This window comes from Silurus meridionalis, chromosome 28 (genome assembly GCF_014805685.1).
Source record: "Silurus meridionalis isolate SWU-2019-XX chromosome 28, ASM1480568v1, whole genome shotgun sequence".
Classification (NCBI taxonomy): Eukaryota; Metazoa; Chordata; class Actinopteri; order Siluriformes; family Siluridae; genus Silurus; species Silurus meridionalis.
The window spans coordinates 13,195,791-13,263,711 of record NC_060911.1 but is presented as its reverse complement, the minus strand read 5'-3'; the positions used below and the strand labels follow the sequence as shown (position 1 = coordinate 13,263,711).

The 67,921-nt window shown below is 41.0% G+C and overlaps 2 protein-coding genes and 2 long non-coding RNA genes across 11 annotated transcripts in view; 2 read left to right on the top strand and 2 right to left on the bottom strand.

The window, feature by feature from the left end:
* The first annotated feature begins 10,184 nt into the window (after positions 1–10,184).
* On the top strand, positions 10,185–24,044 carry smox (spermine oxidase). 4 transcript variants are annotated; one of them, XM_046843357.1, is made up of 7 exons: positions 10,185–10,432; positions 15,886–16,120; positions 16,400–16,626; positions 17,470–17,643; positions 19,105–19,804; positions 21,130–21,290; positions 23,500–24,044. In XM_046843357.1, the coding sequence occupies exons 2-7, from the start codon at positions 15,913–15,915 to the stop codon at positions 23,644–23,646; spliced, it is 1,617 nt and encodes a 538-aa protein (XP_046699313.1). In that variant the 5' UTR covers positions 10,185–10,432; positions 15,886–15,912; the 3' UTR covers positions 23,647–24,044. The 4 variants fall into 4 exon arrangements, with proteins under 4 accessions (XP_046699313.1, XP_046699315.1, XP_046699312.1 ...); XM_046843359.1 differs by lacking the exon at positions 10,185–10,432 and adding an exon at positions 10,463–10,750; XM_046843356.1 differs by lacking the exon at positions 10,185–10,432 and adding an exon at positions 11,405–11,552.
* Positions 24,045–25,796: 1,752 nt separating this feature from the next.
* Positions 25,797–33,974, top strand: LOC124381258. 3 transcript variants are annotated; one of them, XR_006924820.1, is made up of 4 exons: positions 25,797–26,202; positions 27,459–27,507; positions 29,448–29,500; positions 31,602–33,974. It is a non-coding gene; the product is annotated as an uncharacterized LOC124381258 (long non-coding RNA). The 3 variants fall into 3 exon arrangements; XR_006924819.1 differs by lacking the exon at positions 25,797–26,202 and adding an exon at positions 27,229–27,282; XR_006924818.1 differs by lacking the exon at positions 25,797–26,202 and having other exon boundaries at positions 27,199–27,507.
* A 13,219-nt stretch (positions 33,975–47,193) lies between these two features.
* LOC124381306 lies at positions 47,194–49,531 on the bottom strand. The gene is made up of 2 exons (XR_006924831.1): positions 48,058–49,531; positions 47,194–47,939 (listed from the first exon to the last, which is right to left on the bottom strand). It is a non-coding gene; the product is annotated as an uncharacterized LOC124381306 (long non-coding RNA).
* Positions 49,532–50,467: 936 nt separating this feature from the next.
* Positions 50,468–67,921, bottom strand: part of LOC124381305 (striatin-like) — a 31,886-nt gene continuing 14,432 nt past the window's right edge. Inside the window, exons 2-18 of one of the 3 annotated variants that reach the window (XM_046842814.1) lie at positions 67,037–67,140; positions 62,179–62,252; positions 61,681–61,759; positions 60,699–60,854; positions 59,059–59,194; positions 58,807–58,972; positions 58,366–58,476; positions 57,269–57,412; positions 57,019–57,155; positions 55,243–55,418; positions 55,092–55,139; positions 54,856–54,977; positions 54,606–54,773; positions 53,335–53,475; positions 53,144–53,245; positions 52,830–52,916; positions 50,468–52,361 (exon numbers count right to left, since the gene is read on the bottom strand). In XM_046842814.1, the coding sequence (XP_046698770.1) occupies positions 52,192–52,361; positions 52,830–52,916; positions 53,144–53,245; positions 53,335–53,475; positions 54,606–54,773; positions 54,856–54,977; positions 55,092–55,139; positions 55,243–55,418; positions 57,019–57,155; positions 57,269–57,412; positions 58,366–58,476; positions 58,807–58,972; positions 59,059–59,194; positions 60,699–60,854; positions 61,681–61,759; positions 62,179–62,252; positions 67,037–67,140 (2,121 nt within the window). In that variant the 3' untranslated portion in view covers positions 50,468–52,191. Of the gene's footprint in view, positions 52,362–52,829; positions 52,917–53,143; positions 53,246–53,334; positions 53,476–54,605; positions 54,774–54,855; positions 54,978–55,091; positions 55,140–55,242; positions 55,419–57,018; positions 57,159–57,268; positions 57,413–58,365; positions 58,477–58,806; positions 58,973–59,058; positions 59,195–60,698; positions 60,855–61,680; positions 61,760–62,178; positions 62,253–67,036; positions 67,141–67,921 lie in introns of all 3 variants that reach the window. The other 2 variants (XM_046842812.1, XM_046842815.1) reach the window with 2 other exon arrangements.

Sequence of the window (67,921 nt, the reverse complement as noted above, 5' to 3'; positions counted from 1 at the left end):
CTACTTCAAAACAGCTCAAACCACCATATAGCCTCCTCAATGACAGATCAACGTAGCATATAACCTCTGTGACAGCTCATAACATCATATAAACTCTTGTACAGCTAGAAGCAGCATGCACTGTGTTTGAGCTAATTTTAGCAGATTGTGTGTGTGTGTGTGTGTGTGTGTGTGTGTGTGTGTGTGTGTGAAAATCTAAAAATACTGAGTACTCAGGCTACATTTGGAGACACTTAACAGTTGAAACATTTGAGTTTGAAAACAAAATACAATCCCGTAACAAAATGGCGACCAGGAAGGGAAGAAACCGTTTCCATATGGATGTTATTTGGAATCATATTCTTATGTATAATGTTTCATTTGCCAGAAGAACCAGCAGGTTTGGTGACTGCTGTAATTTTCCTCTTTATTCCCCCAAATTATACTTTATCCCATTTCGCCCAGTGGACTTGTGTGTATGGGTTTCCTGGCAACACGATGACCTTGTGCTGTCCTTTATCATTATGTATTGTTCATACTACTACTACATTTACCACACACACACACACACACACACACACACACACACACACACACACACACACACACACTATTATGCAATACAATACACTACATAATCGACTGTGACTCAGTATTTTGGCATTTTGTGCCTCCTCATGCCCAGTTAGTTCCTCAGAACGCTTCCAAGATCTTTAAAAAAAAATAAAGGATCAGGATAAAGTGCTGCTGAATTCTTGATCTCGGTCACATCAGAAGGCATCAATTCGATTGCAATTCTATATGGTGATACGCTGTTTCTATAACATGTTCCATTTAGTGTTTGTAAAAGAAGGTGAAGCCATCAACTTTCTAAACAGGGTTGTCAAGATTTATATTGACGTGAACCGAGGAACAGTCATACGCATTAAGACTTTTCCAAACCTTTTGGACTTTTGGAAAAGTCTTAATGCGCATGACTGTTCCTCGGTTATCTAACGATATGATAAGATTGACCAATCAAATGTCCAGAAATGTATTTTCATTCAAAATCAATCCTCCCTCAATGTGAAGAACAGCTTTACACACTCTCGGTATCCGGACGGTTTGTTCAGCTGAAAAGGCGTTCTTCACTAGATTTCTTTACGATCTAGTTCATCCCAGAGCAGTTCAATAGGATTTAGGTGCGGTGAATGGACAGGACATTCCATAATAGATAACACTCCAGACGACTGACATACGCTTCGGCTCATCGTCTTTTTGTACACTGTTTTTTTAATGAGCCGCAGTCCAGACGGAACTGAATGATGTTAATAGTGAAATATGGAATGGCAACCCTGTTGGTTCCTTTCAGCCTAGTGGAATAGGTCTTCAAACCATTAAGTTCCACCTCCATGTTTGACTGCATGTCAGGATCTTCCGTGGCACTTTCTTCCGGTTTCGCGGCCCGTGTTTCCGGGTCGGCAGCCATCTTGTTTTTTCCGGTTTTTCCAGGGCCCCAGCTATTTAAGAAAAACAAAGACATTTACTTGCAGCCAGATTATTTTACCGGCTCCCCACCCCCCTGAGATTATTCTTCCCAGACTGACTGTTCTGGTTCTGGTTCCTGTTTTTGATTCTGATTCTGAACCTGATTTTAATTCTAATCCTGATTCTGATCCTGTTTCTGATTCTAAATCTGATCCTTATTCTGATCCCAATCCTGATTCTGATTCTGATTCTAAATCTGATTCTGATTCGGATCCTAATTCTAAATCTGATCCTAAATCTGATCCTTATCCTGATTCTGATTCTAAATCTGATCCTGTTTCGGGATTCTAAATCAGATTCTGATCCTGGTTCTGTTTCTGATTCTAAATCTGATCCTTATCCTGATTCTGATCCTGATTCTGGTCCTGATTCTGATCCTGATTCTGGTCCTGATCCTGATTCTGATCCTGTTTCTGATTCAAAATCTGATCCTTATCGTGATTCTGGTCCTGATTTTGATTCTGATTCTGTTTCTGATTTTAAATCTGATCCTTATCCTGATTCTGGTCCTGATCCTGATTCTGATCCTGATTCTGGTCCTGATTCTGATCCTGATTCTTGTCCTGATCCTGATTCTGATCCTGATTCTGATCCTGATCCTGTTTCTGATTCAAAATCTGATCCTTATCCTGATTCTGGTCCTGATTTTGATTCTGATTCTGTTTCTGATTTTAAATCTGATCCTTATCCTGAATCTGATTCTGATCCTGATTCTGATTCCTGATCCCTGTTCTGCTCTTTGACTCTGGTTTGATTCTGGATTTAGTTTTTGCTCTGCTCTTCATTGAACAATTTGCTGGCTTATGGATTTTTGGACAGTTTTTGGATTTGGTTTAGTCTCTGCTCTGCCCTGTTTATTTGTGTTAAGACCCTGGACTGTTTTTCAGACTGTGTTTTTGCTGCTCTCTGATTTGACCTGTGTTTTCAGCATACACCTGCTTGCATCCTGCTTTTGGGTCCTTCCCTTCCAGTCCCAACTACCTGCCCACTGACACTGTGATGGTGAGGCAGTCTGCTAACATCTACTCTCCTGGACTCTGTCTTACACATGATCTGGTAGGAATAAAAATGTCAAATTGGATTTTTAGTCATTCAGTGTCCAATTGTTGAGTTTTTCTTGCCTAGAACCAAGAAAATGCATGTGTCTCCTCATGTTGGTGGTGTACAATTTGAACACCAGTAATCTTTTTGACCAGCCGGATGCTCCTCTGTAGCCTTCAAAGGTCTCATTTGGTTGCTGATGAGAAAAACTGCATTGACTGCTTCTGTGTCCTGTTGAACTTCCTCAGCTGGCAAAGAAAGAACAATCTCTGCTCAGCATTCTTAATGGTAGATCTCAGAAACTTAAACATCTCCATTGCAGCCACTCTGGTGCTCAGGATAGAAAAAAGTGCTAGAAGGAGTCCACTATCATCTCAACCGTTATGAAATGTGACTGCACCAACTTCATCCTGATGCCACGAGGTGGATTTATCACCAGCGTGGATGAGGTCAATGGCCTCAAGACGTCCTGCTTCTTTGCAGTTTCTCATTAACACAGTTACTTATTACCTTTAATAAAGGGAGGCTGGTAAAGGGAACAAGCGTTTATAGCTGTTAAAAGGAGAACATGAGTTTATATCTGCTTTGACGTAAGTTCTTGTGAAATTCTTCATAACATACCCCTTCGTGAGCTGGGTGGGTATTTATCTCGCTTACCACTGACCCAAAAAATATGTCCAGTACCTGGTAAAGTATAATCTGTCATAATATTTTATTAAGAGGTCACCCTTACGGTGTACATGCCGATATCATTTAATCTTCAAAGCAGTCCGAGTTGAATAAATCCATGTTGGAATTCCTGAAAGCCCAGCAGGAGAAACGGCTCAGACAGAAGTTCGATATTTCATAATATTATAGGCTTTATATGGACTAGAACGAGCCAAGCACAAGCAGGGATACAAAAACATATCATACGGCTCCTGTGAATTCATGTTTCAGCTTTGAAAAATATAATATAATATAATGTGATGTTATAATATAATTTAATATAATAATATAATGTAATATAATATATAATATAATGTAATATAATATATAATATAATGTAATATAATACATAATAATATATAATTTAATTTAATGTAATAATTTAATATAATATAATGTAATTTAATATAATATAATATATAATGTGACGTTATAATTTAATTTAATTTATTTTAATTTATTTTATTTTGAAATAATATAATATAATATAATATAATATAATATAATATAATATAATATAATATAATATAATATAATATAATGTAGCAGTTTATAAGTTCACACATACTTTATAAGCAAAAGTTTGTGGACACCCTAACACAAGATGAGTATGTGCTTCTTTTTAAAAATCTTGTCCACCTTTAGTCCCTGTTTACTCACAATAACCTCCACTCTTCAGGGAAGATGTTCCACTAGATTTTGGGGGTGCAAAAGTATTGGGACACCGGACTTTTTTCACCCATATGTGGTACTTCCGCAAAATTGGAGGCACACAATTGTACAGGACGTCTTTGTGTGCCGTAGTGTAAAATCTTCCCTACACTTGAGCTTGAAGTGCACAAAGAGAACTCTATGCAGATATGCTTTAAATGGGTTGGGTGATGTAGAAGATTTTCTGCTATGGAGCTCCAACGTTTTTGGATACATTTTTTTACACTGAATGCACCCCGGGCCTCTTTACCTTCTCACCTACATTTACTTGGATGAATCTTACACAAATCTCCATACAATCTAGAGAAACAACTTCCCAGAAGAGTGGAACTTATTGTGGGGACAGAATGTGGATTGAGACGTTCAAAAAGGAGCTCAGTGTCATCTCAATTTTGTTATTAACATAATTAGCATGATTGGAAGCTAAATTCATTGATTTCTGGTTGCTCTGCAGGTGTTTTATGCTTTTTTTTCTGGACTTTTTCTGAGAAACAGAACAATTAAAAGAGTCACGGCAAGACGATTACGCAACCGGTGGGGTGACTGCCTGAATGTAAAACGGAGAAAGAAAAGGAAAAAGGAAACAGAAAACGTGACTCGACTTTTTGTGCTCGAGCTGCTTCGGATTTCTTTCTTTGCACCTCATGATCGCTCAGTGAACCGTAAGTCTCCACTTTTGAGTGAACACGACCGACAAACACTTCTTCTTTTCTACCCACTCGCTCTCTCGCTCTCTCTTTCTCTCTGTGTGTTTCTTTTGTTTCTTCCTGCCTCGTGCCTCCGAGCCTCCAGTACAGACTGTATTACAGCCGAACTTGTCCTGGCACTTTTCCGTCCCCTCCTCCCCGTCTCGACTTGTTGCTAACACCTCCCGAGATCTACGATCACAGCCTTTGCATTTGAACAGCCTCAACAGTTGTCCATTTAAATTCTCACCATGTTCAAGTTGTTCGACGAAAACAAACCGTTTTTGGTTTTCATCCATTTTTGAACAAAACAAACTTTTTCTTTTTCTGTTAAATGTGAATTATAAGTGGATAAAAAGTGTTTGTTTTTTTTTACAAAATTGGATTCTTTTAGCCACAAGTGTGTTAGTAAAGTCAGTATCTAATGTAGGTGAGGTGAGGAGACTTAGAAATGTCCTTTCATAAAACATTTCTTCGAAATAAAGGAGTAAACTGTGAGATCGACCGCACTCAGTCGGACATCCCGCTTAAATATACATTATCAACATATAAATACATGAACGCCTCGAATCTGGGGATTTGAGACATGATAATGGAGGCACACAATCGTACAGGACGTCTGTGGATGCAGTAGCACTGTTCCAGCATGGCACAAACTGCATCTTAAAGAAGATATGCTTTCCATGGGTTGGAGTGGAAGATCTTGGGTGCAACCCTGCACCTTGGAATTTATTCAGGAAGTATTATCATTTGCACTGCCTCATTTGTATATTATCATTTGAACTGCCTTACTTTACATACCCTCAGGGCCCTTTCTAGCCTTTTTGGGACCCTAGGCAATATTCCTGTTGGCCTGGCACCACCCAAATCTTCACAAAATGTAGTGGAACATCTTTCCAGAAAAGTGGAGATTATTGTAGCATTGATGTTTAAGAAAAAGCACAAATCAATATTATGCTCAGGTGTCCACACAACTTTTGTCCCCACAAGGTCTATGTATTAGAAATACTGTGTACAGGATGAGGACAAAGCAACATGTCTCTGAAAAACAGGGTTTTCATGTTTGCTTTAACAGCTGGATGTGAAATTCCTGAAGCCCCTCTGCAGTAAGGGGTCTGGATTAGGAATTCTGATGTTTTTTTCCGACACACAGCTGTCGACTGCGAGCTGTTGTTAGCCCTGATTACGCAGCGTGACAACACCGGCAGGGTTTGCTGTTATTTCATGTTCATCCTATGAAAATGTAATAAATAATCTTCGTGGAATTCTATGTGAGTTTTTTCAGGGTTTACCAATAAAGCATTTGAGCCTCCGCCGAGAGCAGAATGCTTCTTCTGTCCGAAGCTTTTAGTCTTATAGACCACACATTGTGGATCCGGCCGCCGCAGGCTCCACTCTGCTCCCCAGCACCAGGGTCAGGGCTGGCCAAGAGCCTGGACTACACAAAGAAAAGTATGAAACAAAGGCGCTTTTCATTCCAAAAGGGGTAGAAGTGAGAACTGGAATGGGCCAGGAATGGTTCCAAGCTTCGATGGCCTCAGAATGCACCATGAAGCACCAAGAGCTCAGAACCGAGAGCTTTTGCGGAGCTTCGGCTATGAAAGTTTTACACATGAAGTCTAAAAAGCATCCAAAATTAGCATGAAATAAAACAGGAGGGATTTTTTTGTTTGTTTGTTTGTTTTTTTAACACAGCATGTGCAAGAATGACAGCTTTGGGTCAGTTCTGCGATTCAAATCTATTTTTGTAAAGATTTTTTTCAAAGCATAAATGTTCGGAAGCAAGCGCGATGGAAACCTAAACGTTTTCAAAAAAGATTACATTTAGAAACTGTTCTTTAATATGGCTTGAAGAAAGCAGCCTTATTTATTGGAGGTAATTTCCACTGAAGCTGGATTTCAGGGCGGGGCATAACATGTGGCACCGCCCACTTTTTAAATAGCTAATAGCTAAACGACAGAACCTACAGTGTAGCCCCGCCCTCTCATGAAATTACCCATAAGAATTAGGCTAAACATGTTGCATGGGCTAACAACATTGACAATATAACAAAATTTTATTGTAGTAAAAACGAAATAGAACAAATACAAAAATATTATTTTATAAAAATAAAACAATTTTAAAATTTGAAATAATTGTAAAAATAGACGAGGTAAACATCTATGGAGCATCAACTCAGTAAAATGACTGAAAATATTATGGGCGGGACACTTCAGACTCTAGAGAGCGTTTGATTGGATGGAAAATCTGATGCAAACCTGATGTAGATGATGAGGTGAATTCAAATACACATACACTATATGGACAAGCGTTTGTAGTCACTTGACCATAAGATCCATAAGTGCTTTTCGAACATCTCATTCCACATTTAGTCTCTATTTAGTGTTAAAAGAACCTCCGTTTTGAGAAGATGTTCCACAAGATTTTCAAGTGTGCTTGTTGAGATTTCAGACATAGTAAGTAAAATCAGGTTCTGATGAAGGTGAGGTGAGGAGACGTTCAATAGTGTTGGAGTTCTATAGCAGGAGATCTTCCAGTCCAACCGATGAAGAGCATGGCTTTGTGTGGCATGCTGGAACAGGTTTAGGGCTCCTAGTTAAAAAAATAAAAATAAAAAATGTATGCTATCAAATCCAAATATGTCCTGTACAATTGTTTTGCCTCCATCTTTGTGAGAACAGTTTGTGGAAGAACCACATATGGGTGTCCCGATTAGTCATTCTGTTTGATATAAAAATATCCATATGTTTAGTGCAAACTTTTCATGAGTAAGAATGACGTTGTTCCTGGAAAGGAGGCAGATTTAGACCATGCCCCCCTCTTTTATTTTTTATTTTTATTTTTTTACCTCCATGCTCTGTGTCATCCAGTGTTGTGTTTCCTCTCTTCATTGAGAAATTCCATACATTTTAATCACTCGTCCTTCCTCACTCAAGGCCACTTCTCTTCATTCAGGAAGCAGCAAGGCTCTTTACAGGCGGCTAATTTTAGCTTCAATTACAGGCTACTGATTCTTTTTTTTTTCAGTTTCTCTTTTTTTTTTGTTGTTTTCTTTTTTGAAATACAAGCCTTGAAAAAAAATAATAGAGGTTCTACCAAAGGATGTCAAGTGAGTCTATAAAATGTAGCATTCAACTTAAAATCTTATTTTCTATTTTTTGTAATAAAGTGTGCTTTTTGTGAAAAGAAAAGTTAGTGATGATGAACACTTGATGCAGTTTTATTCTCAAAGGTGGACTTTTTTACTGCTATGCAGATGATGTTCACCTAATTCTCTCATTTCCTGCTACACACACTCTTGTTTCTTGTCTTTTCTCTGTTCTGGCACCGAGGTGGTGGAATGAACTTCCCCTAGATGTCCGTACAGCAGAGTCCCTGATTATCTTCAAGCGACGACTGAAGACCTACCTCTTCCTGAAATACCTAAATTAGCACTTTCCAAGTTTGTAGAATTCGACTTATATTTATATTAAGTTTGTAATCTTGCATACCAGTGTAGATTTATTCATTACTAGAGATTTAAGCACTTTTGTACGTCGCTCTGGATGTCTGCTAAATGCCGCAAATGTAAATGCAAATGTTGTCTCAAAACCTGGCCTGTGTACAGAAATCTCCTTGCGAATGTCAGCTCATCAGCTGCAGCTTAATTCCAGTTATCCCAGAACATAAACTGTGTCAAGATCAGTCTCTCCATGTCAAGATCTCTTTGGACAACTATCTGCTGTTACCTTTGATGACGCCATTCAGCTTTAGGGGTAATCCCGAACAATCAAATGTCCTTCTTATAATTGCTAATCTAGCACGCTAATGCTGATTTCACCTTAACACCGTCAGGAGATTTTATCCATTTCTTTACTTCTGATTGAGGTCCCAATGAACCAGCATCGGAATGCATTTATTGATCGGCACATCAAAACACTTTTGTGAGCTTCTATGGATAAGGAGGACCCTCCCAAATTCTATGAATGTAAACAGAAAATCCTCCATCATCTCTTCATATGTGTGTTGTCTGGTTTTATTTCTGTCCTTGTGGCACAATTTGTGTTTCTATATTACCTCAGCCTGTCTGCCTTTGCTCACAGTTTAAAAACATTTAGAACAGCTTTATGTCTTGATAAAGCGTCCTCGGACTTCACCTGATAACGTCTCCAAGGCTAACATCATTTCTCCTTGAGGGTATTTTTTTCATGAATTTCAGGCAGAGAATCGACATTTTTCTGGCGTAATAACACGAGGGGAAAAGCAAGGAGGAAGTGTGAAGTCTGGCATGAAAATAAATGTAATCGTGTAGGAATCAGCAGGTACTTTCGAGTACACAGAGCAAGAAGAGTTGTAGAGAACTGAACATTTTGTCCGATTAACCTTCAACTGCAAACGGATTGTTTTTGAACACGATAACAAAAGTTTGTGGACACCTGACGATAAGACTGGTATGCGCTTCTTTTTGAGGATCCCATTCCACAATGAGTTCAACATTTGCTCTAGTAATAGCCTACACTCTTCTGGGAAGATGTTCCACCAGATATTTGTGGCGATTTATGGAGATATATTCAGCCACAAGGGTGTTTAGTAAAGTCAGGTACTGATATAGGTGAGGATGTCTGGGGTGAAGTCAGTGTTTACGTTCACACCAACAGGGTCAAGGTCATAGCTCTATACCAGGAGATTTTCCACTCCAACCCATGGAAAGCATATCTTGACACAGAAATAGGTCTTGTAGGTCAACTGAAGGAAAAAACTTTTTGCATCCAAAGACGTCCTGTAGTAACAGTTTGAGGAAGACATACCTGTGGCTTAAAAAGGTCAGGTGTCCAAATACTTTTGTAATAGTGTCCAGTGAAATAAAACTTTAAATGCAAAGTGAAATTAAATCAACCAGATGTTTGAAATGATTAAATGTTTAATTCAAAGCATGAAAATTCTTTTTGAAGGAAAAAACTTGAACAAACATTTATGAAATACTTGAACCAATTTTGACCATATTTGTTACAACTTTTTCCTCTTTGTATGATTTTTTCACCATTTATGTATTTATTTAATTTTTACTACAACCTTTCCCTCAGATGATTATAAAGTGTTTTCAGTCTGGTTTTTCTCAAGGTTTCTTCATCATCTGATTCTTCCTTAGGAATTTTCTTCCCTCACCACCATCACCTCTGGTTTGGTTATCATGGTTAGATTTATGAATATAAAATGTATATTTTCAATTAGTTTTTTTTTAAAAAGCTGCTTTGTGAGAACCTCCATTGTTAAAATTGAATGGAATTGAATCCTGCACCAGAAGCTTTTGCTTTCCAGGGCAGGTTGGCAAATCTATTCATATATTCTAGGATTTGTGCAATATAGAAATAAACAAAGAAATAAATTCTCAACATAATTTTATATGAATAAAATAAAAAAGTTGCATGAGGCAGGAGGTTTTTTTATTGTCATGGATGATCAGAGTGGCAGTAGGGGCGTGGCCAAGCATAGTTTGTGAATGGAGGGCGGAGCTGAAGGAAATGAGTGGTGAGGAGCACACACCTGATGGTGGTTTTGGACTAAAGCACTGTCTCTGTTATAGTGAAGCAGAAAGGAGAGAAGGCCTAGAAAAAAAAAATGTGTTACTGAAAACTGTCACTGAAATTTGTCATAGTTCTTTGAATTGGTGCCAAAACCCAGAATTATAGAAATGATTCCTGTCATGGAGACCTCACTGTAGTGTTAACTCATCCAGGCTTCACCCTCCATTTACAACCTGGTGCTTAAACACACCCCTGCTGTGAAAGTCAGATATGAGGTATGAGGAATCCTGTTCATTAGCATTAGCATTACCATGCTGTATTGTTCATCCCCTATGGTAGTTTGTTGGAACACAGAACTATGACTTTCTCACATCTTCATAGCCCAATGTTTCTTTTCTCCAACTTCATAAACTCCAATTTAGAATAAAAGGGAAATAAACGTACAGGAAGTTGTTAGCTGTGTTTTTATCCTGCACTGATAAGCAAATAAAAGGGAAAAAGGAAGTCAAATGATTATTGTCATTAGTCAATTTCTTTATTTGCATATCTGAAAGAACATTGTAACATTAAATTCACAGCTGTAAGTAAATATGGTGAGTATTCAATGTCTATATGTGATGTTTTTTTTAATTATTATTTAATATAATATTGTTCATAGTATTTGTATTAATTTTAGGCATTTTAGTTTTTTTTGGGGAGTAAAAATGTTTATTTTATATTTATTATATATATATATATATATATATATATATATATATATATATATATATATATATATATATATTATTTTTTATTTCTGGGGGTTGTTTTATTTTATTTTCCAAAGTCAAAATATTTATTATAATTTTTTAGTTTTAGAATTGTTTAATTTCTAGGTCTTTTAGTCCAAGGTTTTTTTTGTATTATATCTGGAATTTTTATTTAATTTTTTTGATCAAGAATGTGTGTGTGTGTGTGTGTGCGTGTGCGTGTGTGTGTGTATGTATGTATATATATATATATATATATATATATATATATATATATATATATATATATATATATATAAAATATTTAACATTTGATGCAATATTGTATGTTTCATGTTCTACCTCCTGCGCTGTGATTGGGCAATTAGTTCAACCGGCCCGTTGTTTAGTCAGCGTGCAACCAATCACAGCACAGGGGGGGCGGGCCTTTGTAGCCGCGTTCTACGCATAGGAAGGGGCGTGGTTTATTTATGGGCGGCCCGGTAGCAGGAGGGAGGAGGAGGAGGAGGAAGAACTGGCCGCGGCTGGTTCTCCCGCACATAAACACCCGGAGTCTGCGGGCAAGAAGGGCAAAAAAAATAAATAAATAAAGCACACAAAAGAACAACTGCATCTGATCCACACTGACATCCGACCAGGAGTGCAGGTAAATACGCCTTTATTATACCACATTCAGCTGGGGAGATATGATTCATGTGATTAATAATCATAATAATAATAATAATAATAATACTAATAATAAAAATAATAATAATAATAAATCCTGGAAATTGAAAGAAAAAGCGCACCGGACGCGCCGCTCAGCTCCTCCACTGCTTTGTGTCTTTACTCGTGTGCCCCCCTTTTGTCCTTTTCTTTTATTCTCTCCATCCATTTTTTTTTTACCGTGTCATTTTCCATCTTTTTTTTGCCGCTTATTCAGACCTTTTTCTCACCGCGTCTCCAAAAAACGCGCGTCTGGAAACCCGTGCGCTTTTTACGCCCAAAGAAAAAGTGTGACAGAATGTCATTTCCCCACACCACACAAAGTCACATGGAGACGCCGTGTGTGTGTTTTACCATTAAAATGAATAATAATAATAATAATAATAATATATAAAATAAATAATTACAAGAAGAACAATCATTCTGTCAAAGCTCAGGTGTCCTTCTCCCTTGGCCCTGGTGGTTACAGGAGCTCCTACGTGGCACTGCTGCTGTTTGTCCCACTCAAGTTCTATTTTATTGCTTTTTTTCATTGTCCTCTTTTAAAGATGAAAAAAAGGACAAAGAGCTCCTTTTGAGGGTTGAGGTTAAAAAAAGACAGAAAAGCAGAATGAAACACACCCGAGAGTGTAATCAGATAACATTTTCCTTTTGCAGCTGAATGAACTGAACCTTTGGTACTTTAATCTCCACTCACATCACAATTTCACCATCTGGAACTCGGACGGATCAAGGTTCAGAAAATAGATAAATGATAGGAATTATTGCTGATAATAACACTTTTATAATTATTTTTAAAAATCTATTGCTGCATATGGAAATAGTCTGATTTGGAAGTTTGAAATCAGAAAGCGCTGATTCGAGTAGGTTAGAGTCGAAAAGTTTTTGATCGGCATTAGTTATTTAATTGTAGCCAATAAGAAGCGTCTAAAAAGCATTTAAAAGTGCGACAAATGTGTGAAACGTTTGATTTCTTAACGACAATTACGATTTGATTGCACCTACTGTATCTGTATTTGATTGCTATGTGCTTCTCTTTGAACATCTCATTCCACATCGAGTCCCCAATTGCTCTTTGATCTTTTATTACTCTTCTGGGAAGATGTTTCACTTGATTTTTTGGTGATTGGTGTGAGATTTGTTCAGCCACAAGTGTGTTGGGAAAGTCAGGAACCGGTGTAGATGAGGAGGCCTGGGGTGTAGTCAGTGTGGAAAATTCATGTTCAGTAAGGTTGGAGCTCTATATGTGGAGATCTTCCACTCCATCCCATGTTGAACAGATCTTCAGGGAACTGGGTTTGTGCAATGTGATTACAGGAACAGGTTAATTCAGGAGCAGGATTGGATCTCCTAGTGAACGTTTTGCATACGAGACAACATATGGGTGAGATATATATATATATATATATATATATATATATATATATATATATATATATATATATATATATATATATATATATATATGTGTGTGTATGTATATTAGGTCTGTCAAAATAAATGGAAATCTTTCCAGAAGAGTGGAGGTTACTATAAGGGCGAATGCAAACTCGATGAGGAGCACAATGTTCAAAAAGATACCAATCTAATGCTCGGGTGTCCACAGATTTTTGGCATTATAACACATCTGGCGGTAAATTTCCAAATTCTGCATATTTATTAGTTTTTTGACAATATCAATGCAATATCGAATACAGTTGGTTAGCCTCAGTTGCTAGTTAAGGTTTTGCGTTCTCACAACAGAGAGTTTTTTTTTCTTCCAATCTTAGGACTTTGATCTGAGCGTTCCCTCGTTTCGATGGACGTAACGGTTGTAGTACATTGACATGAAAAAAAATTAGAAACCTAATGACTGTTACAAAGTGCTGAAACTGGAGACTCCTGAACGAAAAACATTTAACATCAGATTTATTCGGAGCGACTTGCGTTTATCTCATTCATACACTTAAGCAGTTAAGGGCCTTGCTTAAGGGCCCAGCAGTGGCAGCTTGGTGCAGGGATTTGAGCTCATGACCTTCTGATTAGAAGTCCAACATCTTAACCACTTCACTTGATTTATAAGAACTTTTTACTCTATGCTAAGTTCTTGGAGGTTTTGTGTGTTTTCTGGGAAGTGCTTTGGGTCAAACTGGAAAATCCCGGAGAACAAGACGGCCTTAACTTCCCTCCGTCTCGTTCCGTGGAAAGGAAACCACTCTTTGGAGGATGTACAGTAGGTTGGCGTTTCTAGGTCGCGATGAAGCCCTCACGCTCACACACACACACACACACACACACACACACACACACACACACTGCTCCCTCCGTCAACCAGCTGCCTCTTTAATCTCTATCCAAGAACAGAGGCATGTCTGTCCTGGTTGTTTTCTAGCCACAGGAATAATGTGCTGACATCAGCACCCAGGATCAGCATTTGTCTAATCTGTCCACAGATAAAGACAAAGAAAGCACGATGAAGCACCGATTCCAGATCTTTCCACTTCGAAAAAAAAAAAAACCACACTTTTTTTTGTATCCATTTTACATCAGAAACATTGTGAACACCTGATCATAAGATCAGTATGTTCTTTCTGAACATCCCATTCCATATTGAGTCTCTATTTGCTCTTGGAGTAACCTCCATTCTTCTAGGAAGATGTTTCACCAGAGTGTGCTTCTGGAGATTTGTGAAGATTTATTTAGACACAAGTGGGAGTTCCATTTCATCCTAAACGTGTTCACTAGGGTTGGAGCTCTATAGGTGGAGATCTTTGACTCCATCCAATGACGAGCAGATCTTTATGGCGCCGGCTTTGTGCGCTTTGCTCAAAGTCTCGCTGGACCAGGTTTCGGTCTCCTAGTTTAAGTGAAGGAAAACGTTTCGTGTATCCCAAGACGTCTGATACGATTGTGTGCCTCAGAAATGAACTTAAATAACCTTTTTAAAATCCCAGAAACATCCTGTAGTATGTGAATTAAACAGCACAAACCATGTAGATGAGTTAAAACTGTAAAACTGATTCCTTTGAACTTTCACTTGTTCGTTTTAGTCGTGCGCAGCGTCTGCGCAGGAACTGCACATGACCTGAATGTCACGCATCAGTTGCTTTTGTGTTCTGTCTCGTTCTTGTTTCGAAAGAATTATTTTGTACCCCATACTGGAATTCATTTGTTTTTGCAAGTGATTCGTGGAAAATAAAATTTTGTGTCGAGTGAATAGATTTTTATCACAAACCTGCAAATCAATACAAGTTAAATTTCAAACCCTGTTCCTGCTTCATCGTCTGTGCTGGTTTTGGAGTCGGGGCAGGTTTTTTTCACCCAGGGCTTCATGACACTCTTGGGTGCCTGCTGTTTCATTTAATCTTTTACAAGCAGCCATAAATAACGGCAGGTTCCCAGAGTTGTCTCCGAGATGCATGTGCTCATAATGCAGCAGCTCTGGGTGTCAGCAATGAAGTGTTTAAAAGAAAACGGTATAAACACAGACTCCGAAGTAATGAAAGGGAAGTTTATACTACCACGTGTTTAGTCTACCACGTACAGTACTTTAATAGCACTCTTCATAGCGGCCTCTGTAATAACATGATTACAACCTCTGCCCTTTTTCCTGACGTCTTTCTTTCTCTTCCTGCTTTATGTCAGGTGTGCCTCTTTGACTTGGTTTTCCTTTTGAGTGTGTTTATACGTAGAGAGCCTTTTCTAAGGAATAAACAAAGGAAATCACCAGATGAACGCGCCAGTGAAGTCAGTAGTGATGGGAAGATCGGCTCCCGATTCTTTGAATATCGTTCATCAAAATGAGCGAATCGTTTAATTTCTTTGGTTCTTTTGATCAACCCAGCCATTAGGGTTGCACAAGCCAGTGCACTCTTAGTGCCGGTCCCAAGCCCGGAGAAATGGGGAGGGTTGCGTTAGAAAGGACATCAACGTAAATAAAATAAAATGTTATTTTTAATAAACAGATCCCCCAACATGACTACATACAACTTTGACTGTAGTTCTAAAAATGGATGGATGGATGGATGGATAATATGTAGATAGAAAAATAGTACTGTATAGAAGTCGAGAGGTAAACAACTCCATTCAGTTTCCTGTGTGTAACCCACGGATGCTTTGCTTGTAAGCTTTGTTTGAAATGATGAACTATAAGCGACCCATCACTAGAAGTAGGACATCATTGACACTTTCTTTTGCTTTATGATCCAGAAATTTTTGTCCTAGCTTTTAATATTGTTTCTTTATGTCCGCAGAAGCCTGTTTTAAATCGCGATCCCCCTTTTTCCAACCTGCAGGTCTTTTAGAAGAGGAGCTTGGACGGCATGCAAAGTTGTGAAATATCTTCGGACAGCACAGATGATCCTCTCAGTAGCGGCTTACGCAGGCATCACCAACCGCGAATAGTAGTAATTGGCGCGGGATTGGCCGGCCTGGCAGCCACCCAGACCCTCTTGGAGAACGGCTTCACAAATGTCACGGTGCTAGAGGCCTCGGATCGCATCGGAGGCAGAGTGCAAAGTGTTCAATCTGGTGAGGTGTTCATTGTAACCTTCGAACATTCCCTTCGTAAAGATCTTGTTTTTGGAAAAATAATGCTGCTCTTGCGGTTTAACATGTTAACAAAAAATGTTTTACGTTTACGACGTTGGTAGACGCTCTTATCCAGAGCGACTAACATTTCTAATATTTATACGAGAAGGATTTGAACTGACAACTGTTTTTTTTTTTAGTCAAAAGTCCAACATCCTAATCACTGAGCTACCACTTTACCCTCAAACTATTTCTCTTTTTTTATTTACCCCTTTCCAGGTAAAGCTACTTTGGAACTAGGTGCCACTTGGATCCATGGCGCTAATGGGAACCCCGTCTACCACCTGGCTGAGGATAACGGGCTTTTGGAGCACACCACGGAGGATGAACGGAGCGTGGGCCGCATCAGCCTCTACGCTAAGAACGGTGTGGCCCACTATCAGACCAACAGTGGCAAGCGTATCCCCAAGGACCTGGTGGAGGAGTTCAGTGACTTGTACAATGAGGTACAAAGGCTCAGAATTTTTTTTTATTATTATTAATTCGACTTTCATTTACTCATTCACATTAATGCTGAAATGTAGGATAGTCAAACACACTCAAATGCTTTTAATATATTAATTTTAATATATTAACAGCATGCTTCCCAAACTTTATAACCGGAGTCTAAGTTCTGCTATGGCTTTAACTGTTAGAAAAAGAGGAACGTTTAGAAATCTTGGAGAAACCCTTGCGTTTGTGTGTTTTGGCAGCTCATCTCTGCTTAATTAAGACAAATAGGTGACCAAATAATAGACGATCTAGGGCGTCAATTTGCAACAGGATGGTGTATGTGTGTTTGTGTAACCATAGGAATTTGCGTTGTACAAAAGCACTAGTCGATGACAAATGTTGGTGTAAACGTTTTTGGTTGTGGTTATATCAGTTCAGTGCTACATACATCATTGTCATTACCCCCAGCGAGTTCACTCTGTAAATAATATCTCCAGTAAAAGTGTCCCTTTAAAGGAATGCCAAAGGAGAAGGTTTATGGATGTGGTGAGGGAAGACATGCAGGTAATTGGTGTGAAAGAGACAGATGTAGAGGACAGAGTGGTATGGAGACGGATGATCCGCTGTGGCGACCCCTAATGGGAGCAGCCGAAAGAAGAAGAAGAAAAAAAGTGTCCCTTTAAACTTGAATAAAAGCACAGATTAACCACCGTATGCTATGCACAATCATACCATCCACACAGCTAAAACCTTCGAGGCAGTGTAGGATCTGAACCTCGTCCATATGGTATTAACTAATATTTATGTCCTTTATCTCTTCCTTCTTTGTCCCTTCTGTCTCCTTCTCTCTCTTTCAGGTATATGAGCTGACTCAGGAATTCTTCCAGAACGGGAAGCCGGTGGGCGCTGAGACGAAGAACAGCGTGGGTATCTTCACCCGTGACCTGGTGCGCAAGAAGATCATGACGGACCCTGATGACTCCGAAAGCACCAAGAAGCTGAAGCTGTCCATGCTGCAGCAGTACCTCAAGGTCAGAGGAAGACTAATTGTGGAATGTGATATTCAAAAAGAAGTACACACCAATCTTATGCTCAGGTCTCCTCAAACCTTTGACTAATAATGTATGAGTGAGCACTTACATGTGACTTTTGGTGCATTATTCTGTCTCTCCTGCTTTCTCAATAGTACACTGCGTCTATAATGCGCCTATGAGAAGAATCATTAAAAGAGGAAACGATATGGAAAGCGATTACGTCAGCGATTACACAAAAACTAACCATGCCATCATATCATATTCACCCATGTGGCTCTAAGATTAGTCAAATTTTAAGAATGAAGGGAAAATTTTAAGCTACCGCATCCAAATACTATTTGAAGAAACATGTACGGGTGGGAATTTCAGGTGTCCCAGTACTTTTGTAAGACAGATGTGAATGAGAAACATTTATAAACCACTGTGTTCCAACCCCAAATCTAAGACTAGAGACTCCTTCCAGGGATGATACGCAAACAATAACTTACGAATACGATAACGTATCAAATTTACGGCATTTTGCAGACACCTTTATCCAGAGCAGTGACAGCTTGGTGGTGGTGGGATTTAAACTTTTGACCTTCCGATCCAGAGTTCAATGACTTAATTAACTGAGCTACCACCTCCCTCCACCTATGTATCAGATCGTCTAAATGACCGTAATATAAGAAAATTATAAGAAAAATATATAAGAATCTAAACAAAATATAAGAAGCAAGTCAAATGATCTGCCAGTGCAGTAAGATAATTACACTTGGTAATTCTTGAATTTCTTGAAATAAGAAAACATATATAGTAGAGGTGCGCAATATTGGCAGAAATTATAACTCGATATTTTGTGGGGATTTAATTGATACCGATATTTTGCTGGTTATTGTTATTGTGCCGGTACGTTAAGGACCATGGACAGCAGTTTCCTAAAATTTGTGATATTATTCATATTCTGTATGGTGCTCATTTCACAGCTGTGACTAATAGATAATTATTTTCCAGTAAGTCTACATTTATTTTTACCATTTATGAGAATTTATTACCTCTACAAAGCCATTTTTGAAATGCACTGATCTTACCTACTATACTTCATCTTTCAACGTATGCGTGTGTTTTGGTTTTGCGATATACTCGATATTGTCAAATCACACATCGATATTATCGTAGGCGGTATATATAGTTCACCCCCTAAGAACAAAATGACTCAAAATAAGCATTAAAATACTCATTTCAAGCAGTCAATTTGGTCTAATTAACTTAAAACCAGTGTGTTTTTTTTCTAAACAGTTTGCTTTTTTACATTATTTTGTGAAAAGATCTTAATACCAGAGAACAAGAGAATTCCTCTTAATTTAAGAACAAATAGGGAAAAAAAAGAAAAGAAATAAACTTTTGACTAGATGAGGAGATTTTGCGGTGTTAATACACTCCTGTGATTAATTGTAGCATTTTCTGTGGTCCTCTCAGGTGGAAAGCTGTGAGAGCAGCTCCGCCAGCATGGATGAAGTGTCCCTGAGTGAGTTTGGAGAGTGGACCGAGATCCCCGGCGCTCACCACGTCATCCCAGGCGGCTTCATCAAAGTGGTAGAGCTCCTGTCCCAGGAAATCCCGAGCCGTGTACTGCAGCTCGGGAAACCCGTCCGCCGCGTCCACTGGAATTACAGCGTCCAGGACGCCGAGCAAGGCCCGGACCGAGCCGACCACAACCAGGATCGGCGGCCCGGCCCGGCTCCGGTGCGGGTAGAGTGCGAGGACGGCGAGTGGTTCCTGGCGGATCACGTGATCGTCACGGCCTCACTGGGTGTCCTAAAGAAAGCCCACGAAACCCTCTTCTCGCCAAGCCTTCCCCTGGACAAGGCCTTGTCCATTCAGAAGCTGGGCATCAACACCACCGATAAGATTTTCCTAGAGTTCTCCGAGCCGTTCTGGAGCCCCGAGTGCAACAGCATCCAGTTCGTCTGGGAGGACGAGGCACACCCGGAGAGCCTGGCTTACCCGGAAGAGCTCTGGTACCGCAAAATCTGTAGCTTCGACGTGCTTTACCCGCCCGAGCGCTACGGCCATATGCTAAGCGGATGGATATGTGGCGATGAGGCGCTTCTCATGGAACGTTGCGACGACGAGACTGTGGCCGAGATGTGCACCGAGCTGCTCCGCAAATTCACAGGTCAGAGAAAACAGAGGGTGGGGCTTTCAAAGTAACAAATCAAAATGCAAATTCTTATGCTCCTAAAATAACATATTGAATCGTAATCACTCTGTAAACATGATTAGTTCTTCACACACGGTACTGGATCTCACTTCAGATTCCAGAAGCACCGTGACACCCTTGAACCGTCGCTAATCACTAGCCATTACTCATTCTCCCTTTTAAATGACTCAGCAGAAATCATTTCCACCCTGTAGCCACGCAATATGACATCACAGTTCAGTGCCTGAAAGTACTCGAACATTACCTGGAGCCACCCAAAGATCTTCCCTGGTGAGTCACCATGGGAACATTTATCTCCTTTCTAGCGCTTCTGTTTGTACGTGTGTACGGTACGTACTCTTCTATTCTCCAGGGTGTGTTTAATAGCGTCATTAAAACCATTTAAAGTTCAGAGACGCCCAGTTTAGGGTGTGAGATGCATCATCCATGAGGTGGATCAACGAGAGAGCCACAAATGCTTGAGATCATTGTTTTTTCCCCTTCAGGTGAAGTCTAAAGTAAATGGTGTACCTCAGAGCTGAATTGCATTCAGTTGGTTACTTGAACTATCAAAAGTTTGTGGATACCTAAAGCTTTTCTTGAGCATCCCATTCCACACTGAATCCCACATTTACTCTATAAAGATGTTCCACTAGATTTTGGAGTGGGTTTGTGGAGATTTTAACTACAAGGTTAGTGAGGAGGCCTGGGGTGATGTTCACATTCATCCCAATAGGGTTGGTGACTCTATACAGAAGATCTTCCATTGTAATCTATTTAAAGCATACCTTCACCTTCATGTCTTCATGCTGGAAGTATTTTGGTTTTTTTTTACATTTTAAATTTTCCGCCAGTTTTTGTTGTTGCGTTACATATTATTTGATAATATTTACATAATTGTGAGTAATAAGTAAATTACCACTAAGTCTGAGACTTTCTAGGTTCCCAAGACCTCGTGTTGAGAACCACAAATCCACCGATTTCTACCAGATCAGGTCTTTTACTGCAGTAGTTCTCACTCTGTTTGAATATAGCAATCCAGAATTTTCAGTTTTTCTGAATTTCCCTTCTGTTCTTCATTCATGAAGCCTGCAAGCCCTCCTTTTGTTTCCTCATACGCGAGTCTCCACTGGCATCTGTTCAGAACGAAGCACCGTCTCGCCAGATCACCATAGCGACATTTACATAACGTTTGCACTCTTGTTCCGACTTTATCCAAGAGATCGAATGCTAATTACGGACCAGTACGTACGGGATCATTCCATATTTCCTCTGTTTTTGTTCATTGTTGTTTCTCGCAGGGAACCAGAACATTCCAAAGCCACGGCGGATCCTGCGCTCGTCGTGGGGCAGTAACCCCTACATCCGGGGCTCGTACTCCTTCACCCGCGTGGGCTCCAGCGGGGGAGACGTCGAGCGGCTGGCCGAACCCCTGCCCTACAACAAGAGCTCCAAGGCTCCGGTTAGTCACACGAAGACACTTCGGTTCCACTTTTTCAATTTTGCGGAAAGCTTGGAAACCTTATTAGCCTAGCTTTAGCGATTGCTAGCATAGTTCACATGTTGACCTACAAAAAATGTTCTAGAGAACAATTGTATTAGAGCGTCGAACGATTTAACCGATAGCTACGTTGGATCGTACTTGCTGATAACCGATTAATCTATCGATAGTTTGTAAAATGGATACTTGGTAAAAAAAAAAAAAACACAACACCAATATAACACAGTACTGAACTTTAAAGCAAAAAAAAAAGTACTGAATTATGAAAATGTGCTAAATCAAATAAATACGAATGCATTAATTGATAAATCTAATTATAATTAATAAATTATCAATAATATATATAATAAAGCGCTCTCCATGCAGCGCGCCATCTCGCGTGTAAAAACAAACAGCGCGTGGTGTCAGTGAATGGTCTAGAGGACGCTTTCGCAATGAGAGCGGACCGGAAGCCAGAAAAACTATCGGTAAAGACTTTTGCCGATAGCTGATAGTTCCAGCAATCGACTTATCAGCCGATCTTTAAATTCTATTATTTTACTTTTTTACATTCTACTTTTTACTTCAGAAAAGTAATGTGCAAATGAATATAGAAGAAGGGTATTTTTCGGAGGCCTGTTTCTTGGTATTTAAAGAGATAATACAGGCATTTTGTTTCCACCAAATGATGATGATGATGATAATAATAATAATAATAACAATAACTAACAATAACTAACAATAATCTAACGCTCTTTTTTTTTTTTTTTGCTTTCCAACATGCTTCAGTGCTAGCACACATTCACAGGTTTGAAAGAACAACCTGTGCTTCCAGGAAAATGTTGAGTCCCAAAAGAAATGAGTTTTCTAATATTGGGAAAATGGTGATAGACATCTAGACACTACATTGCGAACAGTTTGCATTAAATAAAGCAAAAAGGAACTAACGAGCAGCGATAAATAGACAGTATTATGCCATTTTTGCATGCTAGGTTTTTGCTAACGCTAAAGTATTGAAGGCTCGAACTTCACTGTCATATTGTCAGCCGAATTACAATTTCACAGTTACCATAGCAACTACAATTATACCACGTTGGACACCTGACTATACGATTAGGTGCTTCTTTTTGAACGTTCCAATCCACATCTAGACCCCGTTTGCTGTTATAATAATAATAATAACAATAATAATAATAATAGAGAATGATAGTGGAATTTACCGATAGCTATGCTGGATTGTATTTGCCCACAACCGATTAATCAACCAATGGATACTGAATAAAAAAAAAAAACACTCCATGTAAAACAGTACAAAATTTTATAACAAAAATTTAAAACAGTACATGAAAATGTGCTAAATGAAATAAATATTAATGTATTAATTATATTAATAAATACTGAAGAAAATAAAGACATGCATCCAAAAAAAAAACCCCCAAAAAAACCACTTGAAATAAACAGCACATGGCATCCGTGATTCACCTTTAAAGGCCGCTCCTGTACTGTATAACTCAACCCGGAAAAACTATCGGTATGGATTTTTGCAGGAAGTTCCCGCAATAAGCTATTGGTGCCAATCAATTAGTTGAACCTCTAATTATACATTCACTCTTCTAAGATGATGTTCCACTAGATTTTATGAAGATTTGTGGAGAGAATGAATTTGCCATTTGGGTGTTAGTAAAGTCAGATACTGATGTAGGTAAGGTGATGAGGCCTGAAGTGCAACCAGCGTTTACATTCATCGCAATAGGGTTTGGAGCAGGGAGCTATAGCAGGAGATCGTCCACTCCAACCCATGAAAAGCAAATACTCATGGAGCTGGAACACGTTTTTGGGTCTCCTAGTTCAAGTTAAAGGGAAAATTTCATGCTACCGCATCCAAAGACGTCCTGTCGAAAAAGTTTGGAGAAGAACCACGTATAGCTGGAAATGTCAAGTGCACAAAAACATTTGCCGATATAGGGTATATTCACCGACTTAAAGATGGAAAAGGTGTCTATTGATTGCATTGTCATCTTTTGTTATAAAATTAGCATACAAGTCTGGGATGGGTTCAAGCACTCGAACATATTTTGTGACATCACAAACATTTTAGTCCATAATTGTATTATTAAAATATTATAATACATGTGTACTCAATGTATTTATTTATGAATCTTTTTATTTTTTTGCTCTTTTTATCTAACAGCAGTTGCAGTTGCTGTTTGCTGGCGAGGCCACGCACAGGAAATACTATTCCACGACCCATGGTGCTTTGCTGTCTGGTCAGAGGGAGGCGAACCGTCTCATCGAGCTCTACCACGACGTCCTCAATGCAGAAACCACAAAAGCCTAACACGGAATAAAAGATGCGAATAATCAAAACGCAAAACCACTAACTCGTGAGGAAAAAAAAAAAGATTTCTGTATCGAAAATGACTAAACGTGTATTTAAAAAAATTCATAAATAAATAAATAGTAGGGGCATTAAACTAATACCACAAAAAAAATTTATACTGTACTTAGATTTATAGATATTTAGATATTACTGAGATGTACTGTATGCGGCCGCCGAGTCCGAAGGCCGCCGCTCTCTGGTTCTTATTTTTCTGCGATTATTATTATTATTTTTTAATCTATACGTTTATAACACGTCTGTAATTTAACTTTTTGTAAGTGCCTTCTGTATTTAATGGTGTTCTTTAAAAAAAATAAAACACAGTGGCAAAGAATAAATGTGATCCATAAACCGAGGAGCATTTTAATTTGCTGTTATTGTGCATGTGGATTCATGGATGTGCAGCGCCGCCTGGTGGTCAGCCATGTTGTAGTGAGTGATTTTGGACACAGCTTCTGTATTATATTAGGTATGGGTTAATGGGTTAAAATAGTGACCTCTATAAAGGTCATGTGATTTGGAACAAGACCAAGAACAAACGCCATCTTCCCTGAGTTGTGTTTTAAATCAAGTGAAGTTCATTCTGTCCATCCCGCTGCTGGTGTTGGCATTGGTGCCTATGTTTCTGAGCAACAGGTTCACCGTCCTGTTGGCCAGACATTCCGAGATGTTCTTGGATGTTTTGAGATGTTAGTCCGGAGATCCTGCCCGGTCAGATCTGGGAGATTCAGACCAGTTTTCGCTTTTTTCCAGAACGCATTACATTAATGATAAATTTCTGGATTTTAGGCCTCAGTCTGAGATGTTCCTGGATCTTTTGCAATGTTTGGAAATGTTTTTGGATGTTCTGAGAAAAATGCTCTGCAATTTTCTTAGATGTTTTGAGAGATTAGAGATTTAGAGATTTGTCCAAGATGTTCTTGCATGTTTTTTGATGTTTTAAGACATTCCGAGATGTTCTTGCATGTTTTGAGATGTTCTGAGATGTTCAACGATGTTTCAAAATGTTATTAGATGTTCTGAGATGTTCAGAAACATCTTAAACGTTGTGAGATGTTCTGCAAAGCTATGAAACATTCTAAAACCTTTTGAGATATTCTTGAATGTTTTATGATGTCCTGAGATATTCTGAAATGTTACAGGCATTCTGAAATGCTCATGGATGTTCTGAGATATTTTTAAATGTTCTAAAATATTCCAGTCAGGATGTTGGAGCTTACTCAACACTGAAGCTTAGTGGCTGCTCGGTCAGTCCTCTAACAAGGATGTTGTTTGTGTATTGGAGGATGCAGGTTGTTTCTGGCAGGTGGATATCAGCCAAAGTTCTGTGCACTACAGCAGAGAATAGGGCTGGCGAATCAACAAAGTCATGAGGATAAGTAAATGCGAAAAGCGGCTGCGTCTCCGAGGCCAAAGGGACACTTTCTCTCCCCATCCCAAGGCATGGGGATGGGATCTTTAAAGAAGTAGATGCCTTCAAACATCCCGAACCATTTAAAAACGTACCAGTGCCATTTGGATCCCACTTCATGTGGAGTTTTGACATTGGACCTCCTTGAGTGTTTAAACTTTAAAGGCTCTGGAATGGAGAAGCTGGTGTTAGATCTGTGATGATCTCAAATGTTATGCTATTTTATGAGTTTCTCAGTAGCTCCTGGTTTTATAACCACAAATGACTGTAAAAGACTGTAGAAAGAACATTGCTTATAATCGTATACTCCAGTGCTCATGTTAGTTCTCACTCTCCAGTGTTCTGTATTGTTTAAAGACTATAATCACACTCTTGATGTCACCCAAATTAAGATAGGTTTCCCTTTCGAGTCTGGTTCCTCTCAAGGTTTCTTTCTCGTAACATCTAAGGGAGTTTTTTTCTTCACCACAGTCACAGCTGCTCATCAGGGATAAATGCACACCGTTCACCTTCACTGTTGATTTGTGTAAAGCTGCTTTGAGACAATGTCTGTTGTGAAAAGCGCAATAAAAATAAACTTGACTTGACTTGACAAAGATTAATCACAGTAAAATATCTGTGAGTTGCTGGTATAGAATTACCTAAAAAACCTCTAGGAGCAACTCAATCTCCATGAATAAGGATTATTTCAGTATCTGGCACTTTTTCTTTAAATTAAATCTTTGGGATTTTCTTCAGGCAATAGACGAGAGATGTCATGACACTTTACACCTTATGTAAGTTAGGAGGAACATAATTGAGTGTAAATTGTAAAGTCACATTAGAGTAGTTAATTAAAGCCCCACCCCCCGTTCCTGCGGCCATCTGACGCGCATGCGCACTCACACGCCCTATCCCCCTGCTAACCGGAGACACCTGTGCGCTCTGAGGAAACTTCAGCGTCTGAGGTAAAGAACGTTCATCTTTTACCTGCTGATATATTTTTAACTTTCACTACACGTTATTAATGCGATTATATTATATAATCCGTGTAGATCTGTTTTAGTGTCACCCTGTGATCCGGGTAATTTTACCTCAGAAATTATAGTAGCAGTATCACACAGGTAATTCAATTCAATTCATTTTTATTTGTATAGTGCTTTTAACAATGAACATTGTCTCAAAGCAGCTTTACACAGATAATGTGGTGATTAAACATAAATATGTTCTTTGTAAGTATGTTTGTCCCTGATGAGCAACTGTGGCAAGGAAAAACTCCCCGAGATGGCACAAGGAAGAAACCTTGAGAGGAACCAGACTCAAGAGGGAACCCATCCTCATCTGGGTTGCACCAAATGTCCATTTGAAGCAGATATACAATGTTGTGGGGTACAGTGATGATGATCAGAAGCAAACTGCACTCCCGAGTCAGTGCAGCAGACCGCCGACACCAACTACAGTCCAATCCGTCCTCAAAGCACCCGTTCTACTCCGGAATTAAGAGACCGTCCCGAGCTGCACAGAAGTGTGAAGATCCAAGGAGGAGAGGGGCAGGAACACTGGTCACTGGAGCCTCAGGAGCATGTTTAACTCGACCGAAAGAGAGAGAGAGAGAGAGAGAGAGAGAGAGAGAGAGAGGGTGACGGAAGAGAAGGATATGGATTATTAAGTGTAACTATTGGTGTATGAAAGTTAATGTCACTGTGCAGTTTGGACTCCGGCAAGACTCGCTATGGCAGCATAACTAAAAGGGAGAACCAGAAGGTAACACAGACATGAGGGATCTCTGGGATAAGAGACGACCCACCACACCACCGTCAACAAACCTGAGTGAACGTGTGAATGTGAGGGGACGACAGCATACAAATATACCAGTTCACCAAACACTCTATATCCATGTTCCCTCCAGATCTGTGCCTTTACCTAAGAAAAATCTACTGATAAAAGGCTTGACTAAATAAATACGTTTTCAACCTCGACTTGAACACTGAGACTGTGTCTGAGTCCCGAACACTGATTGGAAGGCTGTTCCATAACTGTGGGGCTTTATAAGAGAAAGATCTGCCCCCTGCTGTAGTCTTCATTATTTGAGGAACCAACAGATAGCCAGCACCTTTTGATCTAAGTAGGCGTGGAGGATCATACTGGTACAGAAGTTCACTCAGATACTGCGGTGCGAGACCATTGAGTGCTTTATACGTCAGGTAACAGTTCATTTGCAGTTCAAAGTGGGTATTTTTACAAGTAGATTTTCTTTAATTATTTTGTTTTTCAACAATATTACATTTTAGAAGATATTTATTTTTTATTGTAGTGTTTTTATAAATTTTTTTATTACTAAATTCCTCCCCCCCTCTCCTACTGCACGCGCACGCTGTAGCCACCGGCTAACCTGAGACCCCGTTGTGAGGAAACTTGGGCGTTCTGAGGTAAATAACGTTCAACTTTCACCTGTTGTTAATATTTATATATTCTACATTATCTGTATGAGTTTAACCTGAACTTTATAATCACTGTAGATCTGTTACAGAGAATTAGGTTTGGGGAATTTTCTAAACTTTTGCGAGCATCACAATGCATTAATTTATTTCTGCAAGTGTTTTGTGTTTTATTTGTTAAGTGATTTAGTGTTTGTCAAATTATCCTCATTTTACTGAGCTGCTTCTCCTTCCCGCTTCTCCCATTAGGGGGCGCCAGAGCACATCATCCGTCTCCATACCCCCCTCTATCCTCTACATCTGCCTCTTTCAAACCAACTACCTGCATGTGTTCCCCCCACCACATCCATGAACCTCCTCCTTCGTCTTCCTCTTTTTCTCCTTCCTGGTGGCTCCATCCTCAGCATTCTCTTACCGATATACCCCATGTCCCTCCTCTGCACATGTCCAAACCATCTCAATCTCATCTCCCTCACCTTTATCTCCAAAACGTCCTACATGCGCTGTCCCTCTAAAAAACTAATTTCTAATCCTGTCCATCCTCGTTACTCTCAACGAAAACCTCAACATCTTCAGCTCTGCTACCTCCAGCTCCACCTCCTGTCTTTTACTCAATGCCACTGTCTCTAAACCATACAACATCTCAGGTCTCACCGCAGTCCTATAATCTTTCCCTTTCACTCTCACAGATACTCTTCTATCACAAATCACTCCTGCTATCACTCTTCTCCACCCTGCCTGCACTCTTTTCTTCACTTTTCCAACACACTCCTCCATTACTTTGAACGGTTGACCCCAAGTACCTGAACTTCTCCACCTCTTCTCCCTGCAACCGCACCACTCCCCCTCATTCACACACATGTACTCTGTCTTACCCCTACTGACTTTCATTCCCCTTCTCTCCAGCGTGTACCTCCACCTCTCCAGGCTCTTCTTAACCTGTTCCCTACTCTCACCACAAATCACAAGATCATCTGCAAACATCATAGTCCACAGACACTTCTGTCTGACCTCGTCCCTCAACCTGTCTGTCACCACTGCAAACAGCAAAGGGCTCAAAACTGATCCTTGATGCAGTTCCACCTCCACCCTGAACCAGTCTGTTGTTCCTACTGCACTCTTCACTGCTGTCACAGTCCTCATACATGTCCTGCATCACCCTCAGATACTTCTGACACACCTGACCCACATACACTACCACAACTCCTCTCTCTCCACCCTGTCATACGCTTTCTCTAAATCCACAAACAGACAACTCCTTTTATACTTCTCTATTAACAATCCCAAAGCAAATAATGTGCTCCTCATCATAAAACCATACTGTTGCTCACAGATGGTCACCTCTTCTCTCAGCCTGGCTTCCACTACCCTTTTCCATAACTTCATGGTGTAACGGATCAACTTTATTCCCCATATTCTTAAAGATCGGTACCAGCACACTCCTCCTCCATTCCTCAGGCATCCTCTAATGTTCCAAAATCCTGTTAAACAATCTGGTTAAAAACTTCACTGCCATCTCTCCTAAACATCTCCGTGCTTCTACTGGTATGTCATCTGGTCCAACCGATATTCCACTCATCCTCTTAATAGCTCCTCTCACTTCCTCCTGACTAATCCTGTCCATTTCCTGCTTCACCATCTCCACCTCATCCTACCTTCTCCCTCTCTTTATACCGAGCTGCTCAGTGTTAGACACAACACAGACATTTGTGTAATGGCATCAGCAGACTTGCTCATTTTATTATATAGAATTTTTTTTTTTTTTTTTTTTTTTTTTAGCTTTATGTTCCTGTTTACTATTATACGTGATCAAAAATATGAGTAATGACCTGAAGTGTTTTATTTAACAATATTACCTTTTTGGAAATGTTTTTTTTCTTACCCATATTTAAATCGTATCTAATTATACTCCCCGCACTCCTGCCCTGTAGCCACCTGCCAACCTGAGAAACCGTGGTGTTCTGAGGAAACTTCAGTATCTGAGGTAAAGAACGTTAACCTTTTACCTGTTATTTTTATTTTATTTTTTTTAATCGCTGTATTCTGTTAACCTGACTGTGATCAGTGTAGACCTTTCAAATTGTCACCATGCGGTTAGTTTTCTCATTATATTGCATGATGCAACAGTTAATTTGTCAGCCAAAGTGTTTATTTTGACCAGTGGTGGTGTTTTACAGTGTTTAAGTGACTGTGTCCAAAGTGTCTATTTAATGTGAGCATCGTTGTTATCTGGCACCGTCTTAATACTCCTGTGCATGGAATTCACCAAAGCTGCACAGGTTATTGCTGGGATCCTCTTTCACTGCTCCATAATGACATCACGGAGCTGCTGGATGTTACACATGTTGTTTCTCCACCTCCCACTTGATCATGCTCCATGCTCAATAGGGATTAGGGCTGAAGATATACTTGGCCACTCCATCACCTTCAGCTTCCTCAGTAAGGCAGTTGTCATCTTGGCGTTGTGTTTGGAGTTATTATGTTGGAAAACTGTAGTTTGGCTCAGTTTCTGAAGGAAGAGCATCATGTTCTACTACAGAATGTCACAGTACATGTTGTAATCTTTGTTTCCCTCAATGAACTACAGCTCCTCAGTACCAGCAGCACTCAAGCAGCCCCAGACCATGATGCTACCACCCCCATGCTTGACTGTAGGCAAGACACAATTTATTGTGGTGCTCCTCACCAGGGCATTACCACACATGCTGAATACCATCTGAGCCAAACAAGTTTATCTCGGTCTCATCAGATCACAGGACATGGTTTCAGGCCACAGACACCCAAACTGTCACTACTGACGCAAATACTACCACCACAAATTCTACCAACACTCTCACTACCCACACACATACCAACACAAATACTAGCAAAACTTCCAACGCATACAATCAGCACCCACACTGCTAACACAATACACTACCAACACCTACACTACCCACCCAAATACTGCCAACACTTATACCATCAACACAAATACCCCAACACCCACAAAAACACAACTATCAACACGCACTACCAGCCCAAATACTACCTACACTACCAACACAATACAATCCTCTACAATATCAAAACAAATACTCCCAACACCCACAATACCATACCATATACTACGAACACAAGCACCAGCACAAAAACCTCAGTGTTGGTGGTGTTTATGTTGGTAATATAGGTGTTTGTAGTTTGTGTATTGGTAGTGTAGGTGTATGTATTATTTATTTATTTATTTATTTATTTATTTATTTTTTGCTAGTGTAGGTGTTTGTAGTATTTTAGTATTTGTGTTGCTTGGGTAGGTGTAGGTAGTATTTAATATTTCTGCTGGTAGTGTGGGTGTTTGTAGTGTACGTTTTGACTTTGTTTGGTAGAGTGGGAGTTGGTAGTTTTAGTTGCTAGAGTGGTTGGTTGTAGTTTTATGTGTTGGTAGTGTATGTTTTGGTAATATTTGTATAGGTGATGTGTTGGTATTGTGGCTGGTAGTGTAGGTATTGCTAGTATTTATGTTTGTGGTAATGTGGGTGTTGGTAGTGTAGGTGTGTAGTTTTTGTGTTGGTAGTGTAGTTGTTGGCCTTCTATAAGGAAAAGTTTAAGGCCTCTCCATAAGATCCTTGGAAGCTTTACATCTCTTCACTACTCAACCCACCTGCTTCATGCTCCCTGACTGCCGAAGACTTTGCCTCCTTCTACGATAAGAAGATTGAGGAAATTTAACAGACCTTCACTTTCATCCCTGACTATGCCTTTACTACACAGAGAGGAATCCTCTACTTCTATGTTGTTAAATTGCTCAACCTTATCAGAAGAAAAGATACTGCAGATGATCCATTCTTGCAATCTCATCACCTGCCTACTGGATCCAATCCCTTCAACTACGCTCCAGCTCATCTCGCAAGACCTCCTGCCGGTAATCCCACCATTCATCAACGGGTCCTTAGCATCTGGCCATGTGCCAACTACCGGGTTTCCATCTTGAGGAAACCTGCTCTGGATCCAGCCGACCTCAACAACCACAGACCGATATCTCTTCTTTCTTTTCTAAAACTCCGGAACGCACTGTTTTTGACCAACTGTCTGTCTATCTCTTACAGAACCAGCACCTAGGTCCCAACCAGTCTGGCTTAAAGCAGCACATTCCACAGAGAATGCCCTTCTGGCCGTCGCTAAGAAACTACATGCTGCTCGATCAGCCGAGCTGTCATCTGTGCTCGTCCTCCTCAACCTTATAGTGGCATTCGACACAGTCAACCACAAGACTTTCCTACCTGGAAGGTCACTCATACCAGGTTACATGGAGTGGGTCCACATCTGCTATACGCAGACTCCACTGGTGTCCCATAAGGCCCAGTGCTTGGTCCTCTCCCATTCCTCCTCTATATTCACTCTTTTGGAGTCATATCCTTACATGGGTTTTCTTACCACTGTTTTGCTGATGACACTCAACTTATCTTCTCCTTCCCTCCCTCAGATATCGACGCTTCCGATCGGATCTCGGCATGCCCGGCAGACACATCTTTGTGGATGAGTGCTCATCGACTAAAACGCAACCCCAGCAAAACCGAACTGCTGGTCATTCTAGGTGATTCATTTCCAGCTCAGGATCTCGGAATAATTCATCATAACGTTCTGCGTTTCCCTTTCAGCCAACATTCGACGACCTTGGAGTAACTATGGACTTTTCCTCATATGTTGCTAATGTGACTCGTTCTTGTCGGTTCCTTCTCTACATCATCAGAAGGATTTGACCATTTCTGTCCCCACAGGCTGCTCAGGTGCTTGTTCAGTCTCGATATTTTAAGACTGGACTGCTTGACTGGTACCACCTCCTCTCAGGGGGGAAAAAGGTAAATATATATTTCAAGGCTCTTCTTTGTTCTGGCACCGAGGTGGTGGAATGAACTTCCCCTAGATGTCCGATCAGTGGAGTCCCTGGTTATCTTCAAGCGACGGGTAAAGACCTACCACTTCCTGAAACACTAAATCTAACACCACCCGGTTTGCTTTGTCTTTTACAAAAAAAGACAAAGCAAACCGGGTGGTGTTAGATTTAGTGTTAGATTTTTTTGTCTTGGTAGTGTGGGTGTTGGTATTACGGGTGTCTGTTTTTGTTGGTTGGTAGGTGTTGCTAGTGTTTTGTTGGTAGTAATTGGTAATGTGGGTGTTAATTAAACGAATAGAAGAACAATGAATTTCTTGTTAATTTTAAGAAACCTTTCTTATTGTAGTATGTATTATTGCTCTTTAATAAAGAAAGTACTTATGATTGTTTGATTAATCAATGGAATAATCGTTAGAATACTCGATCATGAAAATAATCGATAGCACCAGCCCTAGTTGGTAGTATTTGTGTTGGTAGTGTAGCTGTATGCAGTGTTTTTGTTTTAGTAGGGGTGTATGTAGTATTTGTTTTATTTTTCTTGTGTGGGAGTTGGTAGTATTTGTGTTGGTATTATGGGTGTTGCTAGTGTGGTTGTAGTATGTTAGTTGTAAATGTTGGTAGTACTTTTGTTGGTATTGAGTATTGGTAGAATTGGTTAGTATTGTGGGTGTTGGTTGTATTTGTTGGTAGTGTGTTGGTATTGAGGGCATTGGTGTAGGTGTTTGTAGTATTCTATTTGGTAGATTTTGGGTCGGAAGTGTAGCTGTTAGTAGTTCTTGTGTTGCTAGTTTTTCTTTTGGTAGTATTTGTGTTGGTATTGTTTGTGTCTGTAGCATTTTGTTTTTCTATTGTCGGTGTTGTAGTATTTGTTAGTTGTGTAGGTGTTGGTTGTATTTGTGTTAGCATTGTGTGTTTTGGTAGTGTAGATGTTATTTCTGTTTGTAGTGTGGTTGTATGTTGTGTAGGTGTTGTAGATAGTATTTGTGTTGGTAGTTTTTGATCTGAGTAGTTATTTATTCTGGTGGATTTTTTGTTGGTAGTGTAAGTGTTAGTAGTATTTGATTTGTAATGTAGCTGTTTGTAGTGTAGGTGTTTGGTAGTTTTGATTTGGAAGTGTAGATTATTTCTGCTGTTGGCAGTTTTGTGTTAGTAGTATTTGATTCGCTAATATAGCTGTGGTTGCATTTGTTGCTAGTGTGGTTTTAGTATTTGTTTTGGTGGTGTGGGTGTAGTTAGTTATTGTTGGTATTTGTGCTGCTACTGTGGGTGTTTAATATTTGTGTTGGTAGAATTTTGTCCTGTACTGAATGTGTTGGAAATATTTGTCTTGGTAGTATTTAGTTAGAAAATGTAGGGGTTGGTAGTGTTGGTGGAGTGAGTGTTGGTAATGTGTGTTTTGTTAGTGGGGTTAGTAGTGTGGGTATTGATGGTGTTTTAGTGTAGGGGTTAGATATTTAGTGTTGGTAGAATTTTAGGGCTGCATCTATTGATTTTAGTAATCGAGTATTTTACTGCTTATTCCATCGAGTAATCAGAAAAGAATATTACAGCAAAATATAAAATAAATCCTATAAATATAAATACATTTCAAATTTCTATAATAATTTCCTGTTTCCACCACACAAAGTTCCTAAAGATTACTACTTTTTTTTTTCTCTCGCGTTAACGAATTTCTTGCAATTGCGACTTTATTCCTGGAAACATAAATTTCTGGTGCATGTTGTTGGCCTGAAGTTTGAAGCTGTTGGTGTATGAACGAGGCTCCTCTGCTTCATTCGTCTTGTTCCGTCTCCTCTAGAGCGGGATGTTAGACAGAGTTCTCTTCAGGGATCAGAGGCTCGGTTTAATACCATGTGATTTTACTGATTGTAGCCTATTTAATTTTCAGTGTGTAAAGCTTGTTGACGCTACAGAGGGGGTTACTCTGCCCGATTGACTAAAAAAGTCAGAATTGCCTATATAAACCTATCGTATGTTATACAGTACAAGGAGAGAACTATAAACAAGTGTATTTGTAAACATACAGTGTTGTGCAAAACAGTATATGATTATAATATAATATGGATGTTGCTGAAGATGTGATGTGTATGAATTTAAATGAGTATTGTGTATTGAGTTCAGGTTGTAGAGTTCAGTAACACACGTGTGTGTGTGTGTGTGTGTGTGTGTGTGTGTGTGTGTGTGTGTGTGTGTGTGTGTGTGTGTGTGTGTGCTTTTGGTCGAGTTCAGTTCTGTGTTGAGGAGTCTGTTAGCTTGAGGGGGAAAAAACTGTTGCACAGTCTGGATGTGAGGCCTGAATGCTTCTGAACCGTGTATGGAGAGTAGATTGGGTGTTGGTAGTGTAGGTGTATGTAGTATTTGTTGCTAGTTTGGTTTGTAGTAGTGGTGGTGGTAGCGGTGTGGGTGTTGGTAATAATAGTCTTGGTAGTGGTAGGTATTGTGGGTCTAGGGTATTTTGGGTATTAGTATTTGATTTGGTAGTGTAGGTGTCAGATTTTTGGGTGTTGGTATTTTGGGTGTTAGTATTTGGTTTGTGTATACATTTATTATGCCTGTATCAATAATGTATACATTTTGTTTTCACATTTATTACATCCGTGATGTCCGTTAAATAATTCGTTTACACACATGCGCTGTGTGTACATTTGCTGCAACCCCCTGGTGTGATTGAGCTCGACACTGTGGATGTGTTAGAATTCTGCAGAAACCTGGGGACAATAATCATGAGAATGCAAAAAAGGAATATTTGCTTTGAGAATGTTGGAGAAGTATAGAGAAGGTCAGAAGGAGTTGCATTGTGTGTTTGTGGATTTAGAGAAAGCGTACGACAGGGTGGAGAGAGAGGAGTTGTGGTATTGTATGTGGGTCAGGTGTGTCTAAGAAGTATCTGAGGGTAATGCAGGACATGTATGACGACAGTGTGACAGCAGTGAAGAGTGCAGTAGGAACGACCGACTGGTTTAAGGTGGAGGTGAAACTGCATCAAGGATCGGCTCTGAGCCCTTTCCTGTTTGCAGTGGTGATGGACAGGTTGACACATGAGGTCAGACAGGATTCTCCCTGGCCTATGATGTTTGTGGATGATATTGTGATTTGTGGTAAGAGTAGGAAGCAGGTGGAGAAGATCCTGGAGAGAAGGGGAATAAAAATCAGTAGGAGTAAGACAGAGTACATGTGTGTGAATAAGAGGGAGGGCAGTGGAGGGGAACTTAGTTCATGTAAATTATGTTTGAGACGACTGTGGACTGTCAACCATTACCTGATGAATCTTCATTGTGCCACGGATTGTTTGTAGCTCAGGTGGCACATGAATGTCCATACACTCAATTTCCTCTGGCTCAACATAGAAGAGCTCTGTGGCAGCTCCTCAAAGAGCACCCGAGCATTTGGTATGTCCTTCCCTCTAGCTATGATGTCATCAGCTCTTCTTTTCACTGCTGCTCCTATCCCATCAGCAGGGCCTTTTCCATGGCCAGCCTCCAGAAAGTTCCAAGTGAGTTTCTTCCAGCCCATCTGATAGGGAATGTTGGTGAAGTAGAAATTCTTTTTGGAGCGGTATTGGGTGGTCGGCCCATCACTGACCACATGTAGCACTGAAGCAGTGGGGTATTGATCCTTCAGGAAAGTGAGGACTTTTGATAGATGTGCCCAAATAGCACAGGGGTCATGACGAAAAGAGGAGCTGATTGAGCAGAATGAAATCACACTGTTTTTGGTGTAGGCCACACCAGTGTAAAGTGAGGCCTGTTTATGCGAATCACCAAAATGTACAGCTTGGATTTCGCTGCTGTACTTGCAGAGAAAATTCTCTGCAAAGTCAATATGAAGGACAACCTCATCTTCACTCAGATTCTCTTTTGAATCCACGAAGAGCAGCATATTGGTGTCTGATATTATAGACATGTTTGCCAAGTTTTTCTTTTAGTCCTAAGCGAAAGTCCTCAAGCAAAGTATGCAAAGTACCTGTAACCTTCTCTTTAACTGTTAAATGGACTGTGAATTTTTCTTCACTACCATCTTTCTTTTTCTTCAGTCTCTCCTCAGCTTTTCCCTTCCACTCATACCAAAATGTTTGGGTCCCAGGGTCAAAGGTTGAGATTTCCAATTCTTTGGCTTCACAAACGGTACATTCCCTGTACATACATTGCTTGGTATAGTTTGGCGAACAGCACAGGGATACAATCAGATCTTCAATGTTGCTGCTTTTAATGACTTTATGATAAAGCAGCTTGTCTGCCATACTCTGCAGATTGGCATGTGTCTTGCAGAGGCAAGTGTCTCTATCCTTAACTGTGGGCTTTACAATCCAAAACGGACGTCTCTTACAGAACTCACTGTTAGAAATTTTGATGTCAGGATACTCCTTTCTAAACTTCTTATGGAGTTTTTCCAGGGGCTCATTCAGAAATCTTTTGTCTTTTCGTCTTTTTCTTGGTCACAGTGTCCTTCTTTCCAGTTGATGCTCTGCTATTCTCATCTCTTTCTAAGAATTGTTTTATTTTTTCTTCTGTGGCTGGGCTAATGCTGTTCTTTTGTTTCTTCCGTGTGTAAGTAAATGCTGTTGTCCTTTTTTCGTTACTTCTCATTCTTCTGGGTGAAAAGCCAAATTCCCTTTGGGCCATTTTCAGTAGTCGATACTTCTTAAGGACTTTTCCTGCCATTATTTTGGAAATTATGTGTTTGTCCCTGTCTGAGTGGAGATTTTTATATCCGTCTCTCAATTCAGTGATCAGAGCGTTGTGGAAAAACTAAAGTTCTTCGTAGAGTGCTACGTGCTGATGCCGTTTGGATTTTGTATTTGGAGAGTCAGCCTGCCTCATTTTTTTCCTCAGTCTTATATACCGCTGGCGGTATTTCTGTGCCTTTCGCAAAGCTTTCTCAAGCTTGGTGTTACTCTCATACGGTGCTGCATACACTTTTCGTCTATTTCTTTGATTGATTTTGCGTTGCTCCCGCTTTGACAGATCTGCAATTGCTTTTACTACTCCTTTTTCCTTTTTCCTCAGGTATCTCTCCCTGTCTCTTTTAAGTCTCTCTTCATATTTTATAGAGTCAGTTTTTATTTTGTCCCTATAGACCTGTGACCTTTCTTTTGTTGTCTTAGGTGGCATCTTAAAAATAAATAAAAAAGAAATCAATGAATATAAAAGTAATATAATTTAGAAATAAAATATTATAATATAAATATAAAAAGTATTGTAATATATTATAATATAAAAAGTATTACACAAATTTACTCACAATCCATATCAATTGTACTTTTTAACCATAAATGTCATTTCCACCACATGCTGTGGGCAGAGGGCAGTGTGGTGGAAATGACATTTCTGTATTTTTACACCCTCAGTGATAACAGCTGTAGGTCGTGTATTTGTGCAAAGCCACATGTCCCCATCATGTCCATGTTTTTGTCTTCTTGACAGAATCATACAAATGTGTGTATCTTGTATAAGAGCAGTTAAAATCTGGTGCTTTTTCAATTCTCTCAAACTGACCACTGGATGTTCAACATGGTACCTCATGGTAAAGACTGTGAGGATTTGAGAATTAGAATTGTTGCTCTTTACTACGATGGCCTGAGCTATAAGATCAGTAATGTCTTGAAACTGAGTTAAAGTACAGTGTTCAGGGTCATACAGATTTTTTCTAAAACGGGTTCCACTCAGATCTCACAAGGTTCCGTCAAAGAAGTCGAGGCAGAAGCTGCTTCAAAAACAAGCATGAGTGCTGCAGCATTGATTCACGTTGCAGAAGCTGAAGGTCCACTAGTCAGTGCTCAGATCGTACGCCACACACACTGCAACAAGTTGGTTTACTGGCCGTCGTCCCAGAAGGAAGCCTTCTCTGAAGCTGCTCACAGACAGTTTGCTAAAGACGACCTGTCCGAGAGCATGAATTATGGAACCATGCCCTGTGGTCTGATGAGACGGAGAGAAACTTGTTCGGCCCAGATGGTGTCCAGCATGTGTGGTGACTCCCTGGTGAGGAGAACCAAGAAAATTGTGTCCTGCCTACAGTCAAGCATAGTGGTGGTGGCATCATGGTCTGGGACTGCATGAGTGCTGCTGGTACTGTGGAGCTGCGGGTCATTTGAGGGAAACATGCAGCTCTGGTGAAGTCCATGCCCACGAGAGTGAAGGCAGTGCTGGATAATGATTGTGTCCAAAGTGTGTGATTTATGTGAGCACAGTTTTGACATGTTCTCTTGGGATGTACTCACTTTTTTTTGCCAGTTATTAAGACGATAATGACTTATTTTCAGAGGACAGTAAATCTGTACCACTGTACAAGCTGCATTTTGACTAATCTAGAAATGAAATGTGGGGATATTTAATATTATGTTCAAGGGACAATAATAAAATAGGTGCTGAAATTTGAGATGAACTGTTTACACACGTTCCTGAGATACTGTGTTTCAAAACAAGACGCTTTTATTGTCATTTCAACCACATAGAGTCGATTCAGTACTCAGTGGAATGAGCTTTGAAGTGCAACACTAAAGACAGTGTAGAACCTACACAAGGCACAAAATAGCGTTGACCAATAAACCTACAGCATGCAGACCCACAGTTCTGGATCTGTTCCCTGGTCGAGGAGAGAACGTGGTGTGTGACGGCTCGGTGGTGTCTGATTCCAGCGTGCTCCCTTCAGTGCTTCACTGTGTGTAAAAGAGTCTCGGCTTCCCATCAGGAGAACGTGAAGCAGAAGCAGGATGTGAAGATCTCACCTTCTGGAGCGCTGAACATCTTACATTCACATCTGTCCAGCCGTCACGCGTCTGTAAACTAATCCAAACTGTAACGTGTTCACTGTCACCGTTTATGTTCAGGGTTCTAATGATGTTTTTATCAGCATGTGATTCTGTGATTCAGGTGAAACTCTGGTCTGCTGTGTGTCTGCTGTTTACTTCAGATCAGAGACGTGTGTCTGGGGTCCAAACTACATGCCATGATTTCACGTGTGGATCAAAATGCAGTCATGAGAAACTACACTGAGATTCTTTTTACAAACACAAATTGATTTTCTTCTTCAACTTCAGCCTGATCTCCCAAATTCATCCGATTGTTTCAGAAGGATTCACACTTTAATGTATTTTTATATATGATATTATATATAAATATAAACAGGTCTGGTGCGGCCTTTTAAATGTGTTTTTTCTCACCTGTTCACGTCCACTGCTGTTCCGCTCCTCTGCACCAGGGGGCGTGTGTTCCATAGAGTCAGACACTAAACACCATCTTACTGCTGGACACTTACAGAACCAGCAGAAGAGGAGATCATCACCCAGAGCATCTCTCTCAGGACATTACTAACAGATCAAACGTTCCAACAATGAGGTTGAAGTGACCTTCAGCCATGAGCGCTCATTTTCATCTCCTTCAAGAGCTCATCTGATCAACTTGAAAGAGTGAGGGAATGTCGGTGAGGACGTGTTTAATAACAGAACTGATAGATGATGACTTGTTCACTTGTTGACACTAAACAACAAGTCTGTTAGTGAGCGTGTTCTGATTCACTCACAGCCGAAATATATAATAAACTAATCTGTGTTTAAGACAAAGTGACACCAGTGCTGAATCTCCTGAGCATTAAACATTTAGACACACAAACAAACCCTCAGTGTCTCAAGTTTTCAACAGGATACACACTTTTTAGATCACCACAAAACACACACACTCTAACACTGCTAAGGCGCAGGTGGAAGTCTGTAATGGGTGGAGTCTCTGATGTCACAATGATTGACAAAAGATTTGGTTGTTTAAAGAAATGCCTGAGTTTATTTTAGAAGATAAACACGGCCCAGAGAGGAGGTGCTTCACGCAGGACTCAGTGGCTCAGTGGTAAGAGCCGTGCCTCTAGTGTGAGAGGTGCCCGGTTTGAATCCGACCAAGTCTCTGCGCGCTCTCTCTCTCTCTCTCTCTCTCTCTCTCTCTCTCTCTCTGTGTGCTGTCTCTCTCTCTGAGTAAAAGGTAAGTAAGAAGTAGATGGGATTAAGTGGTGTAGGTGAGAAGATAGAAGTAGATGATAAGATTGGAGGAGGAATAGTTGGGAAGAGGAGATAGCAGATAGGTGGGGCAGGTGGTGGTGGAGGAGGAAGAGTAGATGACAGGGTGGGGTGGCTGGCTGGCTGGGAGGGGGAGCATAAGATGACAGGCCAGGGTGGGCCAGCTGGTTGGGAAGAGGAGCAGGAGGAGGGAAGATAAGATGACAGGCCAGGGTAGGTGGGCCAGCTGGCTGGGAGCAGGAGATGACAGGGCAGGCCAGCTGACTGGAAGGAGGAGGAGATGAGATGACTGGCTGGCTGGCTGGTTGGGAGGAGCAGGGGGGAGATGAGATGAGAGGGTAGGCGGGCTGGCCGGCTGGTTGGGAGGAGATGAGATGAGAGGGTAGGCGGGCTGGCCGGCTGGTTGGGAGGAGATGAGATGAGAGGTAGGCGGGCTGGCCGGCTGGTTGGGAGGAGATGAGATGAGAGGGTAGGCGGGCTGGCCGGCAGGAGATGAGATGAGAGGGTAGGCGGGCTGGCTGGCTGGTTGGGAGGAGATGAGATGAGAGGGTAGGCGGGCTGGCTGGCTGGTTGGGAGGAGCAGGGGGGGAGATGAGAGGAGAGGGTAGGAGGACTGGTTGGGAGAGGAGAGGAGAGGCTGGCTGGCTGGAGATGAGATGAGAGGGTAGGCGGGCTGGCTGGGAGGAGCAGGGGGAGATGAGATGACTGGGTGGGCCAGCTGAAGGAAGATGAGATGACTGGGCCAGAGAAAGTGCTGACAAAGGGCAGGTGTTACTTTCAGCTGTTTTCCTTTACTTAAGCCACAAACCTCTTCCATAAGCCCCATCTATGTCCACCACTGGCAGCCCCTCTTCCCTCTCTCCAGTCTGTCTGACTGACTGCCAGCCCACCCACTCTGTCCTGTCTTCTCCTCACTGGCCTGTCAGCCCACCCACTCTGTCCTGTCAGCCCACCCACTCTGTCCTGTCAGCCCACCCACTCTGTCCTGTCTGCCCACCCATCCATTCTGTCCTGTCTTTTCCTCCTCTTTACTGGCCTGCCAGCCCACCCATTCTGTCCTGTCTTTTCCTCCTCTTTACTGGCCTGCCAGCCCACCCATTCTGTCCTGTCTTTTCCTCCTCTTTACTGGCCTGCCAGCCCACCCATCCATCCATCCATCCATTCTGTCCTGTCTTTTCCTCCTTTTTACTGGCCTGCCAGCCCACCCACCCATTCTGTCCTGTCTTCTCCTTCTCACTGGCCTGCCAGCCCACCCATTCTGTCCTGTCTTTTCCTCCTTTTACTGGCCTGCCAGCCCACCCACCCATTCTGTCCTGTCTTCTCCTTCTCACTGGCCTGCCAGCCCACCCATTCTGTCCTGTCTTCTCCTTCTCACTGGCCTGCCAGCCCACCCATTCTGTCCTGACGTCTTCATCTCCTCCTCACTGGCCTGCCAGCCCCACCCACTCTGTCCTGTCTTCTTCTCCTCCCATCTATCATCTACTACCTACTTACTCCTGTCCCTTCCATCTACTTTTCATACTCCTCTACCCATCAGCTTCTGCCCCTTCCATCTACCCCTCCCACCTATCATCTATTCCCTCCATCTACCTTTCCTCCTCCTTCACCATATACTCTTGTACCACTTAATCCCATCTACTTCTTACTTACCTTTTACTCAGAGAGAGAGACAGCACACACAAAGAGAGAGAGAGAGAGAGAGAGCGCAGAGACTTGGTCGGATTCAAACCGGGCACCTCTCACACTAGAGGCACGGCTCTTACCACTGAGCCACTGAGTCCTGCCTGAAGCACCTCCTCTCTGGGCCGTGTTTATCTACTAACTAAACTTGAGACACTGAGGGTTTGTTTATGTGTCTAAATGTTTAATGCTCAGGAGATTCAGCACTGGTGTCACTTTGTCTTAAACACAGATTAGTTTATTATATATTTCGGCTGTGAGTGAATCAGAACACGCTCACTAACAGACTTGTTGTTTAGTGTCAACAAGTGAACAAGTCATCATCTATCAGTTCTGTTATTAAACACGTCCTCACCGACATTCCCTCACGAGGAATCACTAAACCAGTAGATCATTACACTGTGATCACTCTTTCAAGTTGATCAGATGAGCTCTTGAAGGTGAAAAACACATTTAAAAGGCCGCATCAGACCTGTTTATATTTATATATAATATCATATATAAGAATACATTAAAGTGTGAATCCTTCTGAAACAATCGGATGAATTTGGGAGATCAGGCTGAAGTTGACACTGTTACACAAGAAAATTGATTTGTGATTGTAAAAAGAATCTCAATGTAGTTTCTCATGACTGCATTTTGATCCACACGTGAAATTATGGCATGTAGTTTGGACCCCAGACACACGTCTCTGATCTGAAGTAAACAGCAGACACACAGCAGACCAGAGTTTCACCTGAATCACAGAATCACATGCTGATAAAAACATCATTAGAACCCTGAACATAAACGGTGACAGTGAACACGTTACAGTTTGGATTAGTTTACAGACGCGTGACGGCTGGACAGATGTGAATGTAAGATGTTCAGCGCTCCAGAAGGTGAGATCTTCACATCCTGCTTCTGCTTCACGTTCTCCTGATGGGAAGCCGAGACTCTTTTACACACAGTGAAGCGCTGAAGGGAGCACGCTGGAATCAGACACCACCGAGCCGTCACACACCACGTTCTCTCCTCGACCAGGGAACAGATCCAGCTCAAGAACTGTGGACGCACACACACCTCACCGCCACTCTACAGACATCAACAGCTCTGTACGTACGTACACACACACACACACACACTTTAAATATTTAATCGTGATTAATCACAACTGAAATTATTTCTGTTGTAAATGTACCTTAACTTTAAAACTTTTCTACTTTTTACACTAATCAACGTGTGTATGGACAAATGTATGTTTATCAGTGAAACTATACTCCAGATACACAGAGCATGAAAACAATATTCATGTAAATGTAAAATATTTGTTTTAAATTACGAAACTTTTACTCTGTTTCAACACGGTCGGTGTTAATCGCCGGATGTTTTGAATCGTGGCGAGTTTTGGTGCTCGATTTGAGACTCGGCTGGGTTTTATTTTCTTTTATTACCGAGTAAAGAATGGATGTTGTGAATAAATGAGTGCTCCATTGAAGGTTTTTATTTCGCCTCATTGGAGGTGGAACTACATTAAAGATCGGCTCTAAGCCCTTTCCTGTTTGCAGTGGTGATGGACAAAATGACGAACGAGGTCAGACAGGAGTCTCCCTGGACTGAGTGATTTGTGATAGAAGGGTATCTGCAATTCGAAAATTGGAGCGATTGAGATGGTTTGGACATGTGCAGAGGAGGGACACGGGGTATATCAGTAGGAGAATGCTGAGGATGGAGCCACCAGGAAGGAGAAAAAGAGGAAGACCAAGGAGGAGGTTTATGGATGTGGTGAGGGAAGACATGCAGGTGGTTGGTTTGAAAAAGGCAGATGTAGAGGACAGGAGGGATATGGAGACGGATGATCCATAGCAGCTGAAAGAAAAAATAAATCAGATGAATACGTTTTTATTATATTGATTACATTGAGTAATTGAATTAAACCCTAACCCAGCTTGCCTGCAAGGACCACATGAGTCACCCGTGGGTCTTTTCTAAAAATAGCTCACCATAGCGCCACTTACCAGTGAGCTGCATCTAATTTTGTTTGTTGCTATTATTTTTTTAAATCACACTTGCATTGATGTGAATTTGTGTAAAAAAAATGACAACATTTAAATGTAGATGACTAGATATAGATGAATATCATTAATTATTAATAACATAATTAAAGGTAAATTTAGCAAATTTGTTATTTCAGAAGTGTGTAGCTCTTCACATTAATCGATACCCAAGAAGTATCTCTCAGTTTCAAAAAGGTTGGTGACCCCTGTTCTATGGAGTCATCACACAGACTGATATTTCAAGTGTTTTTTTCTTTTCATTTTGGTGATTTTGGCTCACAATCAACAAAAACCCACCAATTCACTATCTGAAAAAAAATGAAAATACTTCATAAGACCAATAAAAAAATAAATAAAAAACATCTTTAGTGAATTGTTGGCCTCCTAGAAAAGTATGTTAATGTACTGTATATGTACTCAATACTTGGTTCTTTTGCTTTAGTTACTGCCTAATTAATTGGGGTTCAGGTCTGGTGGGTTTGCTGGCAACGACACTCCACACCTCACCACAACTCTACACACAGACGTGTACACACCTCAACAAACCTGTATACACATATACACACACACACACACACACCTCACCGCCACTCTACAGACATCAACAGCCCTGTGTACGTACACACACACACCGCCACTCTACAGACATCAACAGACCAGTACACACCTCACACGGCGGGTCGAGATAATGCCAAAGAGCTCAATTTTTATCTCATAAACCTTCTCTGAATCATTCAGGTGTTGGTTGGCACTTCAGACGGGTCTGTTCATGTGTATTCTTGAGCAGAGAGATCTTGGTGCGTAATGGTTTTCTTGGTGACTGCGGTCGCAGCTCCCTTGAGATCATTAACAAGCTTAACAATGACCTTTCTCAGAATCATCCATACCCCCTGAAGTGAGATTTTGCATGGAGCTCCAGAGTCGAGGGTGATTGACTTCTTGTATTTCTTCCATTTTTGAATTATCGCACCAACAACGGTCTCTCTCACCAAGCTTCTAGCTGATGGTCTTGTAGATACGCTCCAGCCTTGTGCAAGTCTGCAATCTTGTCCGTGACGTTCTTGGGCAGCTCTTTGGTCTTACCCATAGTGGTGATGAGGTTTGAATAGAATAGGCTGATTCTGTTGTCTTTTATACACGAGTTAATATTAGGAGTACTTAATAAAAATTCTAGACTGTTAATTTATCTATAAGGGGATAAACTTGCTAAAATTGTACAAATCCAAATTAAGGTTCTGCTTCTTTAACATTGAGGATCTTAGTAATGTGCCAATTAAACACTAAATAAAACACTGGTAAAAATAAACACTTGACTAATAAACTGTTGCACCATGTAATATAGTAAAAAAAAAAAACCAAACTACGGAAAAACAAGTCATTTTCTTTGTAGATGCACGGAAAAGAAAATCAAAGAAAAACTAAAACCGAAAAATACTTGATTTTTATGTCAAATTGCAGAACTACACAATTACAGAACTACCTCAACAGACAGTTTAAGCTCCGCCCACTTCCGCTCTCAAACTGCTGGCCTGGTCTACTGAAGCTGCTGTGATTTACTGCTTCTGTACTTCTGCTATTAAACATGCAATAAAAAAATGGTTGGTTTGTGTATTTACACACTTCTACACATATTTATACCAGTTCACACCTCACAACACCTCTAAATATCTACCTACACCTACCCATACATCAACAGACAACCACAACTCGACACTCACACTCCACAACTCGACACACATCAACACACCTGATCACAACTCTACACACTTCACCACAACTCTACAGATATTAACTGACCTGTACACACCTCACCACAGCTCTACACACATCAACAGTGTGGGTGATGGTAGTATTTGTGTTTGTATTGTAGATGTTGGTAGTATTGATGGTAGTAGTGTGGGTGTTAGTAGTATTTGCACTGGTAGTATGGGTGTTGGTATTGTAGGTGCAGGTAGTATTTGTGGTTGCAGTATTGTGGTGGCAGTATTTGTTGTGGTTGTTTGTTGGTAGTATTGTGTTGCTAGTGTCGGTGGTGGAAGTATTTGTGTCGATAGTGTGGGTATAAGTATTTGTGGTGGCAGTATTGTGTTGGTAGTGTGGATGTTTAATATTTGTGTTGGTTTGGTAGATGTTGGTAGTATAGGTGTTGGTAGTGTGGATGTTTGTGGTAGTGTGGGTTTTGTAGTATTTGTGTTGGTAGTGTGGGTGGTGGTAGTATTTGTGTTGGCAGTATTTGGCAGGGGTTTTGGTGTTGGTAGTATTGTGTTGGTAGTGTGGGTGGTGGTAGTATTTGTGGTGATAATATTTGTGGTGGTATTTGTATTGGTAGTATGGGTGTTGGTAGTATTTGTGGTGGTAATATGGGTGTTGGTAGTGTGTTGATGTTTGTGGTAGTGTTTTGGTGGTAGTGCTTGTGATGGCAGTGTTTGAGGTGGTCGTGTAGGTGTTTATAGTATTTGTGTTAGGAATGTTCTGGGTTTTAGAAGGATGTGCCATAGACCTGGGTAAAAGTTTTAATGAAGAACTTTAGGCCTGAATAAACTTATATAAGAAACGTATCTGTTTAATCAGCGTTTTTCTAGCAGCAACAATGCCAAATTGTTTGAATAGAAAAAGGTTATTTTCACAATTGTATCTTATTTGCCTATACATAAATACTTGCAGTTTGTAAATGAAGGTTTTTATTATTGAGTGTAAACAAAATCCAAAACTACATGACCCTCAGTGAAAAAGTGTTTGCCCCCTAAACATAATAACTGGCCGCCCTCAGCAGCAACAATAATAAAAACCTTCATTTAAAAACTGCATGTTCTGTTCATTTGTTATCTTGACTAATATTTAAATTAGTTTGATGATCTGAAACATTAAAGTGTGACAAACATGCAAAAAAATAAGAAATCACACTTTTTCACCCCACTGTATTTATAAAGCCAAGGAAGAGATTTTGAGTGCAATTTATATATTTATCTGTTATAATTATTGAATTTAAAACTTTAAAAGTATGAAAGTACATCTAGAACAGATAAAAATGTGCGACAAAGTTGCGCTGAATCACGATTAAATATTTCAATCAGTTGACAGCCTCAGGAGCAGAAAAGGTTTTATTGCCAGGTACAGCAGAGTTCAGCGAAGAGCACTTTACAGTACTAGGAATTTGTCTTGGTGTCAGGTACAAACACACACACACAAAATGTGTACACAGTTTTTAAATAAACTATAATGAATTCAATAAATATTATCTACAGAAAGTAGTGGCTTTGCATGAGAAGTAGTACAATTTAGAATGTAAGTGAAAGTGATGTCCAAACAGATATACAGACATGAAGTATGTACACAATCTAGAATGAACTAAATATTGTATACAGAAATATGAATTTGCATGAAAAATTGTTTTTTTATGTAAAAGTGACTGTCTGTAGTTTGTTTCCAGGATGAGAGGGTCATCTAATTTCTGTAAGCCGACTCGTTCCCATCAAAGATGAAGCTGAAGAGGGTGGAATCATAAGCAAATTTCACATTAGTGACCAGATGAGCAGCCATTGGTGTACAGTGAGAAAATCAGAGGAGAAAAGCCTTGTGGGGATCCAGTGTTGATATTCCGGCAATCAGAGACACGCTTTCCCATCCTCACGAACTGCCGTCCGTCTGTCAGAAAGTCCACGATCCAACTGCACATGGAATCAGGCACATTCAGCTGGAAGAGCCTCTGAGTAGCGTTGGGACAATGTGGAAGTCAGAGCTAAAACCTACAAACAGTATCCTGGTGTAGGATCCTGGGGAGTCTAGATGTTGGAGGATGAAGTAGAGGGCCATGTTTACAGCATCTGTACTGTAGTGGATCCAGGAGAGGGTCTGTAATGTCTTGTGGGACACAAGGCTATATGTATGTATGTATGTAATGTGTGTGTGTGTGTGTGTGTGTGTGTACACACTGTATGCAGACTCACTGGCAGCTGGAGCTGTTCCCCGTTTCGGCCCCTTCTTCAGAAGTAAGTGAATCAGAAGCAGGATGTGAAGATCTCGGCTGCTGGAGCGCTGGACGTCTCAAACGCTTTACATCTCTCTCACATTTCTCCAGTCTTCTCTCACCGTTTATGTCCAGGGTTCTACTGATCATGATGTTCTGATCGGCAGTAGTGAACACACCATTGTGATTAAGATTCAGGTCAGACTCAGTGCTGCCTGGGGGGTGGGGGTGGGTCGAACTACAATCAGTGATTCCATGCAGCCATGAGAAACTGAGATTCAGCGATTCTGATTCTTTTTTTACGATCACAAATCAAGGTTTCTTGTGTAACCGATTATATGCGTCAACTCTCAAATTCATTCGATTGTTTCAGAGCAGCTCACATATTTATATATATTATAAATATTTCAATAATTAAACACAAATCAGTGAATCAGAATGAAATGTAATCTTCAATGAGTATATAAATGGCTGGAGTTTCACCTTATACAGATTCCAGAATCCACATAGATACTGTATACATGTTTACATTGATCTGGAACATTCCTCAGTGAAGTTTTATGCTTTAAAATAACGAGGAACGTTTGATTTGTTAGTAATGTACTGAGAGAGATGCTCTGGGTGATGATCTCCTCCTCTTCTGGTTCTGCAAGTGTCTAGTAGTTAAACAGTGTTTAGTGTCTGACTCTAAGGGACACACGCCCCCTGGTGCAGAGGAGTGGCATAGCAGGGGAAGAGAACAGATGAGAAAATACACATTTAAAAGGCCGTACAAGATCTACTACCTTATTACAGGTAACTCTACTGTCCTAGGAGCAGTGGGCGCTCTTTCACCACATACCCATATTAATATGTATTCAAATGCAATTTAATATATTAAAATACCTATAATACATTTAAAACGTTGACACTCTGTTACACAAGAAACCTTGATTTGTGATTGTAAAAAGAATCTCAGCAGTGAAGTTTCTCATAAATGTATTTTGATCCACACGTGAACTCATGGAGTGTAGTTTTGAGCCCAGACACACATATCTGATCTAAAAGTGAACAGCAGACACACAGCAGAATTTTGGTGTGGAAAAGTGTGGGCTTTTGGTTCAGTGCCCATGTGTACCGAACGCAAAGCTTTTTAGGTTTTAATTCCTCAGGAACATATTAAGTGGCGGACCGCAAGTTAATTTAGTCTCCGCTTCACACTTTGTGTGCAATTTATTATTATTAAACTTGAAAACATACACAAAAACGCCAGCGGTGTAAAAAAAAAAATATTAAAAAAAACATGGTGGCGGTGATTTATAATAATGATTATTGATGGTGATGATAAAAAGAACCATACAAACCTAATGAGCTTTGACTTTCTAACTCATGCTTCTGCTTCACTTTAATTCAGATCACATCCTCACTGAGGGACGATTACCAAAAGAATAAGCCATCCATCTCACACACACACACACACACACACACACACACACACACACACACACACACACACACACACACACACACGTCTATCTTTCTTCCTTCTCTTTTTCAAAATCTCTCAATACACACACACTTCCGGTCAAAGACACAGGGTTTGGAACCAAAAACCTCAAATTTGGACTCATAAGACGGTTATCCACTGATCTAATGTCCATTCCTTGTGTTTCTTGGCCCAAACAAGTCTCACCTGCTTGCTGCTACTTGAACTGAAGAGTTTATGTAAATCAGTGATTTCTGAGGTTGGTAATTCTAATAAATTTATGTTCTGCAGCAGAGGTAGCTCTTGATCTTTCCATACTGGAATGGACCTTGCAAGAACCTGTTTCACTTTAGTGTTTGTTACAATTAATGTGATCAACCATTTCCTAAAACAGATCGTTTCTCCTTCCTTAACTGCGTGTTTCTATTTAGTTTTTGTTTGTTTCTTCTAGTTTAGAGGTCTTCAATATTAATGCTCTGGGGGTCCAAACTTTTGACTGATACTGTATTTTTTCGTTTCTTCTCAAAGGTCTAGTTGTTGCCTCACTCACTCAGTTTGATGAATATACAAACATTTTTACTATTAAACAGTCAAAGATTAAAAATAGAATTTACAGATATAATGCTACTCTGAGCTATTTATTGCATAATATAAGAATAGAACACACTTGCCTTCGGTGCTTCGGTTCGCTCCAGGATCTGTGGAATTTTCAGCTACCTTCCTGCTCCTGTGTTATGAAGTCTTTTTATACACAATGCTCAGATCTTACCTCAATCGCTGTGTTTCAGCGTCACACTGACCGAGTCGCTTTAAGAAACAAAATATAGATCTCTAAAACCCAGTGTATGAAGGTTAATTAGTCCTTCAATGGAACTCAGGAACATGATGTCAGACCTGATGAAGAGCCACGGTCATGTCAACAAGATACCAACAGAACCTCTTTATTAAATTATTAACCTGGATTACGACTGAACAGTCTGAGAAGAATGCCTCAAAAATCCTGAGTGAGGAACCAGAGAACAGGAGGAAGTCTTGTGTGACCTTCAGGAACCTTTATGAAAATTAACAGACTGCTTTAATGGAATGAATTCCTGGTGGGAATCGAGAAAGAGTGCAAGAAAGGGGAAGAAGAAATGTCACAGGCTGGAATAAAAAAAAATGCTTTTATCTCATTTATTCGCCGCGAATTTGGGGACGTTCAGGTTTTACTTCAGAATCATAATCTTTCCCATGCTGAATTTAATGTAAGAGAGACTTCCTGGCAGTCAGACTGTATCACGTTTTATATATATGTATATTATAACGACACGTACGTCCTCAGACACGTAAGCGAACCGAACGTAACCGGGTAACACGTGAAGAAAAGAGACGTCTGCAGTCATCTACATACACGAGGCTCACTGATTGGCTAGAGTCACCGTGAATGACGCTACTGAGGAAGGAGTAGCTGGGCTATTGTCAGTGTTGGGCCCTTGAGCAAGGCCCTTCATTCAAACACTGTAAATGTACTGAATTCTAAATGTACCAAATCATTTCTTTATGTAATCTTTCGATTTCCGAATCCTTTCATTTCAGGAGCCGTTTATGCAGAACCATTGTGTGACCAAGCCGAAGAAGTTCTGTCCCTCCTGACACAGCAGGGTCTGACGGCGTTTAAGTATAAAAGACTCGGGAAAGGAAGTGCGTCTAGTCGACAAACCCTTGTGTTTATTTGTAGACAGGAGGATCATCATCAGCATCATCATGATCATCATCTATACTTTCAACGTAACCTGCAGCCAACAACGATGGACAACAATTGAGCTTTCACTTATAAGGGTTCCTAAAACCAGCACTGCAAATTCACTGCACACACACACACACACACACGCTCATACACTCTTCAACAAAAGTATCAAAAAAACACTCGAAATTCCCACCGACTATTAAGGTTTAAGACTAAATATATATATTTGTTTATTAATACGGATTTGTAATTATACATCCAACGTTCTATACGGTTAAAATGGACGACGTTGTCCTCACCCAGCCGGAATTTTTTTTACTTTACTTCGCCTACAGTTCCTTTCCCAAAACCCTCATCAGGGAAAAAAAAAGAAACCTGTAAAACATTTTTCAAGACCTTTCTAAAGCAAAGGCACGTTTTCGTTTTTAAAAAGAAATGAAACGGTAGGCAGATCGTCGTGTTATCAAGTCGTGGAAGCCGAGAGAAGAGGAGAAAGAGGAAACGTCCTCCACGACACGTGGGTTCATTTTACGGACCATTGAGGAGGAGGGGGAACCACGAGAGCGTGAGGTTCTTCACGTCGAGGAGAAAAATTAGACAGGAGTGTCGCTACGGGCATGATACGCCGTTTGTTTCCTCTTCGTCCGCTCCCGTTTCGAGCGAACGAGATTGGCTATGGTTCCTGCTCGTGTGGAGCACCCAGGCCCGCCTGGATTCTGTAGGAGGTACTAGCGGGGGAACCCTGAAGCGCTCTTCTCCCGTCTCGGGCGTCCGTTATAACGAACAGGAGAAAAGAGGAGACGAGGCGACTGGGAGGAGACGGGTTCCCCGTTTGTTGGTCTCCAGGCCGATTCGTGGCACTCTGTCATTGGTCAGTCTGTTTCCAGCAGGCGGGGTTTAAAGAAAGCGGGCGGGTCCCAGGCTCATACGAAGACCTTGGCGAGGGAGTCTGCTCCGGCGCTGGCGATGTAGCACTTGGACGGGTGGAAGGCCACGTCATGGATGGACTCGTCGAACTTCTTGCGGTGAGCTGTGAACTCCTGGATGCACGTCTTGCTCTCGAGGTTCCATAGGCGGATCGAGCAGTCGTGGCCTGGAAGACAGCGAGAAATCGACGGGAATTTTACACAAGAGCAACTGTAAAATTGTAACGTACCAAGTCATAATGACGCAGCAGAAATCTCAAACACGAGTGAAAAGGTTCTATTAATATTATAATAAATTACATCAGAATACACTTTTATACAAAAGCCTAGGTATTGTTTTTACATTGAATTTTTTTCCCTTGTCTTTTAATAATTACAAACCCAAAGCTGGAAGCATGTAGGCAATATAGGGATTCAAACTCATAAACTTCTGATCAGAACTCAAACATAGTACACTCACTGCTATTTATGTGTAATAACCACACTGATTCAGGTCGAGGAAGGTCGCAAGTTCAAATCTCACCACTGCTGGGGCCTTGAGCCCTTAACCCTGAACTATTCAAATGAAAGCCCCTCTGGAGAAGGGCGTCCGCCACATGAGCTACCATCATTTAAACTGTTAAACAAACGCTTACTTCCGGACATCAGGTACAGTCCGTTGGGATCCACAGCGAGGCTCGTAACAGCGTCCAAATGGGCCACCATCGAGTGAATGGGCTTTCCTGTTAAAATAACAATGAAACCAGTATCTCAGCTTTTGAGAAAAGAAAAAAAATGAATTCAATTCAATTAATTGTTACTGTTTGCACAACCTGCAGTTTTAAACCACCGTAGCAAACCGTTAATATTAATTACAGTCCACTTCGTAATGTTATGAAGGAGCAGAGTGTGGTATTTAGGGCCCTCTGCTGGCTGCGAGCTGAAGTGCAGCCTGGTCATAAAGACGTACCCGTGTTGTTGTCGTAGAACTTGATGTGATGGTCCTCCTGAGCCGTGATGGTGATGGGGAGAGTCGGGTGACTCAGAACTTTATTAACCTGACACAAAGAACCTGAGAACAAACACAGAACAACGTGTTTAATGAGGACGAGAGCAGAAATAAACTTAAATTCAGATTAGTGTGTGTGTGTGTGTGTGTACCAGACTCAGTAGTAGACTCGAGACTCTGCACTAGCTGCTGTGTCTCCATGTTGAAGAGGCCGATCCTGCCATTAGTAAAAGACGTGACCATGTACGCAGGTTCACTGCATACCAGATCCACCGAGGAGGGCACGCCCAACTCTGCAACACACACACCAGAAATTGGTTCAAACCGTTATACATTATTCAGATCAGGGGTTTCCCCAAACTACGAACATTTGGAACAGCCCTCTGAACAACAGCATAGACATATTTTTAATTATTTAAATTTAAATTCGTTTTACTCACATCATATCTGTATTTGATAATAAAGGTCTGCTTTTAAACACAAATGTCCCATAGTAATGAATAGACTCTGAGGCACCATAACGATTAAAAAATCTATTACTGACAGTTTTCAGGTCTGCTGTCATTACAAGAGCGGCCTCTAGAGGCGAATCACCGATGTCACATGCTGCTTGTTTTTACACGCGAGACTGCACGCTGCACGGAGAGCGGCATATTATACTTATTATTTATCAATGTTTTAGTTATATACATTACCTTTAGCACATTATCATGATTCAGTAAAGTTTTATTTTTTATAATAAAGTTCACTATGATTTACATGGAGTGTTGTGTGTTTTTTTTGAAATTCAGTATCATTTATCGGGAAATACAATCCAACATAGCTATCGATATCGATTATAATTATTAGTTTGATTCGCCCACCAATAATATGCAAATGTACAAGAAACCGTTTTGCATTCAGTAGCATGAATATTAAAAACATTTCATTTGTACACATTTTTTATTCCAAAATTACATACTATTTTAGACTCAAATATGCAGACTTCTCTGAAGATTTTTAAAACCATACTTATCGAAATTAATGATTTTAAATTCCAACTATAAAGTGTCAAGTTACAATCCCTGGTGTTTGTCAGAATCAGAATCTCTGATGTTTACCATGTGTACAGTCGGGGGGCGCTGTACTGTCATTACACATGCAGTCTAGCTCAGATCACAGAGAGAGTGTGTGAAAACGATGACACGATTTTAGTTATTAGTGCAGAATAAAATAATAAACTGATCTAGCATTAGGAGGAACAATAAACACATTTAATATAATAAGGAAATCTCCACAATAATACTGGTGGTCACTCCAGACCCATGTTATTTTCTGTTAGCTTATTTAAGACTGGAAAAATGATGTGGCCCTCACAGAAAAACGTTTGGGGGTGACCCCTGATTTTAAAGTAATTGAACCACGGTGGGTTCGTATCCTGTACCTTTGTTCTCGTTGAACACGGCGATGGCCGGCTCGATGTTGGAGGCGTTCCATAACCTCACCGTGCCGTCGGCCGAGCAGGACAGGAGGCGCTCGTGTGCGCTGCTGTGTACCAAACCCCAGACCAAATCTGTGTGTCCACACAGCGCCCCACGCAGGACGCTCGGCTCTAACACACACACACAAAACCAGATTGGAACAAACTGCTCCATGAGATGAAGTAATAAATTGGAGATGACTTGGAGACGTACGGTACGAGTCGTAGGGGTCGATGTTGGGGCTTGGGGTGTTCCAGCACTGAATGGTGCCGTCCACTCCGCCGCTGTAGCACTGCTCTCCTGTGTTATTCATCACTACGCACAGCACCGCTCCCCTATCCCACACACACACACACACACACACACACACACACACACACACACACACACAACGTATTACACAGTATAAACCTTCATACACACACTACACACACGCTTCATTTTCTTACCTATGAGCCCTGAAGGTATAAATAGGTTCCACATCCAGTGAGGCATTCCTGTCAAACAAACACACACACTTACTTGTAGTCATAAACCTACACATTTAAACAACCTTTACGTCAGCACCATGGACAGCGGTGCAGAAATGCAAACGCTTACTTCTTGGCAGGCGTGGTCTTCTGCAGATTCCACATCTTTAGCGTGTGGTCTTCGGAGGCCGTGACGAGAACCGGCTCCGTGGGGTGGAACGCCAGGCCGCGGATGGCGTCGAAGTGACTGCGCAGGGAGAACTTGGGGTTCCACGTCTTACGCAGGGCGTCTTTATTGTTACCGATCTGAGGTGATGGTGTGGGGGTTGTAGTTATTAGACAATCGAGATTAGACAAACTCTATCTAGGTCTATATATGAGAGAGATATCGCTGCATTGCACGTCACCTAAAGCAGTTCTTCAAAGATGGATAGTTTTAATAACCTCTAACAACACTTCAAGATATGATTCGTCACTGGGAAAACAAATAAATTCGAGTCGCACTAAAATTTCCCAGAAGTGATTAAAAAAAATTTTAAGGACAAAAGTTTGTGGACATTTAAAATGTATGGTATTTGTTAGATGCCCTTATTAAGCAGCTTTGGGGTTAAGAGCCTTCACTCATGGGCCCAGAAGTAGCAGCTTGGTGTTTCTGGGATTTTAACTCACTGGGATATTGTTCCACTAGATTTTGTGTAGATTTGAGAGAGATTCATTCAGCAGTAACGGTGTTCGTAAAGCCAGGTACTGATCTAGGTGAGGTGAGGAGGCCAGGGGTGATGTTCAAATTCCAAAGGTGTTCAATAAGGGTGAGAGCTCTTTAGAAGATCTTCCACTCCATCTACATGGGTTGGAGCAGGTCCAGAACTTCTAGTTCAAGTGAATGGAAAATTTGCATGCTACAGAATCGTGTGTGTAGAAATTTGTCTTGTTGAAGAACCACGTCTTTTTTTTTTGTCTGTATGGTGTATTTATTAATTTATTCTGTTAGCTGTAAACATACTCATCTTGTAGCTGTGAGAAATCAAATGTTACGCCGCTTATACACAGAACTAGTTTGCCGCTGCTATGATCATCAGTAACTAGTGCTGCGCAGTTGGTTGCTGATATGTGATGGGTGCACTCACTTTTGTAAGAAAACTGTATTTGAACTAGCAAGCAAAGTGTCCAAAAATGCAGCTAATCATACAGTAATCCCCCGCTGTACCGCGGTTCGAATCTCACGCCCGCGTAAAAAAATATTTTATTTTTTTTTACATTTGGACTAAAAGGAACTAAAACTAAAAGAACTAATAAAAGATTAAAAGAATGCAACAGTACAGGAAGCACTTCCGTATTCAGCAATGTACATTCCATAAAAAGTGAGTAGCATTACAGTGCTTGTTTATTGGTTGAAGTGTCCTCTGAAGTAAAAAAGAAGGCGGAGTTAGGCATAAGCCACCAGATTTAGCCAATGACAGTAAAGAATGCGGTGACGTGTATCTTTAACTTTGAGGTCATAGGACACTTCAACCAATAAACAAGCAGGGAAATTACGCGTAGGCTACGCAGCTGCAGAACTGTACAGTACATGTACTCACTATAAATGTTTTTTTTTTTTTTTTTACAAAAAATTCATCACGCTATATTCTTGTAGGTGTTTTGTGCAAGTGTGTGAGAGGATGATTTACGGCTTACACAAACAAAATCGGGGCGTCATCCGGGCGGTTTTGTAACGTAACCACCGCGATAAACGGGGGATTACTGTATTTAAAAAATACACACTGAAAAGTATCACGCCATGCACTTCGCGATCTTCACGATTATTGTTCTGGAAGAAATACACGAAACTCGCATGCAGGGGTGCTGTGATGAGGAAATGATAAACGACGGGGCAATGCATGTACAGCGTCTCGCACACACTCACGTCGTAAGCCAGGTTGTCGGCTTCGTTGGCGACGGTGAGACCCGCCAGCTCTCCCAGACCCAGCTCTCCTGAGTCCACCGCGTCTTCTCCTCCCATGATGAAGGACTTCCCCGAGGAGGGAGGGAACGTGATGGCCTCTACTGTAAACACACATCACGTGTTGAAAAACAAATTCAACACTTTTTGTATTGGTGTGTGTGTGGGTGGGTGTGTGTGTGTGTGTGTGTGTGTGTGTGTGTGTGTGTGTTACCTTCGTCAGCGTGGCTGCTGTCGTGTTCTATGAAGCGGTTAGAGTTGAGTCGAGACGGCGGACTGACTGACGACTGCAGTGGACTCATGTCCTCGTTCTCCCTCAAATTAGCCAACATGTCCTGCAGCTTAGTACGGTTTGGTCCTGAGAGCGCGAGAGAGAGAGAGAGAGAGAGAGAGAGAGAGAGAGAGAGATGTGGGAAAATGATTGACGGGTATAACCAGTATAACGAGAGAAAGAAAGAGAATAAAAGAGAGAAGGAAAGAGGGAGAGAGAGAGATGAGAAAATTACAAACGGGTATAACCAAAGGGCAGAAGATGGAGAGATAGAGAAAGAAAGTGAAAGAGAAAGAAAGAGAGGGATAATTCTTTAAACTATAAAGCAGTGTGAAAGAGAAATAGACGAGTGCTGAGTAAAAGGGAGAGTACTGGGCTGTGCTGTGTGGAGCGAACACAGAAGAAAAGAAAGAGGAATGAAAGAAGAGATTCCCCTCAGCAGAAAGAGGAGAAGAAAACAAACACTGAAGAGGAAACGGATCAACTCTCCTGAAATACAAATAATTGCAACACAAATGGAGTGGAAATGAGACGAAAAAATGAAAAGACAGAGCAACACACACACACACACACACACACACACACACACACACACACACACACACACACACACGTTTCTCCAAAACATAAAAAATAGTGGTAACTAAGGGAAAAGGAAGCTGCGGCAAAGGAATTGCAGGAAGAAGCTCGAAAAAGTCAAAGAACGATTTCTCAGAGTTCAGGCCAAAAAGGCGAAGAGGAAGAGAATATATAGATATAGAGAGAGAAAGACAGACAGAGAGAGAAAGACAGAAAGAGAGAAAGAGACAGAGAGCGAGACAGAGCGAGAAACAGAAAGAGACAGAGAGAGACAGAGAGAGAGAGAGAGCGAGACAGATAGACAGATAGATAGACAGACAGATAGATAAAGACAGACAGCAAGAGACAGATAGAGAGAAAGACACCGAGACAGACAGGGAGAAACAGAATGAGAAACAGAGACAGAGAAAGAAAGAAAGAAAGAAAGAAAGAAAGAAAGAGAGAGGGCCTGGTCCACTTACTCTTCACCCCCTTTTTGCCCTTGCGCTCCTTTCTGTATTGCTCCTTGAGTTTGGTAATCAGACCCTGATCCACGTCCCAGGACTCAGACGTGCCGCGCTGCTTGTCCTTCTCTACACAGGGACAACACACAGCACCAGGGTCAGTCGCCCAATCGGGTCACGGCAGGGGGGCGGGGCTTCGGCTTATGCCACGGGTTTGTAACTCCGGGGGTTTGAGTGGAAACAATCAGAAATGTCGCATTTCGACGCTTTAAAAAGTGACGTGAATAAATAAGAACAGCTGCTTGTGGACTTTTGGATTCTCATGAGATCTTTCGAGCGTTAAGTGAACGTGAAGTAAAATGAATTCGGACACAGACGCACAGCGACAAACACAGAGACGGACCCAACAAATCACGATGTAACAAGACAAGTGCGTGTACGCGCGCGTCCGCGTCTCACCCCAGTCTGTACCGTCTCCCGCACTCCTGGACTCGGGTGACGTGTCCATGTCTTCGGTCGTGGAAAGGAAGTCGAAGTCCTTCAGCGCGTCCTCCGTGTCGAGGTCGTCACACACATCGGCGGCCGGAGAGAAAGAGGATGAGGAGGACGGTTTCTTCCTCACAATCTAATAGGACAACAGCGTGAGGACTGGATTGACGGTGTGTGTGTGTGCGCGTGTGAACAGTGTGTGGACCCGTGTGCGATTCTCACCGTTCGTGAATCGACGAGGGTCCTCTCTCTCCCGTCGCTGTCCTCATCATCCTCCTCGTCGCTGAACTCGCCAGTGGCGCTTTCGATGAACTTGAACGCCTCGAGGACGGCACTCGTTTCTGACAGCTCTGCTTTCCTGTGTAGGAACGGGACACACACACACACAGACACACAGACACACAGACACACAGACACACAGACACACAGACACACAGACACACAGACACACAGACACACAAAATTATAAACATTCCATTTCAAAACATCTTGGAGCTGTAAAATGTGTCAATCATCTGTGATTTGATTATGATTACTGATTATAAGATCAGTATTACTCAATTGTTACTAATAATAAAAAAGACAGGGAGAGCCCAAAAGACAAACAAAGATGCAGACAGTGTAAAGACAGACAGAAAAACTAGCGAGACATGGAGACAGACAGATAGAGATTAAGACAGACAGGTAGAGATGGCTGGAATAACATGAAGAAAGAGAGGCAGACAGAGACAGAGACAGCGAGAGAGAGAGACAGACACAGCGAGAGAGAGAGAGAGAGAGAGAGAGAGAGAGAGAGAGAGACAGAGAGAAAGACAGCAAGAGAGAAAGACAGACACAGCGAGAGAGAGAGACACAGCGAGAAAAACAGAGACAGCGAGAGAGAAAGACACAGCGAGAGAAAGAGAGAGACAGACACAGCGAGAGAGAGAGGCGAGAGAGACACAACGAGAGAGAGAGACAGACAGAGGCGAGAGAGACACAGCAAGAGAAAGACAGACAGAGGCGAGAGAGAGACACAGCGAGAGAGACAAAGCGAGAGAGAGCGACAGACAGAGAGCGACACAGCGAGAGAGAGCGACAGACAGAGAGCGAGAGAGAGAGAGACAGACAGACAGAGCGAGAGACAGACACAGAGAGAGAGAGAGAGAGACAGCGAGAGAGAGACACAGCGAGAGACAGACAGACAGAGAGTGAAAGAGAGACACAGAGAGCGATAGAGACTTGAGTAAAAGTAAAGGTTTTTGCCTTCAAATGTATCCAAAGTACTATGATTTATTCTATATTATGAAATTTACCTAGTATCATTTTTCTCACAAAACTCAATCAACTCAGTTTATGTGAAAAGACTCGAATGTGACTCTCAGCACACTGATCTATTAATAGAAATGATATTAATGAGTCAAACACCGATTGATTTCTATTACAATTATCATGAGAGAAAAACCTTCTTACTACTAAAAAAAAAAAAATAATAATTTTTTTTTTTTTTTATAATTCACCTAATTAAGGCCACAAGTTCAAGTCGAGTTTCTTCCATCATTGAACATCTTGCTCTTGAACTGATGCTGAACTGTAGGTTGGTGATAAGTAAATAAAACCAAGCTCCAATCGAAAGTTTGAAAGGGAGCGCACGCTCGATTCTGATTGGTGACTTCCTGCGTGTTTGACCAGCTTTTATCCGTTTATCAAACCCACAAATACAGTAACAAATTACATGTACTTCATTAGTGTCCACCACTGTCCTGCTGATTTTAACTCGAACAGTAATCATTATAAAATGCTAATGTACACTGAACACTAAAATAATTAGATATAGCGGTTATAGAGATGATCAGGTCTCCGTAGCGATGGCGTTTTATTACCCGGTGTTTGCTCCTTTAGGTGCCGAGGAGTCTGTTCCGTTGATCAGAGGCTCCTGATTGGTCCGGCTGGAGTCTCCCATCAGCCCCAGAAGAGCCTTCACTCTCTGAGACTTCACGTCCAGGATGGTGTCCGTGTAGCCCACTTCCTGGAGATACCTACAAACGCACACAAAATAATTCACATGCTACACGTTTATGTAATCACCTCAATTCACCCTCAGAACGCTCAGACAAAGGGGGTGTGACTTCAGCGCACGGTTATGAATGAACTGTTGAGAATCCAGGCTGAGAGGAAAAAGGAGAAATTGAGATGTTTTTTTAAGACTGGGGACCAGGAGAGGGAGCAATTGAGCCGCAAGATGGCTGGGCTGGAAAAGAGACGCTTTAGCAATTTTTTTTTGAAAGCCAGGAAAGAAGAGACAAGAGTCTGTAAAGAAGTTGTGGCCTGTGCGCTTCAATTTTTATAAAGGAGGCATGGTGTGGCCCGAGCGCTTCAGTCTCGGGAAGGAGGCGTGGCCCGAGCGCTTCAGTCTCGGTGAAGGAGGTGTGGCCTGAGCGCTTTAGCCTCAGTGAAGGAGGCGTGGCACTGAGCGCTTCAGTCTCGGTGAAGGAGGCGTGGCACTGAGTGCTTCAGCCTCGGTGAAGGAGGCGTGGCACTGAGCGCTTCAGTCTCGGTAAAGGAGGCGTGGCACTGAGCATTTCAGTCTCAGTGAATGCGTGGCCTGTGCGCTCCAGTCTCAATGAAGGAGTTGTGGCCTGAGCCCTTCAGTCTTAGTGAAGGCGTGGCCTGAGTGCTTCAGCCTCAATGAAGAAGACATGGCCTGAGCACTTTAGTCTCAGTAAAGGAAGCGTGCCAAAACCATAAAACAAAACAAAAAAACCCAACAACACTTCATCTAAAAACATGAATGAACTTATACACAAAAAGGCTACAAACCAGACAAAAACAGCTCAAGGCAAAAAGTGCTCCATCAGCACTTACTGTCTGAGAAGCTGGCGGCCCTGTTTCCACGACAGCTGATTGTTCAGGGAGCCGGGAAAGTCCTTCTCATTCCCTTCGTCTGTGAAACAAGAAAAAAAGACAGAAAGAAAGAGGAAGAGTGTTAAAGAGCGCACAGACATCATCCACACATTCTCTTTGCTCCGTATTAACGAGAAGATCTGGGTCTAAGAGTGTGTAAACTGGGTCAGGGCTGATTTGATGAGGTGGAGGGCAGGTGCGGGACTTAAACAGAGCAGACACAGATGAACAACTTCTTGCGGCTGCCCCCGTTAGGGGACACCACAGTGGATCATACGTCTCTATAACCACAGCTGCCTCTGTCTGATGGCAGGAGGAACACAGGAATGTTATGACATTGTCTGTAAGGTGACAGGATTAACTGCAGTGTCGTATTCTAATCGGGGGGGAAGCCTTTTTTTTTTCTTTTTATTCCTTCGTCCCTGCTGAAGTTTAGAATATGAATAAACCGAGGCTTACCCGAGTCGTAGCTTGGTGGCTTCATGTCACCTTGATTCAGCTCCGTGCCGTACTTTAACTTGTGGTATTTCGCTCTGAAACAGAAATATGAGCTTTTATTTTACATTTAGTCCCAAATGACTGTGTGTATTATAACCAGTCATAACACAGTCTAATACAGACATTCCCCAGTGCCAGAATAACCAATCGCAATACCCAAACCCGCCCTAATATCAGTAACTAATCAGACTACACGTACCATCCACAATACTAACAATCTGTTCCTGCCCCATAAAAAACTCTTCATTGGTCCTGCCCCTGTAACTGTCACAATCAAAACACTTGTTGCACCCAGTGCCACAATACCAGTTAAAGCACAGATCTCAACCTCACTTAACTGTACAAAGCTCCGCCTCCCAGCACCACCGATTACATTCGCATCACAGTTCCTGCCCCAAATGCCACTGTAACCATACAGTTTTTACAGCAAACAAACCAATCCCAGTCCTCCCCCATTCAGCATAAATTAAATCACAGTCCCCTCCCCAATCCAACAAACCAATCACAGTCCCCCCATTCAGCATAAATTAAATCACAGTCCCTCCCCAATCCAACAAACCAATCACAGTCCCCCATTCAGCATAAATTAAATCACAGTCCCGCCCCAATCCAACAAACCAATCACAGTCCCCCATTCAGCATAAATTAAATCACAGTTCCCACCCCAATTCAACAAACCAATCACAGTCCCCCATTCAGCATAAATTAAATCACAGTTCCACCCCAATTCAACAAACCAATCACAGTCCCCCATTCAGCATAAATTAAATCACAGTTCCACCCCAATTCAACAAACCAATCACAGTCCCCCATTCAGCATAAATTAAATCACAGTCCCTCCCCAATTCAACAAACCAATCACAGTCCCCCATTCAGCATAAATTAAATCACAGTTCCCACCCCAATTCAACAAACCAATCACAGTCCCCCATTCAGCATAAATTAAATCACAGTCCCTCCCCAATTCAACAAACCAATCACAGTCCCCCATTCAGCATAAATTAAATCACAGTTCCCACCCCAATTCAACAAACCAATCACAGTCCCCGATTCAGCATAAATTAAATCAGTCCCTCCCCAATTCAACAAACCAATCACAGTCCCCCATTCAGCATAAATTAAATCACAGTTCCCACCCCAATTCAACAAACTAATCACAGTCCCCCATTCAGCATAAATTAAATCACAGTTCCACCCCAATCCAACAAACCAATCACAGTCGCCCCCATTCAGCATAAATTAAATCACAGTTCCACCCCAATTCAACAAACCAATCACAGTCCCCCATTCAGCATAAATTAAATCACAGTTCCACCCCAATTCAACAAACCAATCACAGTCCCCCATTCAGCATAAATTAAACCACAGTTCCCACCCCAATCCAACAAACCAATCACAGTCCCCCATTCAGCATAAATTAAATCACAGTTCCCACCCCAATTCAACAAACCAATCACAGTCCCCCATTCAGCATAAATTAAATCACAGTTCCACCCCAATTCAACAAACCAATCACAGTCCCCCATTCAGCATAAATTAAACCACAGTTCCCACCCCAATCCAACAAACCAATCACAGTCCCCCATTCAGCATAAATTAAATCACAGTTCCCACCCCAATTCAACAAACCAATCACAGTCCCCCCATTCAGCATAAATTAAATCACAGTTCCCACCCCCAATTCAACAAACCAATCACAGTCCCCCCATTCAGCATAAATTAAATCACAGTCCCCTCCCCAATCCAACAAACCAAATCCAAACCAAATCCCTTAAATTTGTTAAATCATGCTGAACAGTTAAATAAAACATGTTTAGAAATAATGTTAAATGTAAAACACATTTTTTCCATTAATTTAATTTTATTTAATCAATATAATAATAAAATGGTTTTAAATTAATTTGATTAATTTTATTATATATTAAATTTTTTATTTCTAACAAGCAGGCTTTTAATTACATTTGTTTTTAATGTTCAGGGAATGTTAATACAATAAACAAAGTTAATAAAAACAAACAAACAAACAAACAAACAAACAAAAAAACCAAAAACACAAGCAGTTTTATGTTTTGCATTTCTTTTCCCCCCCGAATCGCACTGAAACTGCACCGAAGTCCAAACTGAACCGTGAATTTTGTGTACCGCTACACCCCGAGAATATCGCTACTGCAGAAAATGTAATCAGCTGCTTTCTTCTAAAGAGGAATAAAAAACTTCACTGAGCTCTATTCCTGCTGATTTTAATTGATTCAATGAGCAGCTGCAGATGGTTTCCAGGAAGAGACTTGGAGAGGAGGAGCAACACTTGAACCTACTGCAGTTCCTTTCAACGTCCTGAACAAAGTCTTGTCTCTTATTGTGTTTTATTGTCTGTGTTTTGTTGTTTTTTTTTTTTTTTAAAGGAAAAGGCAGAAAGGAATGATGGAAAAACAATCAGACATTTTTTGGCACGTGTAGACGGAATGTGACATGCTAAACTCCCCGGCGTGTCGGAACAGGAGGTGCACGGAGGAGAAGAAAATAAAAAAATGGCTGCCGGCTCAGCCGATATGCAGGGACATGCCTCGCCTCGGCTGGTTGTTGATGAAAGAGGAAAGACGAGAAGTTGTAAAGCAGTGGCCTGTTTTTTTTTTTTTTTTGTACAGATGACTCACGGGTTGAGGACATGAAGGCTGATGTCATCAGAATGTGTGTTGCCATGGCAGTCGAGCGAGCTCAAGGTCAATACAGACTCTTTAATACTCTTTATGAATGGCCTCTTATCTGGAAAGATGGAGGAGGAATTGAAACAGGACAAACACAAAGAGGGCCGGGACCGAGGTGAAAGCCAGCATGACTGATTCATTGTTGAAACAGAACAGGCTTGACTAAGTATAAAACTACAGAAAAAAAGAAAAAAAAAGGATTGTGTTTGAACACGGCGACAGGGTTTAGTAAAGCGGCTTGTCCTACATGACGTGTGTTTGGAGGACGGTTGTGATGTTTAAAATGACGTCTGGAAAATGGGCCCCCACACCCGACACTCGGCTTGGGAGGGAAAGCACAAGACGTGATCGAAAAACAGGGTTTATCCGTCAAACTAGATATAAACAAGGAAATTCGTTTCTGCATCGAGTTCGATACAAAATGCTGCATTCGTACACTGAATGCCTCAGCTATCGAGATTAGTGGTCGACCGATTCATCGGTTTTGCGATTAATCGGCATCCACAACAAGTTTTTCTGGGTTGCGTTACAGTCTAAATGCGTTTAGTGTAAAATAATTGTGTGTAAAACCCAAACAGCATGTGGTATTAGTGATTCGCCTCTAGAGGGTGCTCTCGTAATGACAGCGGACCCGTAAGCTAATCGGTATAGATTTTTGCTGATAGCCGATAATTGCAAAACCGATGAATCGCCACTGAGTTGATTGCTGGAACGAGCAGCTAAAATCTATAACAATAGTTTTTCCAGGTTGCATTATGTTATACACCACGAGAGCACCCCCTAGTGGCGAATCACTGACACCGTGTGCTGTTTATTTGAAGTATCTTATTTTTATTCATTTTTTATGTAATTGTTTTTATTTATTTATAGTGTTACTTTGTTTCAGTTTGAATGCATGTCTTTTATTTTCCTCAAAATTTATAAAAATAGTGTATTTGAGTAATTTTGTACTTTTTTTCCCCTAAGTTTTATAACAAAAGTATAATTTTACATGGAGTGTTTTTTAATCCAGTATCCAAAAACTTAATTACTCGGTTATCAGCAAGTACGATCCAACCTAGTTTTTTTTTTCTTAAACAAGAACTGGCTACTTCTGGGCGTGTCCAGTTTAACTTTACGCAAGTACGAAATGGAGTTGGCGTTGGACGTTTAAACAGCTATTGACAGGAGTTAAAAGACAGTAGGCAACACGCCTGGTTTCCCTCCTCATTTGTTAGTAGTGGAAAGCCGCATCTAGTTACAAAATTACTACGGCAACCAGGAGTAGGCAATTCAACAGCTACAGTGACGCAATGAACATGACATTAGGAAACACACATACTTCAGTCAGAGACCATTTGAACGTTTGCAGCTCGCTGTGAACTTTGCCTTTAGAGGAGCTTTGGGGCGTGGCTAAGTGTAACTTAAATATATATCCTGATTCCCCCCCCCCCCAATGAAAGCCCCAGATCCAGTTCTTATATTGCGCTTACTATCCATAGCTTCTTATTCATCCATTATATTTCAATTACATATAAAAAACACATGAGCTGTGTCCTTAATATATAATTAGGGATGATCCAGAATGAGTGCCATCACTTTTTTTAGTTTCTTCTCCCTGACGGCATCCTGGAAGCCTCTATTTTATTCCCATGTTTCTGTTGCTGTCCGTCTCGAATTGCTCTCGACTCGGATTCCACAACACGCTTGACATGCTTTTGAACACAGCAAACTATTCAGAGCTCAACGATCATCTCTAATTACCACCAAGGGGTATTACACACACTCGGTCACCCTGTCCCACTCAACATGGCCTCTTGCTCCAGGAAGTGTACGCCACCGAGGGATCCCGATAACCTCAGACTTCCTGTACGGCTACAGCTGGAACGGCCCTCATAATGAAAATTTCATTTTGTTGCCACGGAAACAATGCATTCGAATCGGATTCATTTCGACAGAAAACACAAGCGATAATTAAAAGTAAATGTCCATTATACTGTATGTTTCACCTAATACATTTTTCTTAGATTGTAGATCAAATGAATGACACGTCTGAAGAAGAAACGCTGCAGTCACACCAGTACACGTGTAAATATGTATAAGAAATGTGTAGAATAAGTGTGTAGAGCTCAGACCTCTCCTGCTTCAGTGCATACTCCAGCATCTTGATCCTCCTCACCAGGTCCTTCTTCAGGTTCTCCTGACCTTTTCTCTCGCCATGCAGAAAGGCAACCTGCGCCTGGAGAAACGAAACACCACAGTCAGTGGAAATAGTTCAGCGGTCTTTAGTTCAGGCTTCGAAATGACAACAATGAGATTTTATATAAATCTATGAATAATTAAATATATAATAATACCTAATAAGCAATATTATAATTTACAGCATCTAGGTGCATCAAATCACTATTACTTTTTTAAATAATGTCAATAAAGACTGTAGGAATATACAAGATACAAGAAAAACTACAAATATTTGCTTACTTAATAATAGTAAAAATAATGATCATTTCTTATAGTGTATTGTTATTGTATTATATTAAAAAGAAAAAAATACATGATATAGAATATATTTTATAATCATTTATCTATTTATATTCTTTTATTTTATCCATCTCAGTCAATCGATTCAAATATTTAATCGCACATTCTTAATTCTTTTCAAGTTTTTAAAAAAAAAAAAAAAAAAAAAAGTTATGTTTATTATTAGTGAAACCAAACGTAACATGAAGCATGAAGACAAAATATTCTTGTAAACGTTTTAAAAGCAATTCTGTTGTTTTAAATGACGTAAAATTATCAGGACACCAAACAGAACTTTTGCTATGTTTCCACACGGACGGTTTTAATTGCCGGATTAAATTTTTTAAGGTTTCAATTTCACCTCTTTTATATTTATTTATATTCTTTATAAAAATGGTCAAACAAATGCATGCTACACAAATTAATTCTTCGTCTAATCTGTTTAACTGCACATGGAGCACCGTGTTTTCTCACGGACCATTATTACTGACGCACCACCC

Coding starts and splice junctions, on each gene's coding strand:
- smox (XM_046843357.1), top strand. CDS start 15,913: ATGCAAAGTTGTGAAATATCTTCGGACAGCACAGATGATCCTCTCAGT. Junction 19,805..21,129: donor GCTGCTCCGCAAATTCACAG/GTCAGAGAAAAC, acceptor TGTTTCTCGCAG/GGAACCAGAACATTCCAAAG. Junction 21,291..23,499: donor ACAAGAGCTCCAAGGCTCCG/GTTAGTCACACG, acceptor TTTATCTAACAG/CAGTTGCAGTTGCTGTTTGC.